At 43.2% G+C, this 72,089-nt stretch overlaps 1 protein-coding gene across 1 annotated transcript; it reads right to left on the bottom strand.

Annotated features, from left to right (window-relative positions):
* Positions 1-35,357: 35,357 nt before the first annotated feature.
* On the bottom strand, positions 35,358-69,968 carry Bloc1s5 (biogenesis of lysosomal organelles complex 1 subunit 5). The gene is made up of 5 exons (XM_075969855.1): positions 69,811-69,968; positions 65,668-65,750; positions 51,213-51,342; positions 44,966-45,024; positions 35,358-36,686 (listed from the first exon to the last, which is right to left on the bottom strand). Exons 1-5 carry the CDS (start codon positions 69,923-69,925, stop codon positions 36,507-36,509), a joined length of 567 nt encoding a protein of 188 aa, XP_075825970.1. The 5' UTR covers positions 69,926-69,968; the 3' UTR covers positions 35,358-36,506.
* Positions 69,969-72,089: the final 2,121 nt, after the last annotated feature.

Raw genomic sequence — 72,089 nt, 5'->3', positions numbered from 1 at the left:
TAAATGTACTAAAAATTTAAGAAATAATTTGGAAATTGAGAGGCTTCTAGGATTAAATAAAGAGATACCTGACAGCAGCTCAACAAAACAAAGAACTGAAGACCAGCCAAGAAAGCAATATGGCTGTTACATAAGTAAAAGTCAGTACAAAGATATTTTTGTAACTACTTTCCTTTTGTAACCACACTGAGAAATCATATATATATATATATATATGTATTTAATATATGATACATATATTAAATATATTTGTATTGAGGGGCATATGACAAATAAAGATGTAATAAATATGAAAAATAGCCTATAATAGGAGATCAAAAACAGAGTGGAATAAGAGAAATGTTTTTTATATACTATTGTGATTCAATTGGAAGATTTGAACAATAGCGTAATAAATTAAGACAATGGCAATCTTTAGGGAAACAGATAAGGAAATAGCTAAAAATAGGTAGATAAAAAGATAAAAATGAAAACTAGAAATTAACACAAAAGAAGAGCATAGAGAAGGAGGAAAAAGAAGCAAAGAACACACACAATATATATGTACACACATATATAATACAATACAGAAATCAAATAGAAATTGACATATCTAAATCCTGCCATACTAGAAATTATATTAGATATAATACGTGAAATACTTCAGTGGAATACGGAGTTGACAAAACATATGAAAACAAAAAGATATTGCTTAGATTCAAAAAGTATAAATAGATTAAAACTAAAAGGATGGAGAAATAAATGATACAAATAATAAATGAAAGGAAACTGTATCATATAAGCTACTTTCAGAAAGATCAGACCTTAATTAAAAAATTATTACAAGAGACAAAGAAATCTAATAGAGATAAAAAGATCAAGGTGTCAAAACTATAATATTTTGGACATACATTACATGTACCTAGCATCAGGAACTCATGGCCTGAAGCAGAAGTTTACGGGAGTGGAGGAATCACTAGACACCCCAACATGAGTAGCTGGAGACGTCAATAGTCCACTTTCACATTAATTAACTCATTGATTTGTGGTGTCGGGAGCTGAACCCACAGCCTCTCACAAGTTAGAAAAGTGCTTCCCTACGGAGCCATACCTCAATCCTAGCACTGCTTAAATAATGGGTAAAGAAAACAACAGAAGGTCAGTTACCACACAGGTGATCTGAATGACTCAATCAGCCAGCTCTCCCAGATGTTGTAGAACACTCCGCCCAGGAACAACAGAATATCATTCTTATCAAGCAGACAAACTTATCCAGAGAAATAGCACTCTCCCATAAAACTGCTCTCAAGAGATGAAACTTTCTGGAATTATCAAAGTGTGTTTTTCCACCACAAGACAATGAAATAAGAGGTCGGCAACAGAAGGGATTTGGTAAATTCACACCATACAAAAGTCAAGGGGCATAATCCTAAAATAATTTATGTATTAAAGAAATAAGGTAAATGGGGGCAAATCTTTAAGATAAATTAAAACTTTAAGTTTGATGAGGCGCAGCTTATGTGCTATTTTAGAAGGAAACGCATGTTTAGAGGGAAGCTTATAGCTGTAAATGCCTGCATTTAAACAAGAACTATCACAGACTGTGGAGGAAGTCAGTCGGCCCTGAGTTCAGTCCCCAGCACCTCACAAACCAGGCATGGTAAGCAGACCTATAATCCCATGCTTGGCAGTAGAAGCAGGAGGGTTAGGAGTTCAAGGCTTGACTATATATTGAATTTGAGGCCAGCATGAGCTACTTCTTCAAACAAACAAACAATTCAAAAATCCCAGGTTGATAAACATGATAGCAAAAAGGAGCACACTAATCCCTGGCCATCAGAAGAAAAAAATTACAACAATGAAAGTATAAAAAACGAGAGGAGAAAAACAATAGAGAAAAACAAAAACAAAACAACTAAGAAGGTTTTTAGGTAGACTGATCAAAATAAAAAATAGTAAGGATTCATATTATTAATTCTGAAACAAGAGAGCATGTCACTACGTATCTTAGATATGTAAAGAGGAAATTCCGCGGATAATCACATGTCTAGATAAAATGAACAAAGGGCTAGAAAGGCAGAAACTAGAAAACTCACTTTAGCAGTATGAAGTCTGAGTATGTTTGTATCAGGCAAGGAGATCAAGGTAATAATAACAATAAAAGTTGATAAACTACCCACCAAGAAGAAATATAGGTTCTTACCTAGGGAACCAACACTAATCTCTTGCAATGTTTCTGAAAAAAACAGATTTTGAGACACTTCCTGGATGTCTGTGAGGCCAGAATGATACTGGTACCAAACTGATGGGAAAAATATGTATTTCCCAGAAATATGAGTGTAAAATCCTACAAAAAGATTTGTACCCCCAATCCAGAGATATAAACTGCATTATACCCCTAAAACAGGAGGGTTTATGTCAGTAACGAAAGTCACCTGAAAACAGTATCATAGGAAAGACAATGCCTACATGTTCCCCTCTACAGGCCCAGGAAGGATACTTAGCAAACTACAACCCTTTACTAATAATGACACCCAATAGCTAGGAAGAGAAGAGAACTCCTGGAATCCGCTAATATCAGCTACAAGGAAAGCCCGTGGCAAGAATTCTCAACCACAGTGAAAGCAAAAGCTGCTCTAAAGACAGGAGCCCAAAATGAAGTGTGTTTTTACCTCCATATGGCATGGAATGGGCATCCCGATGAGGGCAATTGGATAAGAAAAACATATAAAAGCCACCTTCTTAAATGTAAGAAGTAAAACAGAGATGGGAAGAGAGGGGAAGGCTTTCACCCAGAAGCCTAAGTGTGTATAGAAGCATTGTCGATAGTAACTGCATGCTGAAGACAAATGTTCAGTAGTTAACGAACTGATTTTATATAGTATAATATATAATGTCCCTATATATATACATATATATATGCACATGCATACATACACACATACATATATGTATGAATACATACACAAGATGGATGAACTTTGAAAATATTGTATCATTCTCTTAAGGAAAAGAAGCTCAGCATTACAGTCATTTTATTAATATAAAAAGTTCCAAATAGGCAAATCTACAGAGGCAGAAAGTTAATGAGCAGTTACTCAGAAAGTAAAACAATGGGGCCGGGGAATGCATCTCAATTGGTAGAGTGCTTGCCCAGCTTACATGAAGCCCTGTGTTTGATCCCCTACTTAGGTGATTCCAGGTCAACCTATATGTGGCCCTGTCTCCAAAAGAAAACCTAACAAGTGAATCAATGTATGTAAAGTTTTTCTGAGGGTGAGGAAATGTCCTGGAATTAAGTAATGGTGATGTTTGTACCGAATGGAGATGAACTGAAAGTCAATAAATTTTCCCACTTAAAACGGGGTAAATTACAGGGCTGGAGAGATGGCTCCGTGGATAAAAGCACTGGTTATAGTTTTTCTATCTACAGAGTGAAAAGGGCCAAGGAAAAAACACCCCAACCCCGACTAACCCAGGACCAGAACTTGAAATCCCACCAATCCCTGAGTTTCTCCCAGAATCAGATGGGCTGCAGAATCCCACCAATCCCTGAGTTTGCCCTAGAATCAGACCACAAAAATCCACCAATCCCAATCCACCCTGGAGAGCCCTGCTCCCCCAGGACTTCTGGGTTCCGGAGGAGTTAGAATTGAGAACTAACGGTGGTGACAGACGTACAACAGGGTGAATATGCTCAAAGCCACTGGGCTGAGCATTAAAAATGGGAAATGAGATCAATTTCACAACAACTTTAAAAACTTGCCTCTAACAAGTAGGTACCCGATTCAGGAGGCTCTAGAATCAAGCTCCCTGCAACCTAGCAGCGACTCTAAGTTAGTTTCAATCTATCACGGGGTTCTGTTTCCAGGAGTGGCGCATTGAAAGCAGTTCTAGTCTTGTGAAGAATGCAGAAAGACGCTCACCCCAGAAAGAAACCATAGCCTCTTGGTCAGGGGAGCAAGGAAAAACTAAAGCACACAAAAAATAGCATAAAAGCAGATAAGAGTCCTGGAAAATCAAACTCTAATGTCCAGGTGTCTGATGGGTATCCTCTAGAAGGGGATAGCAACTGTTAACAAGAGAGAATGCAGGATATGGCTGCCTTACAACCTGAGGACCAGGAGCCCTGCAGAAGTACCGTGGCTAGCTTCTCTGGTGACCTGTAAGAGCAAATACCAACCAGCCCTGAGATCATAAATTGAGATGTCAAAAGAACATTGAAGTCAAAAGTCACATCCATGATACACAGCCTATGGGAGGGCACCTTGCCCCAACACCCAGTGCTTAAGGCAGTTGACTAACTGAGGCCGAGGGCAGGAAGAGCCGTGGTTGCATTTCTGCAGGCTAGCACCCTATGAGAGGGTAAGAGTACTAATTATTTCAGGCATGAGAACATTTCGAATGCACCTTGGGTTAAAGTACTCATTCATGCGCAATTGCTTTAGTCATTCTGCAGCACCTTATTAAGGACTCCTGAGGTGGCATGTACCTTGTAGACCTTATTTATTTAGTGACAAATAAGAAATCGTTGTTTCCCACAAATAGACACAGGAAAGAAAAATGGAAGAGCAGTTCTAATGTGATATTCATAACCTATGGTAAGTCCACAAAGCAAGAAAGAGGACTGGCCCTTGGAGCCTCGATGGCCTGCCTGGAGAAGGGTCCTTTTTGTGTTCTGAAGGAAAGGCGTGAGTTAAGGGGCACTTGAGGCAATAAATAGATAGCCTGTATTAGAAAGCCAAGAATCCTGAGGAGTACAAGGCACCCCAATGCTGCTCTCCAAGCTAGGTATAGCTCCGAGGTGGTGCCTTCACCTCGGATGAGCAACGCTGCAAATTTACTCCCCAGGTGAGGGACTGAGGAGACTTTGGTGGGGAACAAACTCGAATCTAGTATTGACTTAGCAGCTACATGAATCAAAGGGTCCAGAAGTCCAGACACCTGCCAGTCCCTCGCTCCCTGCATTTAGCAGGCAGTCTCTAACATTTAAGAACCAGCAAGAAGGAGTTCCAACACCTCCCTTACCCCTAACATTCTTTCTTTATGCTATACAAGTTGGCCAAGATTTTGAGTGGAAGTTGTTTTTGTTTTGTTTAGTAATTTTTGAGGCAGAATCACACACAGACCAGGCCAGCTTCAGCCTCACCGTGCAGCTGAGGGATGACCTTGAACCTCAGCTCCTCTGGCTTCTATCTCCCACCTGCTGGCATTACAGACAGGTGCCTCACACTCAGCTTACCATGCTGGAGATGGAAAACAGGGCTGGGCACGCCGGGCACGTGCTCTAATTGAGCCACATCCCTAGCCTAGCAAGATTTTTACTTCCTTATATTTTCACATTTTTAAAAACCAGCTTTTCTCAACCTTTCTAATGCTGTGACCCTTTAATACAGTTCCTCATGTTGTGACCCACTCCCCCATCACAAAATTATTTCCGTTGCTACTTCATAATTCTAATTTTTGCAACTGTGATGAATTGTAAGGTAACAGTATTTTCCTGTGGTTTTAGATGACCCCTATGAAAAGGCCATTTAACCCAAAGGGGTGGCGACCCACAGGTTGAGAACCACGGCTCTACACTGAGTAGTAGTGTTTGTATTGACCTAGTTGGTTTTGAATAGTCTTAAATTTAAATTTCATTCGTCTACTTACATTTACAGTTTTGTTTTTGAATAAGCAATTGAGAAAGTTCAAATAAAAGAAACATGCCAGTCTTTGAGACTAGTCTAGCAAACCCTCCTCCCTAGCTTAACTTGCAGAATGAACACCAGCCCTGAAGACATCTCAGGAGGTTTTTTACTTGGAATTAAACCCAGGGCTTCATGCATGTTAAGCAGTACCATTAACACAATCCAACCAGTTCTATAGAAGAGCCAAAATAATTGGTTTCATTTTGTTTTTTTCTAAAACATTGTTACATTTATTTGTGTGTGTGTGTGTGTGTGTGTGTGTGTCTGTGTGTGTACATGGCATGGCATAAGAGTGGAGGTCGGAGGACACCTTTGTTTGTTGGCTCTCCCTTTCTACTGTGTGGGTTCTAGGGATCAAGCCAAGGTTGTCATACTTGGTGTCTGAACCACTGCACGGGTCCCAAAATAACTTGAAAAAGGGAAAAGTTAGAAGCTTACTACTACTTGATTTCATTTTATGATTCACTGGGAAACTACAGTCACAACAAAGTGGTGATGATATAAGACTCACTGTGGAATGGGAAGGGATGGAATAGGGTGGGATGGGGTGGGGTGGGATAGAGGACCCAGGAACAGACCCGCAATACTAAGGCCAATTTAGAAAATAATTTTTATGTGTATGGCTCTTTTGGCTGTATGTAAGTCTGTGCACCACACCATGTCCTTGGAGGCTAGATGATCCCCTGGAACCTAACTTGCTGGAGATGCTGAAAATTTACCTCCAGAAGAGCAGCCAGTGTGCTAAACCACTGAGCCATCTTACAAGCCCCCAGGGAAGGCCAGTTTTTTACAAAGTCACAGAGAGTTTAATTGAGATGAAGAGGGAACATTTTCAGTCAATGGTATTTGAAAAGCTGAATAGTCACATAAGGAAAAATGAACTTTAATCTAACTTCTCTAATGTGCAGCCTCAAACTACAAAATTTCTAGAAGATAATGAAGGAAACAAATATTGCTCCCTTAGGCAAATATTTTTCACAACTTTTTCTCAAAGGAATTTGAAAATCACTTACTGTGAGGGTTAATCTTGTTAGTCAGCTTCACATGATCTGGAATCAACTAAGAGACACACTTCTTGGTAAATTAGGAAGATATTTCCAGGAGGGATTAATGGAGGCAAGAAGACACTCCCTCAGCATGAATGGTCTCACAGGCAGCCCAGATGCAGCGGTCCAACATTAGTGCCTCATGCCCGCTTTTGCTGGTGAGGAGTGTCTGAGCATCAGTTTCAGGACTGTGCGTGTGATCTTCCTGCTGTTGCTATCACCATCACCCACTGAACATTGGGTTCCAACTTCTTCTGCCTTATAATGAAGACTGATACCAGAGGTGTTGGAGAGAGCTTCCAGGCCCTCGGAATGAGACTGGGCCTGCTGAGCATCAGTTTCAGGACTACAGGGTTCTCAGTCTTTCCAGCATGAAGGCAGCCACTGATGGACTACCCTGGCTCATTCTTTGGGGTGTAAGCCATTCTAGTGAATCGAGCATGTGTGCGGAGGGGGAGTTGTGAGTGGGTGTGGGTATGCTGCAGAACCCTACCAAGTTAACAATTTTGCATATTTGAAATTGGTTCAGAGTAAACCTTAAATCTTAAATATTCTCATCACACATAGTTCCTATAGGAGGTGAGCTGTATGCTAATGGCTCGACCATGATAATCATTTCATAACGCATAACATTCAAGCTACACAACTTCTTCCAAGTTTTGTCAGTTTCATCCCATTTAAACAGAAACAGGTGGTGTGTGTTGAATAGCTTTGTCCTCTGAATTGAAATTTTCCTTCCTGGAAGGAGGGGGGGCTCACCAGACTCAGAAAACTAACTTTACAAGGCTCAGGAGGCTCTCGAGACTTACAGGAATCACAAGGATGCTCCCCAAGGTTATAGACATAGCAAGAGAAGGCTCGAGTTGAGACTCAGTGGCTCCACGCTGCCTGAGAGTTGTGCAGGGAGCTTCAGGGATATGGTTTTACAAGTTGTCCCCCATGTTGGGGTGATACAACGGCCCCCGATACACCTCCACGCCTGTAAATAACCCCAATAAACTCATTGGTTAAACAAGTCAGGCTCTAGGCTCCAGTGCCGTCTGTTCCCTGCTCTATCATTAGTGCCTTATCTGGGGCAAGTAAACATCTGATCATCCCACCCCTGGAAAAGTCACATAACACAGGATAAAATATAGATACAGATATGGCGCTAATGTGGCTGGGTGTGGCATGGACACCTGTAATTCCAGCACTCGGGAGGTGAGGGAGGAGGGTCATGAGTTTGAGCGTGAGATGAACCTCAGCTATACGGTAAGAACCTGTTTTTTGAAAAACAAAAAAGAAAAAGAGGAAAAAGAAAAAATACAAACATGAATACAGATGTGTAGATGGCAAACTATTGCCTTAGGAAAGATGCACAGAGATATGCATACACTTGTTTGCCCACATTGTCTGAGAAACGCTTGCCCCCACCTCCACGAATGAAGTGTGCAGACCCTGACTGTGTACGTATCAGGACGACTCTGTGAATGAAAGGAAAAGGGAAGGTCACCACACTGGAGAAGGCAGCGGCAGTTTGAACAGAAAACTGAAAAGCTTTAGCTTGCAGTGGCTGTGGGATGCCAAGTGAGAGAACCTGCGTTAGGGCCTCAGGGTCCCCAAGTGCCGTGTTCCTAAGAACAGGTCTGCAAAAGGCGGACTCAGGATCAGAGCGGCAGAAGCGCTGGATCTCAGAGAGCAGGTCATTGAGACAAACAAAAGAGGAGCAACAACAAAACTCCAAACAGTCCCATAAGTCTCAGCTTGATGATGGAAAGACCCTGATTGACTGCCTCATATGTAAATGAGGCAAAGAGTAAGGACCAATCAGGAGTCTATTAGCCCAGGAGGTTAAACAAAAAGCCTACCAAAACTTGGGGGATGGGACCACAGTTCTCAGTCACAGCCCCTCTGCTCTCCCTCATTGCTGCAGTGGAAGTCAGGTAAGTGGACAAAGGAAGGTTGGGGATTCCCCGAAACTGCTTTCGTCATTGCTGGGAGCCCTCCTGATGCTGCTGCTGGCTGACAGCTGTAGCTGGGGCCTCTTCTACCGGTTATTATGTTAAAAGCATTTCATCCACCACTGAAATGGACATAGAACTGTGATAGCTACGCAGCCCGGCACCCACTTTCCCCACATTCATGGCTACTCTTCGTCCTTGTTTTCAGGACAGACTCAGAATTGATTCCACCCTAACCTCGCCCTTTATGTCATGCAAGCCCATAGCTATCCTTATACCCGAACACCACAGAATTCCACTCTTAACTGCTGAGCCAGCACTCTGGCCCCAAGACACCATTCTTAATACAGATAAAGGGGAAGAACTCTGATTTTTTTTTTTAATACCGAGCCTAACCTGATTCTGATCCACTTTTAAGCAGGTAGAGCAAGAAACAACAGCTTGGGTTTAAATCTTTAGTATAAACGCTCCCGGCCCCACCCCAGTTTAAAATGAAGATTAAAATCCACCCAAAACTTGTTTTTGAAAGAGAAAAGCACACGTCACCAGAGGTAGTTTTATATGTAATACAATTATAGTAAGTTCAATTTTATCTTGAAAACATAAGATCATCTTTAATTTTAGATTGACTTAATTTTATGAGTATGGGTGTTCTGCCTGCATTTGTCTATGTACTGTATGCATGCAATGCCCACCGAGGCCAGAAGAGGGAAACCTCTGGAACTGTAATTACGGAAGGTTGTGAGCTGCCATGTGAGCTCTGGGAACCCAGCCTGGGTCCCCTGGAAGAGCAACAAGTGCCTGGCCTAGAGGAGAACTATTGGAAAAATTAATAAAGGGCCATTTGAATGGCCACTGAATGGTTGCATGCCCTGCAGAAGGAAGTCAGAAAGTTTCTCTTTGAGAAATAGGCAGATTAAATAGAAAGGTGATAGACTTCTCAGAGACACACAGTCACCAGTATCCACCAAATCTCCTGGCACTTTGACCCTAACCACCATATCTCTCAGACTGAAATCCAAAAACCTGCTTTTCAAGATAACTCGGTGGCTGTTTGCTTCAGGACCACGGGAACTGGGTTCACTGAAAACGGTACTGGTGAACTTGGATGCCAGCTGGCCGAGGGTGACTGACGCCATGTTTGTGATTCAACTACAGATGGTCCCTGACTAACAATGGTCTGACCTATCTTTTGGCTTTACGATAAGCATTCAGCGGAGACTACATTTCAGATTTTGAATGTGGGTCTCTCTCTTACCCGACCCTATCAAAAGGGGTGTGATTGTTGCTCTCCCACAATTCAGGGCACTGGCAATGAGCCTCAGCTCCCAGCCAGCAACCAGAAGGACAGACAGACACTGTACAGTACACTGTGGCATTTAAACAGGATTGTTGGGCCGGGCGGTGGTGGCGCACGCCTTTAATCCCAGCACTCAGGAGGCAGAGGCAGGCAGATCTTTGTGAGTTCGAGGCCAGCCTGGTCTACAAGAGCTAGTTCCAGGACAGACACCAAAAACTACAGAGAAACCCTGTCTCGAAAAACAAAAAAACAAAAACAAACAGGATTGTTGGTAGGTCAGGCATATTAAATGTATTTCTGACTTCTGATATTTTCATTATGGTGTATTTATTAGAAAGAACTACCATACAAACTGTGGAGAATTTATATGATCTGACCTATACATCCTTTTATTCCTATATTCACCTATTCATTAATTTTCTCATTATTTGATCCAGGGCCTTATATCTCAACCTAGACTGGCTGGGAACTTGCTATGTAGCCTAGGCTGGCCTGCAACTCATTGCAATTCTTCTTCCCAAGCCCCTTAGTATTGGGATCACAGGTGTGAGCCACCATGCCCAGCTTTAGTATGGAAAATTTTGACAACACAGGATAAAACAGAATCTCTGTGAAGGACGATAAGAAGAACATAGAATTTCAGATTCTAACTGCTTTGTTGGATTTTGGATTTTTAGCACTTGCTATTGGGGACTTACCTTTACAAAGGCTAGAAGATGATCCAAGTAATATGATCACACGGATGGCTTTCAAATGTGAAGTTGTAGTGCCCAGAGGGGCAGTGGAGAACTACTGTGGAGAACTTAAGACCAGCTGACTTGGAGGATGGATTGGACTTGCTAGTTTCAGATGACAGCAGGATGTCCTACAGAGGCTGTGCCGTTCATCAAGTCAGCCAATAAAGGGCAAAGAGCCATGAATGAGGACCTAACATCCATTCTAAATTTCTGGTCATGCTCTGCTGTAGAGTACTTATTGCTGTGCTCCCTGGCACAGAACTTTACAAACCCGCTGTAGCACTACTTGAAGGATGAGGCTGTCTTTGTTCTGTTAATGAGGTGGTCCTGGGACATCTCTGTATAGCATGCAGGTGAGACTGGGCACCGGAAAGAACGGAAGGTTGGAATGGGGCTGGTGCTCATGAGAGGGGTCCATGGATTGAGAGTTGTGGCGGTGTAGATTGAGTTCAGTCATGTGGCCAATAATTAAATCAACCATATCAGCATAATGAAAACTGTAGTGAAAAAGAAATCTCTGGATATGAGGGACTTCCTGGCTGGTGAACACACCGATGTCCTGGGTGGGAGAGACAGCGGATCCCAGGAGAGGAGGACTGAAAGCTCACGACCAGTCCTCACCTTAGAAGCCCTTCCCCCTGGCTGCTCCTCCATTATATCCTTTTGTTATGGAACCACATGTGTGACACTCACATTCCATGGACACTCGAGTCCCTGCATGACATAGCAAAGAATTTGCATGCCGTCCACACACATCTCCTTGTATGCTTCAAATAATCTCCAGAGGACGTCCAGTCTAATGCAACGTAGATGCTATGAAAACACTTACTGCCCTGTATTGGTTAAGAGCCTGTGATGAGAATAAATACTGCAGGCGTTCAGCACAGACACGCTTCTCTTTTGAGTATTTCCGTGCTGCAGATGGTTTTATCTCTCTAAGGAACTAAAGGACATGCAGTGTCGGTGATATGGGCACCCACTACGTCATCCCATTTTAGGGAAAGTAATGTAAAAATAACGTGCCTCTTGAATTTCATTTTTTCCCACACTAACTAAATTTTGGAAAAGAATACTTCACTAAGTATACCATGATGCGTTATACACTGGCAGAAACCAGCTTCATCTCACAGATTCACAGAAACTGCACGGCTTTATGGTGTACAGGATTTATTCTCCACAGTGGCCCATGTTACTATATAGAGGCCATAAGAATAGGACAGTCATAGAGGCATATTAGCTGCATGGACATGGAAATAGGAACAAAACCTAGAATCCTATCAAAGAGTCTCATGACCAGAGACAGGGCTGGCGAGATGGCTCAGAGGGAAAAGGAGCTTGCTGCCAAGCCTAGTGACTCGAGTTCAATCCCTGGCGTGTATATGATGAAGAGACAGAACTGACTCCTGCAAGTTATATTCTGACCTCCATCCACATGTACATCACAGCACTTGCCCCACCACATGCATGCATGACGCATGCATACTAAATACATACATACATACATAATACTCTATTTAAATACCAGAGAAATTTCAGGCCAAAGGAAGCTGGGTGGTGAGCTAGAACCGAAACACAGAGTGCCCTCAAAGGTCTTCATAGAAGGATTGCCCTGCCTATTCCTGTGCTCTGGGGCATAGAGTGTGTTCTCTTGCCAGGAGCTACCTGAAGCCCTTGGGTTTCTAAATGATATCACTTCCCCCCTCCAGAAGTCCAGCCCAAAGGAGGGGTATATACAAAATTAAAATTTATGATTATATTCTAGGCCCTTCATAAAAAATAAATCAAGTTCAAGCTTTGTTGGGTTTTTTTTTTTGGGTTGTCTACATGAAGGTTAATAAGCTGCTCAGTGCCAGAGCCTGGGTTAAGAGTTCAGATACTTAATCACAACTGTGGTTTGACCAAGAGACCAATGGCAATAGGGCTACTGTCAAATCATGCAGCCCCTTGTCAGCCTGAGCAACAGAGCCTGATCTTAATTTGCAAAAACTTGTTGAGAACAAAAGTATACAACCTAGCACAGTTGGCTCCACAGAGGTGAAGCCATGTTTCGATGAGATTTTTTTCTCTTCAGTGGACTTCAGTGACTAACATACAAAAATCAACCTACCCACATATTAAGCACAAGGAGTGATGTAAAATCATAGGGGGAAACACATTGCCTGGGGTCAGGTAGCTGGCGCGGCATCATGATGGATGTGTAATGAAGACTCCTCCTAGAGATTAAGCTATATCACAGTAACTGCCTGAAGGTGATGAGGTGTCAGTCCAGGGTAGAACACGCTGTGTTTATATAATGAAGTTTCTTCGTGTCACCCAGGCACTTTTATGTTGAATAAAACACTGTGCAAAACCTCGGTGTGGATCATGATTGGAACAACTCATCAGGCTAGGAGGCTTCCCTGAGTCACTGCTAAGAACAAGCTGTGTGACTTCAGCAAGTGATGAGACAGAGCCCAGTCTCCTTACACCCACCTCATTGTGCTCAGTGCCCCTGGTGGAGAGTGCTGATCCCGCTGTTCTGGACTCAGGGGCTCTGAACAGTAAAGCACTCTGCACAGCAGTGAGGAGCTAGTGGTGAGCTCATTCCTCGATCACAGCCTCAGTGAAGCTCTAAGAGCACGAGGGGCATTTCCATCAGTGTCTGGTGATAGCACTATCTACCAGGATGCTTCCTGTGCATTGAGTTGAAGAAGCCTCTGCAAACCAGTGTAGTCCATTTGTCCTGGTTCCAGCTCCGTAAGAACGTACTGCCTGCGTTATGATGCCTGACAATCGATGCCTGGACCATCTACTTATAAGGAGCAGAAGTTTGCTTTGACTCCCAATTCTGGAGGTTTCTGTCTATGATCAAGTGGACCTGTTGCTTTTAAGGATTCTGGGGGCTGCTGTGTGTCTGTGGGGACACAAAGAGGAAGAGAGAGAGAGAGAGAGACCAAGTTCCCACAATCACCTTCAAATTAATACCCCCTCAAACAGCTAAACTCCTTCCAGCAGCCCCCACCTCTTAAAGGTTTTGTTATCTCCCAACAGCACCACTCTTGGGACCAAGGACATGGCCTTTTGAAGGACATTCTAGATCCACATCCCCACAAAACAGTGGAATTTGTCAATAGTCAATGTTAGTTGAAATTCTCTTTAGGCAGCTCAAAACAGACAAGTCAAATTACTTTGAATTATCAAATCCATCCTGTGAGAATCAAGGATGTGTCCGTCATTCCAAGGATGACACATGACTGTCAAAGCTTCGCCTTTCCTGGATATGACAGCACTTAGGAGTTAAATCCAGAAAGATTAGGAGTTCTAGGGCAGCCTCAGCTACAGAGCGAGTTTGAGGAAAGCCTGGGCAACACAAGACACACACACACACACACACACACACACACACACACACACACACAAGAAAAACAGATATCACTACTTCTTTCTCTTTCTGCTTCCTCTTTCCTGATGATCCCTGAACCCTGGGGAGGGGGTTGATATAGATGTCCCATTTAGAGCTGAATCCTTCATAGTCTGTAGCAAAACAGTATTTTCTAGGCTTGATAGAGCCATGGCACACATGGAAAGTACAGTGGCTGGGATTGCAGCCACAAGACCTGCATAAGACCAAGCCGGCCATGCTCCTAACAGAGAGGGGAGAGGGGCTCCTGAAGCTCCGCCCCTAACTGAGGAGCCATGGAAGAAGTTGTCTTCAGGGACGCACTGGCTGGAAGGTCACCTGTGCTCCAGCACACACCCAAGTCCTACACCCCTGCACACACAGGCAGCCCTAAGTGGTCTCTGTGTTTAAAAGAGGAAAGCACGTGAAGCTGGAAGGGGGAAGGGAGCAGATAGGAAGGAGCTGAGGGGAGGGGTGGGGTGGATCTGATTAATGCATGCTTGACATTCTTGAACAAGAACAAAAATTACTCTAAAACGATCATTTAAAATGGGTAAGTGAAGAAAATGGGTTCCATACTGAAAGTGTAAAATTCAACGTGAAGCTGGACAGCTTCAGTTCAGTTCAGTACTGAATGTCAGATCTAACTGTATGAAGTCTAGTAAGTTGCATAGACTTTTGGTCTGGTTAATTTTTGTGTGCAATCTTTTTATTTATTTGAAAACTATTTTTAATATAAAGTTTATTTTAAAAATGAAAACTATAAAAAACTTTGCACCTTTTATATGATCATGTTCTCTCTCTCTCTCTCTCTCTCTCTCTCTCTCTCTTTTAAGACAGGGTCTTATCTGTGTAGCGTTGGCTGGCCTGGAGCTCACTGTGTAGACTAGGCTAGCCTTTTATCCATAGAGATGGGTTCTGCCCCTGCCTTCTGAGTGCTTAGATTAATGGCCTGCACCATTAAACCTGGCTCATGTGCCTTTTCTAAGAGCAACCAAAACCACATTCTACTCAAGATGAACTGCCTGCCTTAACTTAACTTCCATACAGGATCCAAAAATAAACTTAGTCCTTCTGGCTAGCACAGGGGCATCCAACTGTGTTGACAGTGTGTCCCCAGTGACCAGGAAACCCTTGTGTGAACTGGCTACTCTATCTCCTCTTCCTTTTGCCTGTCTGCCAGGTGGGGCCTTGATGTCCAGTGGCCGTCAGCCGTCTGGCTCTTGGTGGCACCCGCCTGTTATCACTGTCTGGCAAGTCACCACTCTGCTTCCAGAACCCCGGAGCCTTCCAGGGCACCGCCGATAAGGGATTCTCAGGCCACGGTGCCAGGGGTTTTCTGGGCAAGAGACTGAGGAAGGCCATTGTTGTAGCTGGCTGTTATCTCTCGCTCCGACTCCACTTGGCAGAGGTGCAAGGTCCATCACAGCGGTGTGGAAATGGCTGCTGGACACAGAAGGAGACAGCGCGTCAATAAACACGAGGCATGCAGGAAATAGCGACCAGCCTTGCAAACAAAAAGAGAAACATTCTCAAGTTTATTGGATGCCACGATGTTTGTCCTTGGTAGTGCTACCCCGCTTTATCTCACTCCACAGCCTTCCTATGGAAGAAGCAGGGAAGTGAACGTTTTTATCAGTGGGGATCGGAGGTAATGTTTATGTTTGGCTGACATAGCTTGGAAAGTATTTTTGGTGCCGGGGGTACTGTTTTTGTTCATTGCAAATGTCTGACATAGTCTAGGAAATCCCCAGTCAACTAAGATGTTTCTTGTCTCCCCGAGCCATCAGGGAACCTCCAGACTGTGTCCTCGTGGAAGGGCAAATTGCCAGTGTGCTCCTCAAAGGAGAGCAGCCGAGTGGAACCCCTCCCCACCGGCCACTGTGGCTCAGAGGCAGGCACACCTACATGGAGATAGCTGCGCCATGCATGCCCCCTGCAGACTTTGCATGATGCTGCACCCTAGCCCTGGCCTAGCTCCGCAACAGCCTTGCTACGCAGTACCTATATCACGTATCAGGATAGGATAGCCGTCCTGAGTGGGTCAAAAGCCACTCCTCAACCATATATCAGGAACCAAGAGTCCCCGTGAGACTCAAACTGTTGGAAACGCCACACCACCTTCAGGATTCTGAGGGTATTGCAGGGAGAGGACGCCGACTACAGCTCCAGGTCATCTTCCCACCCAGATATCTTGAGTCAAGAAGAGCAATTCAGAGAACATTACTAAACAGCCCAGGACTAGGTAGTGCTGTCTGGGGTAACTTGGATGTCTCCCATTGATCCTGTAGTGAGAGTCATAGCTGACAGCGATATCCCTGTGTCCTCTGGGGAACAGGTTTTAACCCAGCACATGCATTGGTTAACAGTCTCTTCCAGGCTTGGGAAAGCACCTGGATGGTAAATGTTCCCCTCCTCGCCAGCTATACCAACAGCACAGCTGCACTGTACCACTTCCCACCTGTGCTTTCGCTTAATTTGGCTTCAACAAACACTCCTTAAAACAGCTGGGGATCAGCCAGCTGTCCTGGAACACACCTATTACCAGCACTAGGGAGATCGGAGGCAAGAAGATTGCAATTTGAAGGATATTTTGGGGCACATAGTGAGTTCAAGGGCAGGCTGGGCTATATAGTGAAGGAGAAAGAGAGGGAGAGGGAGGGGGAAGAGACAAGAGGAGGGAGGTACAGCAAGTCCAGCGTGGTGACACTTGCCTGTCAGCCCAGCACTTGAGAGCAAGATCAGGAATTCAAAGTTCTCAGCAGCAAAGCACATTTGAAGCTGGCCTGGGATACTTGGGACCCAATCTCAAAAAGAAACAAAAATAACATTAAAAAAACAAAGCAATTCATGTCCTGGAAGTTTACAGGGCAGTCACTGAACTCCAGGAAGGTGGAGCAACTTACCCAGGGCCATATACAGGGATCTTAAAGACTTTTCTATATACCCTAGGGTACCAAGTTCTCTCCTCCATGGCCTATTGGTTTTGTGGGTGAAGTAGCTATCCATGAACTGGGGTCTCAGGTGTGTTTTAAATACGGAGTTAGGACAGGTGAGGTTCTAAGAGCCCCGAGTAGCTACAACTTGAACAGTGAGACTGAAGTAGGGGATCAAGTGGGGGAACTACTGGATCATTATAAGATGACCACAGGGAAAGCCAATGGAAACTGGAAGCTGATGCATCCCTGTCACCGTTAAGCCACAATTGAGGAGTGTGGGCTGTTTAACATAAGGCACCTGACCACAGTAACAGTAAGAGCAGGCAGTAACTATAGCACCCTTGTGCCAGAGCAGTGGGGAGACAAAGAACAAGATGAAAAGAAATGGCCAGGATGGGATGATGTCTGTTGCAACGAATGAATGCAACAGGCATACAAATTTCTGGGAAATGGGCATGTTCTTTTCTTTTTCCTGAACCCGCAGACTTTTTAAACACACCGCACCATTTCTTTCATCAGGTACTCAAACCAGTGGGATGAGTCTGAAGGGTTTTATTTTTCCTGTGCTGGGGTTCGAACCCAGGACCTTAAGTGGTAGCGCAAGCACTCATCACTGATATACACTCCCTACCTGGGTTCGCAGTTTTTATATTACTTGCTTCATAAGCCTAAGACATAATTGAATATACTGTGTGTTTTCATAACATGTCTTCTTAGCGAGATAACTGCCAGGGTGTCTGGCACCTTAAGGAGAAATTTCTGCTTTGCTGTTAGCATCGTCACTTCTGAGACACAGAACCGGGCTGTTCTTGTACTAACCCACCCATTCAGAGAAGAACTTGCTAAAACCCACGTTAAGAACTGAGGAAACAGATAAAGAGCTGTGACTGCCGCCGCCAAGAAGTTGTTTGGCTCGCTGATGGAATTTCCTAGTTCCCATGTTGCTCTTGGCTGGGCAAAAATTAGATGCTTGAAATGTTATTATCTAAGAAGGGTATGTTATGCCACTTAGAGGGAGGAAAAGGCCTCACGAATGCTGCCCAGGAGGGTGGCTTGTGGAGGTGTCAAGCTATTAGCACAATCCCAAGAGAGAGAGTCTGAGCGACGAGCTCCTTAGAGAATGGCAAACCTCTGTCACTTTTCCTACAACTGAGTGAAGGATGGCAAAGCGACATTCTGGAATTACTTTCAGTGGTCTTTAAGAAACAGAGCCCGCGCTCAGCCCCGGAAAGAAGATAATCACTGTTACTTGGGAATGCTTACTAGATGCTCAAGTGGAGGAAGCTGGGGAAGCCAGTGTGGTGACTCACTCCTGTAATCCCAGCACTCAGGAGGCCGAAGCAAGACTATTGTGAGTTTGAGGTCAGCCTGGGATACACAGTGAGTTACAGGACTTCAGGGTTTGTTGTCCTTTGTCTCCCCACTACTCTAGCAGACAGGCGCTACAGTCGCTGCGATAGTCAAAGGGGAAAACAAACAGACTCAGGCTTACGACATAAAGAACATAGAGGCTGACGTGGCCTTGCTGTTTTCACTTAATAAGACACTTTGGTCCCCAGGTATGCCAGCTGCATTTCACGGATCAGCAGCTGGTGCAGCCTCTGGTCTCTATACTGCACACACAAGCACAGGGCATTTCCTCCATTCCAGAAAGATTACTGGATAGTCTGGAAGGGGAATGTGTCACTGCTCTAGAGGTGGTGGGACCTGGGAGAATGGAGCCGATAAATGGGGCAGACCGAAGCGCAACAGCCAACATTATTCAGAGCACCAGACAATATACTCCGAGGGTTAGGAAAGGGCACGTGAGTAAAGATCTCATGAGTTCAAGCTGTGTACAACCACAAGGACAAGATGCACAGGGGTGGCAAAGCACATTTTTCCACAGAGGTACATAAAGGATAGTTTAAACATTTGATTGAACACCAACAACAAGCAAGAATGATTAAAGTAAATGCACTCCTGTCAGCTGCATCTGAGAAGAGATGAAAACACACTCCAAGAACAGTTCCACACTCTGTAGAAAATGAGGTCACAAAACTCTTGTCTTGTTTTCTTGGAGTTTTCTCACAAGTACTTGGGATTTTCTTCACATCCAGCGCCATGTTCTAACAGAATAAGTCTGCTAGAGATGCTCAAAGTTGGGATTGAACACAGAGATAAGGGGTTTAGAAGTCAAAAAAAAAAAAAAGAGAGAGAAATTATAGCTAATTACAATGAAATGTAATCAGAATTAAAAATCACAGTAGAAATGTGTGGGTACGGGGATGGGGGTAGAGGATAACCGTGGCAACGTGTGGGTGAGGGGATGCGGGGCAGAGGAGAGCCGTGGCAGCGTGTGGGTGAGGGGATGCGGGGCAGAGGAGAGCCGTGGCAGCGTGTGGGTGAGGGGATGCGGGGCAGAGGAGAGCCGTGGCAGCGTGTGGGTGAGGGGATGCGGGGCAGAGGAGAGCCGTGGCAGCGTGTGGGTACCGGGATGCGGGGCAGAGGAGAGCCGTGGCAGCGTGTGGGTACCGGGATGGGGGTAGAGGAGAGCCGTGGCAGCGTGTGGGTGAGGGGATGCGGGGCAGAGGAGAGCCGTGGCAGCGTGTGGGTACCGGGATGCGGGGCAGAGGAGAGCCGTGGCAGCGTGTGGGTACCGGGATGCGGGGCAGAGGAGAGCCGTGGCAGCGTGTGGGTGAGGGGATGCGGGGCAGAGGAGAGCCGTGGCAGCGTGTGGGTGAGGGGATGCGGGGCAGAGGAGAGCCGTGGCAGCGTGTGGGTGAGGGGATGCGGGGCAGAGGAGAGCCGTGGCAGCGTGTGGGTACCGGGATGCGGGGCAGAGGAGAGCCGTGGCAGCGTGTGGGTACCGGGATGGGGGTAGAGGAGAGCCGTGGCAGCGTGTGGGTGAGGGGATGCGGGGCAGAGGAGAGCCGTGGCAGCGTGTGGGTACCGGGATGCGGGGCAGAGGAGAGCCGTGGCAGCGTGTGGGTACCGGGATGCGGGGCAGAGGAGAGCCGTGGCAATGTGGGGTGGGAGGCATGGGGGACTGAGGATAACCGTGACTGATGTTCCTCGGATACCATCTACCTTTGTATTTGAAACACGGTCTCCTACTGGCCTGGAACTTGCTAGTTAGAATGGCTTGCCACCAAACTCTAGGAATCCTCTCATCTCGACCTCCCCAGAGCTGGGATTACAAACACGGCCCCTAAGCTTGACTCTTTATGTGGGTCCTAGGAACTGAACTCAGGTCCTCAAGCAATCTTCCCAGTCCTGTAGAAACTCTTAAAATATATAAGTCAAACAAAGTTTAAGGGAACAAGCCTTCCTCCTACCACTGTAAAGTATTTGGGGGACCAGCTATTTGAATCTTGTTTGTGTGACGAGCAAAGGCTGTGCCTGTGTGTAGCCCTCACAGACCTGGGACCCTGGCAGAGTGGCCTCGGGATTGTGCAGCTGCTACCTGTCAAAAAGGGTCTTGCAATTAGAACACTGGGAAAGAGTGGGTTTTTGTCTAGATGTGAGCTGGTAAACCTGTGTGGCCTGATGATACCCTAACAGGTAGAGACAGTGTGTGTGTGTGTGTGTGTGTGTGTGTGTGTGTGTGTGCGTGTGTGTGTGTGTGTGTGTGTGTGTGCGTGTGTGTGTTCGATGGTGTGAGGTAAGGACAGGAGTAAGGGTGGAGATGAGTGACAGGAATGGGAGGGAGATAAGAGGAAGTGTCAGCAGAGAGTGATCAGAAGATATTGTATACCTATATGGTATCTGTCAAATAACAAAATGAATAACATTTAAAAACCAGAATAAAGAAGGGTCCTGTGATTCATGTGGTTGTCTCTGTAGCAGTGTGGACCCCCACTCAGACTAAATCAGAGCCTTGTTACAAGAATCCAGGATGTGTCAGAGTGAAGCAAGGTGAGTGGGGTTTTAAGCAGAAATGAGGAGAGTCCTTGCTTTGGGTGGTGAGGGGTTGGGAAGAAGCGGGAGCGCACAGGAGAGGGATGTAAGCGTCCTCACAATGGGGATGCTCTGTCAATTACAATGTGCAAGGGCTGTGATTTACAACAAGGTTTAAAGATAAAGTCAAATTTTAATATTAAGCACAAAACTATGAGCCGCTTTACTTGTCTTAAAGAATTCCCGGGGGCTGCAGAGAAGGCTCCATGGTTAAGAGTGCTTGGTGTTTCTTCCAGAGGACCTGAGTTCAATTCCCAGCACCCATGTGGGGTGGCTCACAATCACCTGGAGCTCTAGCTCCAGGGGTTCTGATACCCTATTCTGGTTTCCACTAGTTCCAGAACACATGTGGCATTCACTTACGAGGACACACAAAAGCACACACACACACACACACATCTTAATTTAACCCCTTTCAAGTAATCTGTGTATCACCACGAGGTTGTGGCCTACCAGCACAGTTTCAGCACGTCTATCTCTGGTGGCAGATCATGGACATCTCTAGACTCCGCCCTTCTTTCTCCCAGCATTCAGTTCCATCTTCCCTGCCTAACTAAGTTCTGCCCTATGAACAGGCCAAGGCAGTTTCTTTATTCTTTAATGGCAATCATAGCACACAGAGCACTGAACCCAGGACCTTATGGATCTACACAAGAGCTCTACCATTGACCCATATCCCCAGATGATTTTATAGGGCCTCATTAAGTTGCCCAAGATAGCCTTGAACTTGCAGTTCATGTGCCTCAGTCTTCCAAGTGGCTGGGTTATAGATCTATTGCCCCTAGACTTGATTATATACACTATTTTAAACATTTGAGTGGGTACCGTATGTCACAAACTGTATTAAGTTATTCATCTCATTAAGTATTCATCACCTTTGAGGTAGCTCTTATTATTTCTCCCAATATAGAGAAATGATAAAACAAAGAAATTAAGTGTGGATTATAACATAGTTCAATTGGTAGAGTACTTGTCTAGCACACATAATATATTGGGTTTAACCTCCAGCACCACGTAATGTTAGGAATGGTCATGCAGACCTGTGATCTCAGGAGAATTAAGTGTTCAAGGGCATTTTTGGTTATATAGTGAATTCAAGGCCAGCCTGGGCTACATGAGACTCTTTTAAAAAAGGGAGGAGGGTGGACAGTCGGTGAGCAGAGAAGCTGGGACTCAAGTTCAGAGCTGTCTGGAATTTGGAGTCAAGAATATACGCAGAGTATATGAACTTGAGCAAACTACTGTCCTTAGTATCCTCGTGCGTAAACAAGGATCTAGAGTCCACTCTGCAGGATTAATGTAAGAGTGTACATGGGGCTACTGGCAAGGACAATGGCATTCCCAGGAGTTCTATGAATGTTTCTCTTTCCATCTCTTCGCAGATACAGTGTTGTAGATGCTGCTTCTTTCATGAAGACTTTTGGGAAGAAACAAAGACCTATTTTAACTTAGAGATTTCTTCTCTCACAAAATCCCACAGTTCAAAGTGTAGTTTTCGATTGCTTTCCAGCTATTTATGTTTTAGCTCCTCATGATTTCTTCAACTGAAGGATCTTGTAATTGGATGTTATTTAGAAAAGCACATGGAAAGGTCTAGATAAAGTCTGACTGGTTTAGAGAGAAAGGCCCCTGAATGCAACTGAAATTCGCTCTCAAGTTAGAAAAAAATTCATTCCATTTTAACACTGTGTATAAACAGGTACATGGTAAATCTATCTACTCAGAAAGAATATAAATTAAGAGTGAGGAGAAAAACTCTTATTTATCTTGCTGCCTGTGTATAGCCTACGATGTGCCTTGTGTGGAAGGCTGATAGACTCTTGGTATTTACATTAAGAACTATACTAGTACATCCAGAATTTCTGCATTACCAAGAAAACACTGTATATTAGGAAACACATTTTTTCTTGGATACACGTGGCAGCCTATTAAAGAGCTCTGATCAAGTGTGAAGGCATATGTTTTCAATCCTAGCATTTATTTCAAGGCCAGCCTGGTCTCTAGAGGGAGTTCCATCTGAGACCACATAGCAAGACCCTGTCTCAAAAATTAAATAAGTTAAAAACCAACTAACCAACCAACCAACAAATAGAACAGAGATAAAAGTGTTGATTATTCATAGCTGGTCCCTTCTGGGCAAGTGACATAACCCAGAGAGGCAGCTGTAATTTATAGAATTGGCAAATGACTATGTTAAACCAATCCTAGGAGTGAGATAAGGTATAAAAGCCAAAAGTGATTCCACTGATACACCAAACAATGAAGACTTGGTCCATTTTTAAGTTCTTAAGGCTCAATGAAGCACTTGGGAGGCAGAGACAGGCGGATCTCTGTGAGTTTGAGGCCAGCCTGGTCTACAAGAGCTAGTTCCAGGACAGGCTCCAAAGCCACAGAGAAACCCTGTCTCGAAAAACCAAAAAAAAAAAAAAAAAAAAAAAGAGAGAGATATCTTAAAGGAAGAACACTTCGTATCAATTGCTGTTAGCATTCCACCACAATAATAAAATACATGCTGTCATTACTTTATAAAGAAAAATTGTGCATTGGCACTGGGGCTTTGGATGATGCTTATATAAACCACAAAATTACTTCCAGGCTTACACACAATTGATTTCTGATCGAAAAGAGACACATTTTAAATGGTGTACCTCTACATATTCCATCTAGAGGAAAATGTCAGGGTAGTTGATTCCAGGGCATCAGAATGGAGAGGCCCAGGCTGCTGATGGAGCTCCCGGGGTGAGAGCTTTATGGACATGCTACCAAGTAGATGAGACGGGCTTCCTTGGAGAAAACGCAGACTCCCTCAGCAACGCCAGTGTCTGGTTCTCTTCCTCCTGTTTAGGATCCTCTTTGGTGACACACACAGTATTATACTTTGGATTGTATGCTGGGGTGGAGGATATGTCAACACAAAATCAAACGTTCAGATGAAGCTTGAAGAGCAATCTTCTAGAAGTTTCCAACTAGCTTTAGAGCTGTACTGAAAAGCAGGTGACTGTCCCCATCCTTTTCTAAAGACACAAAAAAGGAAAGTTTCTGCACGCCTGGAGAAACATCCGTTCTGCCTGCTTTCCTTCTGGTGTGAACTCCAGAAGCCAACGTGTCCCTATTAGCTGTCTTCTCATTGCTCTGCCATGACACCGAAGCGACTGTGGTGAGGTTTGGATTGGGTATTAAGTACTTTCCCATTGCTGTGATAAAATACCTAAGGGGACCAAGGACAGAAGGCCTGATTTTGGCTCGCAGCTCTGGGGTGCAGTCACCAGCAGTTGGGAAATGCGGTGTTCTGAACGTGAGGGGACACCAGCACAGCCACAGTCAGGAGGCAAAGAGAGAGAGAGAGAGAGAGAGAGAGAGAGAGAGAGAGAGAGAGAGAGAGAGAGAGAGAGAGAGAGAGGAGAGAGAGAAAGAGGGAGCAAGAGTGGGAGGGAGGGAGGGAGGGAGGGAGGGAGGGAGGGAGGGAGGGAGGGAGGGAGGGAGAAAGAAGAGGGAGGAATGGAGGTACTCAGTTTGTTTTCTTTTTTATCAGATGTACACATTTAGGGTGTGTGTTTCCACCTTAGTGAACTCAATCCTGAAACCCTCACAAATAGGTCCAGAAATTTTCCCACACCTCATGGTGATTCCAAATGCCATCAAATTGATAGGACTAACCCTACATCAGAGATTGTGAAGGATCATAAAGAAGACTGTTCTCAAGGTGGTGCACACCTTTAGTCCCAGGACTTGGGAGGCAGAAGCAGGCAGATCTCTTGAGTTCCAGGCCAGCCTGGTCTACAGAGTAAGTTCCAGGACAGCAAGGGGCTACACAGAGAAACCCTGTTTTGAAATAAACAAAAGAACAAAAACCCAAAACAAACGAAAAACAGGGATACTTTTTAGTTTGAATTCGAGATAAAGGAAGCCAAGAGGTGAAGAAACCTCTCATGCTCCCACAAAACTTGACTGACTGAAAGAGATGCCTATTCTCTGTTGAAAGGCATTTTATTGTTATTTTTTTTAAATCTGGAGCATTTGAAACTGAAGTCCTAAATTTTCTTTAGAAAAAAAAGAAAGCACTGTTATAGAACAAATCCAACCCAATGCAATAAGCTGCAAGTCATCTCTGGATGGCCCCCAGACCCTCATCTTATGGACTCTCAAATTCAGCTACCAGCACAACCAGAGCCCCTCTCTCTCATGCCAAGTGGGCAGTGACTGGGCTCTGGTCGCTGGATCCTGGTCAGGGGACTGGAATGCTATGCCTTCATTCATAACACTGCCCCATGGAATTATTTTTTCCGGATTCCTGGGGAAGTTAAAGTATTTGAGGAGAATATCAAGACGTGTTGTTTCAGCCTGTTTGGTGAGTAGATAGTTGCCTTCCAATTCCATTACTTCAGGAAGTGATGTGTGCAGCACTGTTCCGAATGGGGGAGGTAGTGTGTTTCGGCCAGACGCACCAAGTACACTGGAACAAAGCAAAGTCACCACGCTGGACTCAGACTTGGGGATCTGGTCTGCAGATAAGACAGCCCCAGACAACCTGACCACATACCAACCTCATTATTCTGAAAGGGTGTGAGCACAATTTGTTTTAGGGATGAGAAATTCCACCAAAATTACTAAATGTGATCATAAAAAAACATTTGGTAAATGAAGTGGTATCAAAATGGCTTCAGCAGAGACTTATTTGAAAGGCTAAACGTCTCTCTCATTTGAGTCTGAATCAAAAGCTGGCCTGGGAAGTAGAAGCAAAACACATTTTGTCCTAAGAAGTCCCTTTGATCCTATGGAATATATTAGCAGATCTTCCTGGAGAGTGACATCATTTGTGGGGCCAGCTGTGTGGGTGTGCCATCGAAGGAGCTAGAAAACTCGCCTTTCTTTGGCTTTCATGTGTATTTTAAGAGCACAGAAAATCAGTCTAATCCACTAAGTGCTCCAAGGGGACCTGCAACAGGCTTCAACTTCTGATGGCCGTGACTGTGCAACCTTTCAATAGTTATTGCAAGGTAATTCCCAAATGGGCACCGGGAACCAAGGACAGTGATGACAAAATCGTTACTGAGCAAACAACTCTCACACCTATGTTGTCAGTTCCTCCTAAACGTGTTAACTCATCTCATCTTCAAATTTGTGACCGTTCTTGATACTTTTGCCAACTCAAGTGTACAAATGAGGAAACTGAGGCACAGAGAGGTTAAGTGATTTGTCTGTGGTCACCCAACCAAGGAGCAGAGAGGGATTTGAACTCCCACTTGCTTCATCACCTCTCATGGTTCCCCGACAGCTTTGTCTTAACTCAGTTATGATGTGATAGTCAAATATTCTCCCAACGAGAGCCATGCATGAGCTATGTTTTGTCAAGAAATGAGAAGTACTGAATTCTTCCTAGAGACTAGTTTTTAACAGAATCAGTATAGTTCTATTCGGCCTCAACACACAGTTGCTATGTGGAAGTTGTTTTCCCTCCAGAAGCTGTTAGTGTTGTCTAGCAAGTAGTTTATCTGCCTCACTAAGGAAAGGGTTGTTTTTGAGTATCTATGGCTAAAACTGCCACTTGCCAGTTTATCTTTAAATGTTATAATGTATTATCTTTCAATGCTTTTAAAAATCCATTACCAAATGTAGTCAGAATATTGAGAAGTGCTTAACTTCTTTTGTATTACTCTTTTTTTTTTTTTTTTTTTTTTTTTTTTTGGTTTTTCGAGACAGGGTTTCTCTGTGGCTTTGGAGCCTGTCCTGGAACTAGCTCTTGTAGACCAGGCTGGTCTCGAACTCACAGAGATCCGCCTGCCTCTGCCTCCCGAGTGCTGGGATTAAAGGCGTGCGCCACCACCGCCCGGCTGTATTACTCTTAAATAGAGCAGTGGTAAAGTTGTCTAGGAGAGAGGAACACTGGGTTACAGCATGGTCTACCCATCTCTTTACTCGCCCATCTATTTACCTCCCTATAGACTCAGCCATGATCCACCAACCCACCTAGCCAGTCACCCATGCCCCCACATACCTGACACGCACACACGCATCCACCCAGAAACCCAATAAGTACTATAGCCCAGGTATTGAGAATACAGAGCGGATCAGACAAACAAGCTTCTCATACAGCTTCTATTTTAGTTGCCAAAACATTAAATAAAACCAGGAGGACTGGGGTCTGAGAAGGCCTCTGTGGGGGAGGGAGCATCTGTAGAGAGAGCCAAGGAGACTGGGAGAGGGACTGTTGCTAGCACCTAGGAGGCAAGGGCTTTCTGAGAGCAAACAAGAATGTTGGGAGGCCAGAAAAGCCAGCATGGCTAGATGAAACTGAGGGCTTGAGGTGAGAGGAGACAGCCGGGACTTCAGAGTTTGGGTTTCACGCTGTGGGATAGGCCACTGGAGTGTTTTCAGAAAGCCAATGGTACCCTTGACAAGATATATGCTGTTGTGTAAGAATGGAGAGAGGGAGACAAGCAAATAGCAAGGAATCTGGTTATGAAGGGATACCTTAGCACTGGGGGAGGGGAGTTGGTGAAGTGGAGGTTAGGAAGCCAAGGCCAACTTAGCTAACACATGGTTAGATCTGGGAGAATGAGAAACCAAGCCAGATTCCCCGACTGCTGCTGAAGTGGGCCTGGGGCTGTTCCCACCTGCAGCGCCACGTCTGAGGACAGCAAAAGTGAACCAGGCCGTCGGTGAGGTCAGATCTGGATACACACACAACTAGCACATGTAGCAAACGCAGCTGTCTGTTATTAGCACACAGGGTACGTGCACACTGCTCCCGAGGCTGCATCTGTCTAGATCAGGAATCGCTCGCTATTCCAGTCACATCTTAAAATAATCTGCCCACAGGCAAGCAGTTCCCTCCATCAGTCATGCATGCATCTGAGTCCACAGAGTCACCTTCCTGAGACACTTCCGAGCCACATTACATACTATCAGAATAAGACAGATTACTGGGGTTGGAAATGATGCCAAGGGGGATGCTTAAAGTCCGTGTGCAGCCGGGCGGTGGTGGCGCACGCCTTTAATCCCAGCACTCGGGAGGCAGAGGCAGGCGGATCTCTGTGAGTTCGAGACCAGCCTGGTCTACAAGAGCTAGTTCCAGGACAGGCTCCAAAACCACAGAGAAACCCTGTCTCGAAAAACCAAAAAAAAAAAAAAAAAGTCCGTGTGCAAATTTAGTGGTGAACGCGCAGCTAAAAGGCTTCTGACTCTACATGAGGGCGTCTCCCCTTTCCCGTCTGATCTACCATTTACCAGCATCAAAGAAGTTTGTACATTGGCTTTTCCAGGGATATTTCCAGTCAGCAGTCTCTGTCTCTGTCTCTCTGTCTCTGTCTCTGTCTCTGTCTCTCTCTCTCTCTCTCTCTCTCTCTCTCTCTCTCTCTCTCTCTCTCCAGAAACCAATATTTAATCACCTTTTTCTAGAAGTAAGAAAATACCTAGAATACAGGCAATCCATAAGTGCTTGCTGAATTTCATGGCCATCTTTTCATTACCCAGATCCTCATGCATTCAAGCCGTACCTTCAGTGCAAATGATTTCCTAACCACAGTTCCCATCCGGTGTTTGCTTATTTTAATCATGTACGACATGTTTGATCCTGGTCATTGGAATGCTAAGTACTTTTTGTTTTCTATTTTATTATGATATGGGTTCAATTCAATTGCAAATTCCTTAATGACAGAATTCAGCTATTGCCTAGATTTTTTTTTAAACTTAATCCTGACATGCTCCAGTGAATACCATAGGTCAAATTCTACCTTGGCTTCCATATTAGAGTAATAAAACACTAGCAACTAGCTTTCTAATTCCTATATTTATATTCCACCAATTATATTTTTATGTCTCTCAATGATGCTTCAGACATTGTAATTTTTCCTTAATTTGAAAGAAAGCATTAAAAGTTTCTGAGTCTGTGAAAGTCATTATGGATAACATTCTTGATCCAGTTTTGGTTACACAAACTGGAACCTTGCAGAATGTGAACTTTATTAAATTTAATATAAAGTCGAGAAAATTGACAGTTCTTTTTAACCTTTACATTTTCTCTAACAAAACTCTGACATCAACTACATAATAAAAGATATGAAAATTAGGGAAAATATACTTTTAAAAAACACTCCTAACCATCTAAATTACACATCAGTTCCTATACTTTTCTCTTTATTCACCTATATGAATATGAATTATTTCTTACACACTTTTGTTAATAGAAGAGGAGAGAAATAAATCTTTTATCACAGTGACACCTGCTGGTCTTAGTGTATAAATTTCAGATTCTAGTGGAAGACAGATTCTCTGGTGTTGAAACTTCTTAAGAGGCTGAGCATGTTGTACACACCCACAGTTCTGGTATTTTGAGGGTAGAGCGAAGGATCAGACATTCAAGGTCATCCTTAGCTGTGCAGCAAGTTCCAGGACAGTTTGTGACACACTAGACTTTGCCCAAAATAAAACTAAACATACATAAACAACGCCAATAGACATCCAAAAGAAAATGAAATATATATAAACAGCGCCAATATCAAGAGGGGTTGTAGGGAATGACATGACCACAAAGCCCCAACCCTACACAAAAACCTCTAGGCAACAAAGGAATGTTGAGAATGGGAGAAAGTCTTCCCAGGGAAGAGCACACCAACTGGCTCTCCAATACCAAATGGTCAGTCCTAAAAACACACACACAAGTAGTGTAATGCAGATGGAGCAGGTTGTATCTATTTATTTAAAAATACACACACACACAGAGACGTACACACACACATATACAACCCAATAATTAAAGAAAAAGGCATCATGAATTTGAAAGAGAGTAAGAATTGATACATGGGAGGAAGGAAAGGGAAGGGATGATATCATTTCAAAAAATAATTATGTAACAGAAAACTTTTTAAACAATCTTTTTGCATGAGGAATTTCTAAATTTTATAACAATGATCTCACTGTAACTACATGATACATTTCTTTAGTACACACCTCTGAAAAGGCTGCAAAGTTACTTCTGATGACATCAAATTTTTAAATGATGAATGTCATGATTTTTCTTTTCAAATTCTTTACAAATTCCACTTTAAGGAAAAATGATTAAGTCTTACCATTTGTAGACAATTTTCTCAAGAATTTAATGTTGGGAGCCAGGAATATAGCTCAGTGGTAGAGAACTTGCCTAGCCTGTGTGAGGTCCTAGGTTAGATTATCCAGCATCGCAACGAAAACCAAAGTGAAGTTAATGTTAGCAGTGTGCAAGTTCACCAAGAGTGGGATCCATGTGGAGAAAACTGAAGCCCAGTCTAGCTGGCCAAACACACTGACTTCCTTTATGGCGAAATTTTAGTCCTACACGGTGATAACATTTGCTCTGGCGGTTGACAACCATGCGTGCCTGATCTCACTGAATGCTTTTTTGTTAAATTCAAGCAGGAGAGGATGGCAGCAAGGAGTGATGCAAAGCACATATCCACGCTCTCTTCATTTTTTTTTACATCTTTGTTTATTTACTTGGCGCACGTGTGCCACAGAGCACATGAGGAGGTCAGAGGCCAACTTGTGACAGCTGAGTTCTCTCCTTCCATCACCTGGGTCCCAGGCATTGATCTTAGGTGGTCAGGTGTGGTAACAAGCTCCGTGACCCCCTGCGCCATCTCTCGAGCCCCTTTCCCTTCTATTTAAAAACAGAAGGGACCACACTGTTCCTGTTGGCTGAAGAGGGACCTGGTGGCCACAGGACCATGCATTCCAGTACAGAATCCCTCACTCTCCTCCTCCTGTCAGTGAACGTGATGCCATCTGATCGAGGGACTGTCTGTGCTTGGTGACTGAGTCATGTGCAGGCCTTTAACAACTGTCTCGTAACCAAGGCTATACACACTGCCAGACGGGTTCTGATGTATGCACGGACACTATAGGATGACCGAACTGGGCTTACTAACTTATTTTTCACCTTCTGTGACATCCTATGCTGAACTCCAGCCTCACGACCCAGTGAATGGTCGAATAATAGTAACCATCTTTAATATTGTAGAATGTTCTATTAAAACAAATTTCACAATACTGCATTAAGCTATGTAAATTATGAAGAAAATTTGGGATCTACCCATAAAACAGATTTTTATGATAGAACTTACAGAACTTTAAAGTCTACCTGATATAGTATTTGTTCTTAGCTCAGAGCCTTTAAAAGATCAAGTGAGTACTTCCTGGTTATGAGGATACAATGAGATCAAATTACACATAAGGCACTGAGAAGTCATCTAAGCTGTAATACAAATCAATTGCTATTTCCTTACTGTGATCTGGTTTTGACTATTTCATAGACTGCCTGAACCTTGAGTTTTGGTGAGGACAGAATGTTCCTATGGACTTACTGCCCCATGAAAAGTATCACATCTGAAAACCTAAGCTTTTCCCTCCTGTTTAAGGAGCACAAGTGTAAGCAGCCGAGTTTCTCTTTCCTATCATCGGAGCAGTCCTGGAGAAGCACTGTCTGTAGCATGAGCCCTAGGATGAGGAACAACAGCCAGAGGGTGGTAACTCTTCCACCCTCTTCCCCACCAGACCTTGAGCTCATTGTCAATCAACTGCCAAGATGCATGAGATGGCTATAAAGTCTCTGTAAGGTAAGTTAGTATGCTTAGTTTTAAATGTTATCTTGCCACAACCAGAATTGATGGAGAGGTTCACAGTGGAACAGTCTAGACCAGGTCTGCCGAGGGTGTCTGTGAGGTTTCGTAGCTAGGCCCTGACTTACATGAATGAAGAAATCAAGCAGGCAGTGTGGCTACATCCCTCTCTCCCTGCTCTTGCGGATGTGATGTGACTAGCTCCTTGAGAGCCTGCTCTGACTCCTCCAAATGATGGGCTGTCACCTGGACTGAGAGCTGAAATAAACCCTTTCTCCCTGAGCTGTTTTTTGAAGTGTTTCATCACAGAAACAGAATGCAGCTAGAAAAGGATAAAGATTAAACTACTAAAAAAATACATGTTAGGAAGGACAGCTTCAGGGACGGAGGTTGGAGTTCAGTTAGTACAATGCTTCCCTAGCATGAATAAAGCCCTGGGCTCCACATAAATGGAGCATGGTGGCATATCTGTAACCTTGGCGTCTGGGAGGTGAAGACAAGAGGACCATAGGTTCAAGGCTACTCTTGGCTGCACAATGAGTTCCAGGAGCCCTCATCTCAAAAACAAAACAAAACCCTCAAATCAAAGAAGCAAATCAAACAAACAAAGGTTCATATATTCTGGATGAACTAATATTTGAAGTAGTTTCCAGTTAAATTTAGATATAGAACTCCATGTCTATGGTAGTAGCCTGGGCCTTTTCACCAACCACAATAAAGCCCTAAAAATCGAAGGCATCTAAGAGTATGTATTCAGGTAAGTTATGCAGGTTTAAGAAATGGCTTTAAAAACCATATTACTTATTTTGTATGCATGCGTGTACATGTGTGTGCGTGCAGGTCAGAGGACAACTTGCAGGAGCTGGTTCTCTCCCTCTACCATGCGGTTCCTGGGGACTGAACTCAGGTCAGCAGCCCTGGCATCCTGCTGCAGGGCCATTTCACCAACCCATTATGGAGACTTAGAATAAGACTATTGTACTCATTTTGACTTTCATTAACTTATGAATAGCAAAAAAAAATACAGTAGAAATAGATACAATCAAATCTGTTCATGAATAAGAAGCAAAATAATAGAAACTCTTTGGCACAAATATCAAAAGAAACAAACATATTCTTTTTGTAGGAAATTTTAATGTGGCAAAATCGTCACATACTTCCTTAGCTGTTTCCATACACAGAGATCTCTCTGGCTATGGAATACCCTGAAAAAATTCTACAAGAAATGATTTAATTCTTTATTCAAAGCTGAGTTCATGGGAAGTCAGTGAAAATGGCTGAAGCTGATCTGGGAGATAACACATTTCTACAGGGTAACTGAGCTCTGGTATGAGAGCTGTCCTGGAGGTATCCCTTCCCTTCTGGCTAGAAGGATCTGTGTTTCAAGCAGCCATTGTCTACATGAGTGACAAGAATAAAAGGCACGGATGGTGGCAGTCTACAGTCTACTTTGGTTGTCATAGGGTGGGTTGCTCAACCAAAGGAAACTACCCTTCTCGGACCTAGCAGCCATGATATCAAAGATCAAGGAGTCACTTGCGATGAGGTCTCTCTTCCTGGCTATCAGACAGCCAGTCTCGCTTCTACACTCACGTGACCTTTTTCCCTATGCTCACTGGGTTAGAAAGAGCAAAACAGGAGCACATGTCTGGTGCCTCTGTCTCTTCCTACACACACTTCCGTCTTTTTCTTTCTCTTTCCTTTTGCTACAAAAAGATCAAATCTTCATGCCAGGGCTGAAAAGGGCAGCTGCAGGTCACAGTGGGTACTGCAGGCTCAACTCTCCTCTATGCCTCCGATCCCCAGGCACCAATCAGCCGACATTGAGAGGCAGCAGATCTCGCTCCTTCATAAGACAGGTGAGAACTTACAACTTGTTTTATACACAGAGGTAAAGGGGATATGGTCTGGGGCTTGCAGTGTTGCGAGGGAGAAATTGGTGGTTCTGGGAAAGTAGAATGTTTAACTCTCACCAATGAGGAGAATCTTGAAAGTCACCCAGGGAGGACCAAGGTGCCAATCACATGGACAGGTGTCATTTCAGAAGCAACAAGAAAAGACGGGGAGGAAGAAAATAATTGCCACCCTGCAACTGCACCCTGACAGCTTTCCACATAGCTGCGGGTAAGTCTGGGCAGACAGTGCGCAGAACTGAGAAGGGAGTCAAACAAGATGGAACTAAAATTCTAGATTTCTAAGTTGAGGAGGAAATCAGACACTCTGTAAGAGCATTCATGTTGAACAGGGGAAGGACAGGAAATTTAGGTTTTGACTACTAATGCAGGTGAGCATGAAAGATAAAAACTGAGCACTCAACTTCGAAGCTAGTACAAGAGAAGTCCATGGGAAAACAGCAAGAAAATGGAGGGTTGTGAAAAAGCAGGGAAGATGGGACAGAACACGAAAATAAAATGTGAGACTGAGTTTGATTGTCAGAATCCATACAGCAGAAGGGAGAACTGACTCCCATAGGGTGTCCTTTGACTTCTACGTGTGTGGTGGTTTGTCCTCCCCCAATAGATAAATGCTAAAGTTTAAAATAATGTAAGTAAATCCTAATATATTAGTAGTTTTAAGAAGTATAAATGGATTACACTTTCTAGTTAAGAAAACCAGGAAAAAAAACTCCAGTTAGGTTTTTTTTTTAATTAATTAATTTATTTATTTATTAATCCAGTTAGTTTTTGAATCACATCTAGTTGGGGTTGAATGTACTTAGCAACAAAGCCCCAAACACACAAAACAAAAATTAATAGTTAGTTTTAGGGATAAAATAGTAACCCAACAGGAAAGGGACAGCAGTCCTGTACGTAACAAGCCTGGCCTAAGACCCCTGGCTGCAAGTGCACGTTTCCACGCACTGTCAACAGCTGTGAAACAGACCGTATCCACCAATGCAAACCCTAACAAATCTCAACAATTCAATTGTATATGTACCTATCCTCTGAATAGACTTCAACTATAGGAGGAATCAATAATAAAAACAGAATTTAAAATCTATCAGTTAGGAACAAAAAAGAAAATGTCACATGTCAATGCGAAATTAATTACAACCAAAACTTACACTCAAATCAACATTTCCTAACAGTTTAAAATTATAACGCATTATTTCGTTTGATTGTTAGAATCCTGTGAGCCACACATAACCACAGTGTCTCTGTTTAACATAGCACAAACTATGTAACATAACATGTAAATTATGCAACTGAATTCTTTAAATAAAAATATGTAACAAAGTTGACTTGGAAAGGAAGAGAAGGAGAAGTGTTCACCAATGAACACGACAACAGGAAGGCAAAGCAACCGACCCTTAACAGTGCTGGAGGAAACTGGGTGCAGGAACAAGAAAGCTCTGACACCATCCTGGTCTGCCCTCCTTACAAAGATGTGTGCTGTACACAAACTGAGGAGATAAAGTACTTACTAGTTTGTGATGCACACAAAGCAACAGAAACCTTCGCTGTGGTATGTGTCGAGTGAGCAGAGTACACACGCCACCCGCACACACAATTCTGATTTGATAGCAGCCATTAATGGTGTGCTGGTCACTAACGACATTCCAAAGAGTGCCTATGATACAAAGGGGGTTTTTACTTGTGGCCCCCTCCCTTCCCTTTTCACGTGTTGGCTATTTTTGGAAATATTTTTTTCCATCCACCAAAAGAGAATTAAGAAAATTCTAGCATGCTTCTGTGTCAGCAAGTGCTCTTTCAGCCCAGGGACCAGAGGATGATTGATGAGCCTGTCAGGCCTACAGTAGCAGACAGAGAAAGTTGGCAGAAGTTCAGTGTTACTGAAAGAAGTCTCAAATACTTATTTCATCTCTTCTATTAGCTTTAATCACATTTCAGCATGAGCCAAGAATGAAGCTTTCACAGTTGGCCATACATTTACACAGGCAAGCATTGTCAATTTTCTGCAGTGAAAACACTGAGATATCATGAGAGTGAGGTATTTTCTTTCTTACCTTTCTTGACTAAAGAGCAACAGAAAATACTAGAAAGACTCACCCGCACCTCAAATCCACTGGCTATGCATCTCCTTAAATGGCTGCATGCATGTCTGTTTAATTTATAGCAAATGAAACTCAACATGGTTCTTGGATTAGATTAAGGGCAAGTGTGTAATGATCACAGTGGTGATGGACAGTGGTGTTCCACGGGACACACCTGCTAGAGGACGGACATTAATACGCAGGGGATTCACATCTCACACAGATCATCTGCTGTGTGGATGGACATTTCTGGTCTGCCCAGAGCCAGTCCTACATGGTTCCGGAGGGACTCCATGCGGACTCTGCTGACTACCCACTGAGCAGCTGAAGCATGCACAGATGCTGTTCCTTAAAGAGCCCACACAAAGCAAAATGGACACAAAAGGAGAGAGGGGGTACTATGGGCAGGATGATGATCCTTGGAGAGGCTAAATGTCAAAATACATTTTGGTAGGATTTTTCTCCTAAGCATAATTTAGAAGATGAAAATATTAAATGCTACAAGGCATGTGTCATGTCACCCAGCAAAACACACAGTATTGTGTTGTTCTGCAAAATCTGGTGTCTCCAAGAAAGCCCACCATGGCATCTCTGTCACAAGAGGAGCTGTTCTGACCCTTCCCCAAGGATGCTGTGACAGGCAGCTGTCATACCTGCTATTTAATCCACAATAATAAACCCTTTACCCTTGGTGACAATGAAGTGGACTCTTGGAGAACTGTGCACACAGCAATCTGAGCTCATCACCGGAAAGACCAAATCTGACTCGTAGCACATCAGTCCCGTTTTCACTCTTCTTCAGATGATCACATTCAGACACGCAAGCACTCTTCTTCTAGTGGACATTTATCCGGTTCCAGAAGTTTCTCTCTTCAGACCTAGGAGTGCCACTGCGTGTTTTTCTAAGCTTGCAGAAGAGGCTCTGTGGTTGGTAGAAAGATTTGGGGGAAGCCAGTGCCTTCTCATTCTTAAAAGGTAGAAAACTTTGCTAGGTCCTTCTCCATTGCGGCATACTGCTCCCTGAGCCTTTCCATGGCTCTTCTGTGCTCATCGTCCACTTCAGCTCGGCGCTGTGGCTGTTCTTTCAGGAACTCCTCCCACTGGAGCAGACGCTGCTTCTCACTAGCTGTCATATGGTCATGAATCACCTGAGAAAAGAGAGCATGGAAGCCACATAGAATCTTTTGCACACATGCAGACACAACAGAATGCTGTCACCTGACAGTCACTGTAACAACCAGCAGACAGTCACAGTGCTAAAAGTGCATGACCGTTTCAGTATGCATTAAGAACATGATGCATGAGCTCTGTAATCCCAACACTTGGGAGGCTAAGGCTGGAGGGTCACTTTGAATTCAAGACCAGCCTGGGGTACAGAGTGACCTTGCCTTATAAGTAAATGAATGAATGAACGAATGAATAAATAAATGTATGATATTAGAAATATTTGAAACTTTCCTTACTATAAGTGAACATGGGCACTCACAATTTCTAAAATGCTCAGTGCATTTCTTTATGGTGCCAGGGATCTGAACCCAGAGCCTAGAGATCCCTGGGCTGGTGCTCCACCACCAGCTGTCTCCGGGGCTTCTAGCATCATTAAATGACAAAAATTCAAGTCATCTTCACCCTTTTATTTCTTTCAAGGTTCTCATTAACTATAGGTAGTTTTTTTTTTGTTTTGTTTTGTTTTGGTTTTTGGTTTCTTGAGACAGGGTTTCTTTGTGTAACATCTCTGGTTGTCCCAGAGCTCACTTTGTAAACCAGGCTGGCCTCAAACTCAGAGACTCACCTACCTGTCTCCAAGTACTGGGATTAAAGGTGTGAGCCACCATGCCTGGCAACTACATATAGTTTTAATCAAGTCTAAAAAAATACATATTGAAATATCACTGCAAGAAGTTAAATTTTCTGATACATTAAAAAGAATCACATGTTAGCAGTCACTGTAGGAGATTCCAAGACATCTCAAGGTTCAGTCTAGTTTTAAAGTGATCACCACCTCATGTCAAATATCTAAGTTGTTTTCAGGATGGTGTTCATTTCTGTACCTACAAAGGTTTGCTTTCTTTTGAGTATCATAAAATACAGATATAATATTGTAAAAAGAAAAAAAAAGGGATTTGGACTCCGTCTAAGTTCTATGAAACAAACCACCAGAACCTATACAGAACACGAAGTCCTTCTAGATTCCTGCATACCAATTCCAAAGGGCCCAAGAGATTCCCCAAATAATACAGGCTACTGCTGTTGTCCATAGTTGCTTCCTAGAGCTTGAAGATAAATCTGAATTGCTGAAGATGCTACATATATCAGATAGGACTTGGGAGACTTGAGTCTCCCTGAGGTACTATGTAAGCTGTCCAAAGAGGAAAGCACCTGATGCCTATGGATCATATCAATGATTAACGTGGCAGACAGCCTTAAGGTGCAATAGCGGCACTCACATCTTGCTGTAACCAACAGCAGTCTAACTTATCCTTATACCCTCAGGCAAGTGCAGCTCTTACTCCTGACCAAAGAAGCTCTCTTTGCAGCAGATGAGAACTATTACAGAATACCACTGGTCAAAATGCAGAGAACAACTGACCACAGGGTACCCAATCCCAATTAATACAGCTACAGTACTACCTCTACCCTAAGACTCAGAGAACATCTTAGAAAAGGAGGTGGGAAAATTGTTAAGAGCAAGAGGACCAGAAAGTCTGCTGTGGAACTATATCTCCTAGAAACAAGGAAACTACACACATGAAATCTCAATAATATGGCTATCTAAACAAGACCCAAACAAGATAATACCAGCTGACATGCTAACATGGAAGGGGAAAAAACTCATGATGCCTCGGCACCAGACAAAGAACTATAGGCAACTAACAAAAGCTGAGAGTAGGAGAATTAGACTTTCCAAGGATGAGCTCCCTAATTGGTTGTTCAATACCAAGCAGTCAACTCTGAAACTATTAATACTAAATAAATCCAGCAGGTTGCATTTATTTATTTACATGTATATATCAGAAAAAGAAGCCATGAATTTAAGAGGGAATGAGGGGGTGCCTAGGAAGGATTGGAGGTAGGAAAAAGAAAGGAGAAAATGATGTAATTATATTTTACTTTAAAATTTTAAAAATTGAAAAAAAAGGGGTCAGAGAACAGACTCTGACCTTGAATGACAGCACCATTACTAGGAGAATGGTGACTGTTTCTGACAGTTTATACGTTCTGGGGCCTCTACAAAGGCCAGTACATTCTCAGTGCCTATGAAATGTACCCCAGAACTAGTCGCTTGGCAAAACTTACCCACTTCTAAAATTGCCTCTTGTAAACCATACTATCTCATTTTCAGACAAATGAAGGAAGGCTTAAGGAAAGACCCTTGTCCCTCCACTGTCCCTTATCTAATAGCTGGGCTGCTGAGTCACGGTCACAGAGACCCATGCCTTTCCTACCAAGGGCTGCATACCAGGTCTTGGGAAAGGTGGTTTTACAGAAGCTGCTAACCTCTGTAAAAAAAAAAGCTTTGGCTATAGGTTTTCTGCCAAGTTGTCCAATGTTGTCAAGAACCTGAAGTCTTTAAGTGGGAATTAAGTGAGTCTGAGGATGTGGTTTTAGCTCCATGTCCCCTAAACTATGCTGCACAGAGCACTAGGATGCGAACAGGCAGTGGAGAGTGGAAAGGGAGGGCCACATGAGGGTGCTCCAAGTGATTTGAGAAATAATCTAAACAACCATTTTAATACATTATTGTTTTAAGCTGTTAATCTTACAGGTTGGAATTCTCTAAAAACTGAACAAAATAGGAGGAGTTTATGACATTAGCTTGAAAAAATTTTTGTAAAAAGAAAACAAAACTACAAAAACCGTGATGGTCTAAAGGGAACACCAAATACTAAGAGGAGAAAACATAAACACACTTTATGAAAATGGCACCTTGTTCAACTTGATCTATTTATTTGTTTGTTTATTTATTTATTTATTGTGTGCCCCCTGTCAGTCCGAATTCTTCTTTATAATAAATACAGGGAACAGTAACACACATGCTCAGATGTTAGTCTTCTCCTTTCTTTGTAACTGAAAAGCAATCACTGGCTTAGCTGGCCTTTTGATGTGTTCCATAAGGAAGCTGCCTGGGCTGCCCTCGGATGACAACATCCGAGTCAGTGCAGCTCAACAGAGAGAAATACAGACCTGGGAGGAGGCACAACAGCCTCATTTCAAATTCAGGATCCCCCACCACCAACATCAAGACACTGAGCAAGGTAAAAGTTTCTTTGGCCTAAAGAACTGAAGAAAATTATACTTTGTGTTCATAAATAAAGTTTATGAATACTGGAGGCAATGTCTGCCAAGTTCCTAGCTTAGTGCCTGAGGAACTTAATAAAAGGTAAATATTATTATATAAGTCACACTAAGCTTCTAAAAAGCATACCACACCACTGTTTACCCCCCAGCCAGCTAAAAGTGTGTTTCTTAATTTTAATACCATAGTTTTCCATTTTAAGCAATAGGGTTTTGTAATTCAGACAACACAGGTGTCTTGGGCAAAACCACAGTCCTCCCACCTTTGTATTCAATTCATTGCACCTGACGTAGTAACTGTTAACCAGATGGCTGTTAGAAAAGATTCTTAAGAAGGCCAGCATCAAAGATCAAAGATCAGCACTTCTAGTCCTAAAGAAAAGAGGGTGTGTGCATATGCAGTCAGTGGAACTGGAGGTAGAGGAGGTTGTGAGCGGCACTGTGTCATGATGGGAACTGAACTCTGCTCCTCTGTAAGAGCAATATGTGTTCTGTCTTTGATTTATTATTTATTTATATTTATATGTATGTGTGTGTCTGAGTAGATGTTACATGTGGGGGGGGGGTCCCCTGGAGACAGAAAGAGGTGCTGGATTCCTGGAGCTCAAGTGACAAGCAGGTCCGAGATGCCTGAAGTGAGTGCTGGGACTTAAACTCGGGTCCTCTGGACACTGAGCACCCTCCCCAGTCCAAAAGCGGTATGCCTCTTCAATCCTGAACCACTTCCCCAGACCAAGGACCTCTTCTGTAGTGCAGAATACTGTGACTAAAGACGTAAACATAGCCAACTAGCATTCTGCTGTCCGTCAAATCATTCCTTGAACTCAAGGCCCAGGTGACCATTACATCGAAAACTGACAGTTCCCAACCCAAATGAAGATCTTCTGTGGCTTTCCTACCAAGGAGTTCCTGAAGTCATTCCACTTAGCCCTTGCCTAATCTCCTGCTTTAAATACGTTAGCTATATACTCAGGTGCTGACAATGCTGTAAGTGCACACTTGCAAGCTAGAGAACAAAATACCTGTAAGGTCTAGCTAAAAATACTGCCATTTTCAGAAGACACTGGGCATAAGCATCCAACATTTCATACATTCCAACCAGACACTGGTGTCTGAGACAGCACCAGAAGAGGGAGGGGTAGGAGGAAACACTATAGCACAGGGGCAGAGAGGAGTGAACACTCCAGCACAGGACCCCAGGGAATCTGGAATAGAACATTGTACAGTATTTACCTCTCCATCTTCTGCTACGGTAAATACTACAGTCACCTAAACTTTTGCATTTTAAATAATACTCAATTTTATAGAAGATAGACCTAAAACATGAAATACTTCAAAAAAGACAAGAACATGGAATATAGTTTTTTAAAGGCAACCAAAGTCATAAAATACTGTGCTTAAAGATAAAAACTTAAGATTTGTGGTAATTATAGCTAAACATTAATATTAGATTTGCATCTCAAAAAAGAGATATAGAATTGTCATGTAATTCAGAATTGCACTTTGGGATATTTGCCTTAAAGAGTTAAAGGAAAGGGTATGAATAATATTGTAAACCCATGTCAACGGCAGTATTATTTAGGGCAGCCAAGGGTTTACCCAGGTGTTCACAGAAAGGTACACATTCTTCAAGTGAAAGGTACACATTCTTCAAGTGTAGTGTGAGTGTGTGTACATGTATGCACACAAATGTAGTGTGTGGATATACACATATAGTTATATATATGCATAATTGCATAACCATCCATCCTTTAAAAAGACAAAATTTTGGTGGCATACTATTATGTGAACAAGCCTTGAAAACCACCTCTGAAGAAATAAGCCATCTTGAGCTAGGGATATAGTTCATTTGGTAGAGTGCTTGCCTGGCATGCATAAGATCATGGGTTTAATCTCCAGCACCACCAAAACGCAAACCAAAAAAACAAAAACAAACAAAAAACCAAACAAACCAGGACTGGAGACAGGTACCTGTAATTCTAATACTCAGGGGGTAGAAGCAGAAGGTAAGAAGTTCAAGGTCATCCTCTGCTACACAGCAAGTTTGAGACCACACTCAACTATATAGTGAGTTCAAGGACCACCTGAGCACACTTTTATTATGATATAATTCATAAAGACAAAGTAGAATGCTGGATGCCAGGCATGGAGTAGACGATGAATTAGTATTAACAAGTACTGAGTTTCATGGCTCGGAAAATTAGTCAGTGGGCTACAACTGTGCAGCCAAAGTGAATAGCTATAATGATATCATCTTTATCTACTTGGAAGTAAGAATAATAATAAATTGGCTTATGGCAGTACCACATTAGAGACATTTAAGTAGAAAATGATCCTGAAACTAATTTATATCTAAAACCAAGTCTAAGAATAAAGCCTGGTCACACAGGAGAAACATTTTTGCATGTATTAGTTTAAGTCAGTAGTTCTTTTCATCTTTAAAAGTTGTTTGGCATTGGGACACAGGATGAGAGAGAGATGCTATGGCAATTAGAGGGCAGAGGCCAATGCTAAGGAAAGCGCCATGGAGACCCCATCATGCTTGAGATCTACAGTGCCAGCAGCACCAAGGCTGAGGAACTCTGCTAAGGGAAAATTCTTAACAGGTCAACTGAGGTTGGGAAGGCCTTTTGGAAGCCAACATGGCAGCTAAGACCTATCTATAATCCTAGCACTCAGAGGCCAGCCTGAGGGGTTCTGGTGAGATCCTGTATCAGGAAGGTTTGGAATATCTGTCAATAATACACATGATGTTGCATTTACACAAGCTTTACATGGGCACAGGGGAAATGACTTCAGAAAGAAGTATCACTATAAAAACTATTAAAACTATTTTACATGGAGCAATATGTACTCATCTTACTTTGTATTTTCTAATTCTATCAAGAACAATGGTTATTTTCAAATTTAATCAAGAACGAGGCTTCATGTAATGTCACTGCTCTCCTGACAATATCATAAAGGAAGCTAGCTAAAGTTAGTAAATGTCTGTGGTTGAGATGAAACAGAAGCTCACCGGGGTGGCTAGCCAGGGCTGCCAAAGTGGATGTGTGTACACGGACCAAGTTTACGCTCTGACAGCTGTTCCTGGCCACCTCACCTCTCCACAGCCTGTTGGTGAGAGCAAGTGGAATTCATGAGCCAACTGTATTTAGTTCACTATTCTGTCAGTCCCCGGAATACAACTCTGTATTAGGGTCGTTCTTAAGACATGCTAGACAACTGCAGAATGCACATATATTGTTCTTTTGAATGTACTTTTAGATATCAATTGTGGGAAATGTGATTTGGACAAATGACGCTTATCAATTTACTTCCCACAGAATTCCACAAATTGTCTTAACATAAAAGAATTACTGATTAATGGTAACAGCCTATTTTATTCCATTACTACTCCCATCTTTCTTTGTTTTGAGAGCCTTTCAAATATGTAAAATGTGGCCAACAGGATAACCCAAGGCAACAACTAACATCAGGCAGGAAAGTGCAAAAAGAGGTCATTTTTCATCTGTACACACTTGCTGTCCAAGGAGCTAGGCTTCACCTTTGTGTATGTGCACACACATCTACTAAAACCTCGGCCACGTCAAACTTTCAGGAGGAAGTGAGGTGGCAGTAAAAATGAAACAAGCAACTTTAAGGACCTGCAGCCATACACTTCCAATGCTCTGATTATTAAGTATAATACTGAAAAAAATTTGACTTAGATTAAAATCCCAGTAAGAATGTTAGGAATTTTCACTTGCTGCTAGTCTGTGAAAATACACCTCTTTCATAACTTCAAGAGTGCTAATTTATTAAACTATCTGAGGGGAATAATCAGAGTAGCTCCTTATAAATGCAAGGCCCACTGACTCTATACTAATTCTTAGTGAAACAGCATTTCAGTATATTCAAAAATATTCATTTTTAAAGCCAGGCACAGTGCAGAAGTCTAAACCACAGAACGTGGGAACTACAGGCAGGAAGATCAGGAGTTTAAGGCTATCCTTTGCTACACAGCAAGCATAAGACCAGCTTGGGCAATATATATTAGATTCTGTCTCAAAATAAACAAAATGTGCAACATGAATTCTACCAGATATTTTGTTTCTCAAAAACAAAAATGCCTCTGTGCCCCAGTAACAAAATGTGCAACACAGGACTCAGGACCCTCCACTCCCCAGATCTGTCACCTGGACGTCCACCTTGGCCGGACACTTAGCTTCTCCCATCTCTTGTCTTTCCTTATGTCATCTTCCTTACCCTCTAACAGCCGTCCTCTACCCACCAGCAACTAGATTCTTACTTGCCAGTCGGGTTGGGCGTAGACGGCCAGGACTTCCTAAGCATTCCTTTGGCTAAGGTCACACAAGTCTCCAGTAACTTGACTATAGCACAGGCTTTGGCCTACTTTCTATTAGTATTTGTGGCTTATGACTCCTGGATTTTAGATCCCTGAGTCTAGAAATTGCCTTAATCATAACAAATAATTGTTTATCCCCTGGTGGCAGCTGGTAAAGAACAGGATTAAACCGTCTCTACCGTCCACCCTGGCATATCCACTCCAGTCCCTGCCTCCACTTCACTCAAAACTATGCTGGCATTCACCTGGTGAGCCCAAGATCAATGAGACCCTTTCTCCCAAAGTTGGGCACAGGGAATTGAGGAAGATACCAGACGTCCACCTCTGGCCTCCAGAAGCACAAATGCCCAAAGAAGTACCTGCATACCCTTCAACATACACAAATAAACATTTAAAAAGAAGATGAAGATGATACCACCATGTTTCCAACACATCTTAGTGTTTTAGCCATCTTTAAATCTTTCCCCCTGTATATTTGTTAGCGTATGAGTTGTTTTATGTGGACATATATTTGTGCATCATGTGAATGCAGTGCCCGAGAAGGCCAGAAGAGGGCACTGGGTCCCCTGGGACCAGAGTTACATATAATTGTGAGCTAGTCTGGTGGAAGAGCAGCCAATGCTGAGCCATCTCTCCAGCCCTATCCTTAAGTTGTTTTTTTAAAATGTCAGCATATCAGAAATGTCAGAAAATGAACTTAGAGAACTCTTGGACTAAAAATAAATGCTAATAAAATAACAGATGTCAAGAATTATATGCCTCTTTGCTCAAGTTACCTATTTTTACCTTTTCTCGTTCCTGTTCTCTCTGTTGGAGTCTGCAGATGGAGTCGTTGGCTGCTTGCACTGAAATAAAACAGACAGTGGGGTTTCAATGGCAATTTAAGCCTTTACAGACTGAGTCCCTCCGCTCCTCCTTTTTTCTGATTTATGGGGCTGTTCTCTCACAGGCAAGGCTTGACAACTACACATCCTCCAGAGCTTTCTGCTCCCTCTTCTTGCCTTTCCTGTCTTGTAGCTCACCCCAGATGCTGCTACAACATCCACCTCTCCTCAGCTTGAAAATACATAAGATCATTTCCATTCACTAAGAACCAAAACTCTAATAAACAGTGAGCACCCGTAAATTCAGAATGCTCTCAAATCTGAAATTTTCAGAGTGCTGTTGTGATGGCGCAAGTGGGAACCACACCTCATGCGGTGGATCTCAGGAAAGACTCTGCTCACACAATATTACAAAACCACTCCCAGACTGACAGGAATCCCCGAGTTCCTCAAATCCTTAGGCAGTTGTGACTGTGTGTCTTTTTGCTTGTCCACTGATTTCATACACTGCAGAGCCTGCTAACATGCAGGCTCTGCTCTTGCTGTGCACCCCGCCCCCAGCTCCTCATCTTACAAATCCTGCCTTTGCAACCAAACATTTGTTCTGGCCACACCAGCCTCTTCACTCTTCTTCAACACGCCAAGCATACTCCCACCACAGGGCTTCTGCACTGCTACTGTCCTGGAACATTTTTCTGTTAACTTGGGAGCTTAGGCCCCAGCCCTTGCATCTATCCTAGCCTCCTGACCCTGAGAGTTAGCACTCTGGACTCCAAATCCCAGCAGGCCAGGTCCTAACCCCTCCGGGGGCGGGGGAGGGGGGGGAGGTCAGGGCCACTCCTAAGAGTATATAAGTGAACTCCCAAAACACATGGTCTCTTTTTCTTCCTACCAGTGGTTGTCTTTGCGGTCCCTGGAGGCCACCCGAGAGCGCAGAAACTCCCATTAAACCTGGATATTTCTCAATTTGGCTTATTTTGATTTGGCTTGATTGAGAATTTGCGTGGGCAGAGAGCTCGTGTTAGGAAAATATTCTTAACATTTTCCTCTCAATTTTCCTGCAAGTCTCTGTCTGGTGTCATTACTCATTTTACAAATGAGGACGGATATGTTCATTCATCAGAAAGCACAGTAAACATGCCTGATATTACATTTTATTAATAAGAATCATATAACAGGGCTGGGGAGATGGCTGCACAAATGTGAAGACCTAAGTTTGGTCTAAGTACTGGGCTCCTATGTCTCTAAGCCCAGTACTGAGGGCAGAGACAGTCGAGCCAAAATGCCAAGACCCAGGTTTAATGAGAGACCCGTAGGACAGTCTGGTCTACAGAGTGAGTTCCAGAGCCTAAGCCACAGGAAAGGCCCTGGCTCCAAAGGACAAACAAGAACAAAAGAGCAGCTCTTCGCACAGCAGCATCAAGGGATGGCAGGCTGAGCACCTTACTCTCTGTGCTGCCCTCCCTTTCCAATCATCAAAGTGTTTTTAGTTGTGAAATACCTTCAGCAGAAGCACAGCCCTACAGGGTCGCCTTCTTACAGCTGCTGAAGCTGGAAGCCATCTATCTAATTGTCTGCCTTCCTTCCCCTGCCCAGGCCTGATCAGATCAGGACACAAGCCCACGCCAGGGCAGGGGCTGTGATTTCTTTCAGAAATCTGTGAACCTCCACCTCCCCTCATGTTCAAAAACTGCATCACTGGTGACTAGTAACAAGCTTTGCTAGATCACAGGCGACACCTTAGGACTGAGGATTAGCTTCCCAGTTTTTTTTTTCTTAACAAAAATATGAAAACAGAATGAGAGGCGCTGATTAGATCCGCCTTCTTTCTGTGGCAGTGAGTATGATATCATCGTTCCTAAGTATGGTACTATCATTTCCTGTTTGTCTTTCTTCCTTCCTGGCTCTGTGAACAGAACTTAAAAATCTGATTTTCTGTATTCTTTGTATTTCTGGAATACTCTGACTGCAATTTAAAAGAAAAGTTGTGAACCATGCCACTTTTGCTGTCCCCTGTCACGGCCCCTCTCCCAGATTATACTTACATCATTCTCCCCTCTCCTTTCCTCCCTCCAAACCTCCCACACACACCCTTTGTTCTCTTCCAAATCCATAGCCTCTTTGTCCATTGTTATTACAGGCATATATCTATAGCTATATAGATAGACACATACATACATATTCTTAAATATAATCTACACAATCTGTATATGTATAATGTTAGTTATATGTATGCTTTCAGGGCTGACCATTTAGTATTGGATAATCAACTGGTGTGCTCTTCTCTGGAAACGTTGTTTCTCCCACTCTCAGTGTTCCTTAGCTGCCTTTGTTCGTTGTGTACAGTTGAAGCCTTGTGGGCTGTTCCCTACCCACTTTGGCATGTCTACTGGTGTTGTCCATGTTCAGTTCATGTATAGGCAGTCATGCTGATGAGATATTACTGGTGCAGCTTCTACCATTACTAGAAGACATAGTCTCATAGCAAACTCCCTGATCCCCTGGCTCTTACAGTCTTTCTGCCCCTTCTTCTTCAATGTCTCCTGACCTTTCGGTTCAGAAATGTTATGTAGATGTATCCAATGGGACTAGGCTCTACAGATCTGCAATTTGATTGGCTGTGATTTTCTGTGGTAGTCTCTATCTCTATTGTAAGAGGTTTCCTTGATGAGGCAGTGAAGACTATATTTACCTGTGGATTGCCACAGACTTTAAAAACTTCCTTCAGATGCATGACAAGCCTACAACTCTGATCCTCTATAAAACTGTCTCCATATTTGGGAAGAATATTCAGGCTCAGCATTTGATTCCCTGTGAAGTTATTCACATTCCAGCCACTTAGAGACAAAACAGAAAAGGCCTTTGTTTTTTTAAATTTCATTTTGTACATATGTGCAGGCATGTGAGCCCCGACAGGCCAAAGGACAACTTTGTAGCTATTTCTCTCAGACTACTATGTGGGTTCCAGGGATTGAATTCAGGTTGTCAGCAAGTGTCTTTCCCCACTGAGCCATCTCAAGCTCAGAAAAGGCTTTTCTAAACTTATGCAATCTGTCTTTCTAAATCTAAATAAAATAATTGCCTGACTACTCTAAACATCCCCTTCCTTCATGGTCAGTAAGAACATGAGAAGGCCCATTTTGTAGAGGCTTCTTCTCATTTCATATCAGATTCTAGCTACACCCTCAGTAGGAAGCACTCTCTTGGGCTAGCTGTGCCAGGAAGCTGTATTGACTTGTGAAAAATAACAGTAACTTACCAAGTGGCCCCACCTGAGATAGGGTCTCAAGTTGCCAAGGTCACCCTCATTCTCACTATATAGCCAGGGATGACCTTGAATTCCTGATGCTCTTCCCTTAGCCTGCCTCCTGCTGCTGTGCTACGTACAGGGCTGGAACACTTGCTACACAGGGCAAATGCGTTCAATTTACAAAAGGTTACTGAAGGAGATTAATACCCTTATGGAATTACTCTGCTGCACTTAGCTAGCAATGTCTTAATCTGTCTCATATAAAAAAGAAACAAATTTTATCATTATGTCTATGTTGTGAGCTTCAACACCATACAGCAGCAATATCTCAGACTAGCATTAGAACAGATGATAGCTGTGCTCTCAGCCATTGATTTCAAATGGGTAATTAGAGATCAGCAAGAAGGTGCTAAACACTGATTGGGTGACATACAATGCAGGAAGTCCTGAGCACATGGATTTCTGTTTCAGTAGGGAGGATGGGGCAATACATAGATAAGTATTTAGCATGTCAGGCAGTAGCAGATGTATAGATTAAAATGCAAGGCAGAGAGTGTAGCAATGCTAAAAGGAAGGGTATGGGAAATGTTAAGAAGGCCAAGAAAGTTCTTACAGTTGATGTCTGAGCAGAGACTTGCAGGAAACCTGAGGGAATGTTCTAGGGGGAGCAGCAAGTGCAAGGCCCTGTGGTGGGAGTGTGCTTGGCATATTAGAGAGAGTGAGGAGGTCAGTATGGCCAGAACACAGTAAGGGAAAAAGAAAGTGGCAGGGTATGAAGTCAGAGTAGGGGATCAATGCAGAAGCATCCAGGCTATTAGAGAATTTCACTTTTACTCTACAGAAGGTGAGAAGATTTTGACATAGTAATGACCAAACCTGACATATCCTATGTGGAGACCAGCCTACAGGGAGGAAAGAGAAGCAAAGATGAGTCTGGCTATATGAGTAGGAAACTGGTAGGCTTCCTGTCCTTACTTGAAAACCTGCTGAAATTCAGAAGCTTATTAAATAATTGATAAGCAGGACACAGACACTTGTGTCTTCAGAACAGGATGGCTATAATATTCTTCCCTTAGGAGGTGCCTTTTTGTGGTTTCGGATGAGCACAGACAGAGCTTACCCAGCCTAGGACACTCTGCCCAAGTGAGCAAGGTCTGCATCTGTCGGGTCTCAACCATGAATTCCAGGAGATGAAGATGGTTCTAAGGACAGGCACAGAAGTACACACCTGCCACTCTTGATGCTCTACTTAGATGAGAAAATATTCCACGTGGAAGCTTGTTCTAATGGTTTTACACAAGTGAAAAGCATGGTAGCACGGGGTTAAAACACCAAGCTTTACAAAATAACTCTGCAAGGGGTGACAGCTGGACCCAGGTTAATTTTTTAAACTATCCAGTTTGCAGGTACAACATTATTTCCATTAGAGCCACGAGACTTAGCAAACCCGACCTAAGAAAACCCCGATGCTGGAGTCCTTCTGCCGCAGCTTCTCCCATGGCTAGCGGAGAAGAGCTTCAAGGCCACAGCCAAGTTTCTCACACTAACATTATGCCCCAGAATACTTCAGAGGCCAGATCCCTAATCACTAGGATATGATGCTTCCAGTCAAGGAAACCTACTTTTGGTTCAGATTCTAAATTACTGATAAAATTTCTGACATCATTAGGAAGGACCGAGAGCAGAATAACTTCAGTCTAAAGAGAAAACCAGTCACACAACTGTCCATCGTTTCTCACTGTGTCTTATTCAACAGCTTTAGAGTTCCTGTGTCAGAGTTCTTCTCAATTCCTATCCGAGCATTCCAACTGACAGTAACCAGGGGTGGGGGAGGGCTCAGCTGGTAAAGCACACACAAGAATGAAGAACTGGTTGATCCTCAGTGCCCACGTAGAAAAGCCAGGCACAGTGGGACACACCTGTATTCTCAGCACTGGGGAGGCAGACTCTAGACTAGTCAGCTAGCCTAGCTTACTCAGAGAGCCCCCGGTCCTAGTGAAGGACTCTCTCTTAAGAAGCAAGGAATGACACCTGAGTTGACCCCTGGCCTCCGTGTACACACATGTGCAGAGGAACTCCTCCACCCGACTTGTAGCAAACTACCTAGAATGCTTGTTTGTTAGTTAGGGGTGCAGCAGTGTGAACAAGCAGTTAGGGAACAAGTAGTGTGAAAAGTCTAATGTCAAATTTTTTTAAGGTTTTTTCTGCTATTTTACATGAAGAAATCAATCTTGGGATATTTTCAACTTCATAGTAGACATGACCCTCATGAGACTGCGCTGCTAACTGAGGGCTCTTTCCTGTCTCCCTCACAGGCTGGCTTCGTCCCCTCCCTCACAGTTAGGTTGACTTTGTCCCCTTCCTCACAGGCTGGCTCCACCTGTGTTTCAATCATCCCCTCTCTGTGGACAAGCTGCAAGTTCTTAGTGTAGACATCTAAGGAAATGCCTTGATGTTATTCTGCAAGCCTAATTTTAACATCAGACACCCGCTACAAGTTTCTTTTATGTTAAAGTCTAATATTAAAAAAACACTAACAAATATTCTTTTGTCTGTTACCTCTTCTCTGTTTAATGCAGAAACTGATAAAATATAAACATTTATATAGGAGATTTTGTTTTGTTTTTCTGGCAAACAACCAAAACTTCTCAAAGTCCATTTGAAAAGGAAACTCATTTCCTGGTCATCATATATTTTCTTGGAGAGAAAATTTTAAATTTTTTAAGATAAAAAGCATGAATTTTCTCCCATCCTAAAGAGCTCATCTTGTGAAATGATTGTACACACATTTTCCTTTGGATATTAATGACATCGTGACCACACTGGACTGGACTGGCTGGGCTGTCCTCTGGTGAGGCCCAATCAGGAACACTCCCCTCCCCTCCGCAACAACACTCAGGAGAATATGCCTGGGCATGGGAGCATCTGAGATCAAGGCTGCAGGATCAGCTGGACTTACGTTTCTGCAGGGTCTCCTCCAGACCATCCTGCATTGTCTCTCTGCATTTGGGAAGCATGCGCTCATTTGTTTCCTCGATCATATTCTTCAAGTTCTCAAGAACTCGCAATTCACGAAGGCCACGCTTTTCCTATTAAGAAAGAGTAAATGAGTAGTACCACAGGTCTCTGCAGTCACTCCTGTAGCTCCACCCCGGATGAGCTTGCGTTACTAGTGCATTATTACTATGGAACACACATGCCGCCTTTTAATTCTCTGGCAGAAGAGGTGGAAACCTGGAGGCATTTTTATTATAAAAGACTCTGAAAGCTGCAGTAGGGGTAATGTTTTCATAGTAGTGTTCAGAAACAGGGGGTGGAGGGGATGTTAGAGAAGCAAACAAAGAGCTACATGGCCACATATTTCAGTAGAAAAGCCCTGCTCTGACTTAAATATTCATTTCATCATACTTATTGTCATATCGCTTCTGTTATGATGTGCTACATATTTTATTATTGCCTTTTTTCTCTTCAAAATAGCAGCGGCAGTCAAAGTAATGATATACAGACATTTTACCACACAGAAAAATGAGCAGTGAAGGCCGGCTGTTCTTAGACAGCCTGTGCCGGCCTTCAAGGCTGGTAACCTGTCTAGGAAACAGGTCTCTGCACTGGGATGTGCAAGTGGGCTCCAGTGAGCCTAACGTGCTTGTGCTGAGAATGTGGTTAATGCCGGTATCTGCGTCCTCAGGTATGTGTCATCTTGGCTCATGCCTCAGCAGGTGTCTATGCAACCAGCCAGACAACACTGGGCTTCTCCACCCAGCAGCTTTGGATCATTTACAATTTGCAAGTGTTGCCATAACTGCTGCAGAGGAGTCGTACTCTCCTGGAGCACTCCTGGAGTGAGGACTTTTGGAAGCTTCTGTCTGGTTTCTCTCAAATCATTTCCCAGGCATCTCCCTTGCTTTTGCTGTGACAGCACAGCCTCACACACAGCCCCATGCCAGGTCCTGGGAGTCTCAATCAATCACTGAACCTGGGGTGGTCTCAGCATCCCACTGGGGAAAGTTTAACCACCTTCCCCATCTGACTTGAGTGTGGGCTAGACTGATTGACGTGCTTCCAAAGAACAACACAGGGAAACGTAGCACTTCACTCCACAGTGGAGGAAGCTGCAAGAGCTCCCTCAGCCAAGCAAGGCAGATTCGTGCACAGTGAAAGCCCTCTAATGGCAGCAGCGGGATGTGATGTCATGCAAGGCTACTTTTCTTTGCGCAAGCTCATAAGCCCAGTCTAATCATGAAAAATAAAATGGGACAATCGCAGGTGGAGAGGCATGCTGCAGAACCCTGGCCAGCACTTTAGACCCGTGGTGGTCGGGGAGAAAATGGAAGACCCAACAACTGTCACAAAGTAAAGAAGATGAAGGGACAATAAACTCTGGATTTTATTAATAGCAATTTGTCAGTGTTGTTTCTCAGTTTTTACAAATGTGGTAAAATAAGACACTGGAATGAGAAAATGGGCTAGGGTTACATGAGAACACTGTAGCATCTCTGAAAATGTTCTGTAGAGCTAAATTTAAAATAAAACAAAACGTTAACTAAAAAGGAAGGTTGCTAAGCTTGATTGTAAGAAAATAACAAATTAGTTACATTACTGAGGCTTTTGTTGGGTTCTGAGTGAGCTTATGCAGCAGCTATGGCTGGTTTCTTATATTTTACACATTGTTCTATGACAAAAAACTTATAACTCATACAAAAGTTGAGAGAGAAGGACATAATGCCCCCCCACCATCGCCAAGTCCTAGCAATGCTCAACTCCGACTGACTCATTTCCTCTCTAAAGCTCCATGCACCACACCTCCCCCAGGGCACTGGGAAGCATACTCTAGATAGTATACCATTTTACTGTAAACATTTCAACATATGCCTTTCCTTAGAATAAAAGATGGCTAAGGGCACTGACTGCTCTTCCAGAGGACTGAGGTTCAGTTTTCAGCAATCACAAGGAGGTTCACAAACATCTCTAATTCCAGTTCCAGGGGATGCAACATCCTCTTCTGATCTCTGTGGGTACCTACCATGCACATGATGCACATACATTTATGTAGGTGCACACAAATAAAGATAATCTTAAAAGTTAAAATAAAGGCCAGGCGGTGGTGGCGCACGCCTTTAATCCCAACACTCAGGAGGCAGAGGCAGGCGAATCTCTGTGAGTTCGAGGCCAGCCTGGTCTAGAAGAGCTAGTTCCAGGACTGGAACCAAAAGCTATGGAGAAACCCTGTCTCGAAAATTAAAAAAAAAAAAAAGTTAAAATAAAGGCTACAATAAAAGTCTCACACACACAAAGGCAGCAACTCTAATATCACTAAATAGTGGTGTTTTCACAGTCCCTTGTTCTATAAATGCTCTTTTCATCCAAGCTTACGCGAACCAAAATATAAATAAGAGTCACATGCTGCAGATGGTTAATATGTTTTCAATCTACAGCTTTCTCCTCTATCACATTTTCCTTGACATTCACTAGAAACAGCGAGTCATCTGTTCTGCAGTTTCCCACAGACTGTTCTAATGAATGACTCTCCATGGTGTAATTTAGCATCCTCTGCTGTCTGTTCCCTTTCCTGTAAGTCAGCAGTTAGAAGTACGTGTGCAATCAGATTCAGGGGCTGTCTGATTATTTGCATGAGGTTTTCAAAGGCCGATGTCCACTCTTGCAACAGGATGGAGGTGGCATGACATCTCCATTTACTAACAGGGATACTGCTTTTTGTCAGCAATTTGAGTATTCTGGGCAACAGTCATATAAGAAATGCAAAACAAAACAAAACAAAAACCAAAAAAAAAAAACCAAAACAAAACACAACTCCCTTCCCTTATTTGTCAATTTAAAAAGTAGTAAGTTGGACTGGGCATGGCAGCACATGCCCGTGATTACAGCATTTGGGAGGCAGAGGCAGGAGGATTCTGTTCAAAGACATCCTCAGCTGCAGTTCTGGGCCAGCCTGGGCTCAGAGGGACACTATCTCAAGGGTATTGGGAGCAGCAACAGTGGTAAGTCATTTCCCTGGCATTTGAGGACAATCAGAAGGAGACTTTGTTTACACGCATCCCAAAGGTTTAACCCACAGCTTCTCAGTCATTGCACACTCAGTTGGTACCGGGGCTTTCCAAACTTGAGTAGTGTAGTACTCTAGCTTTGTTCCAGCCAGCTGTGGTGGCTTCAGTGAGCTTTGGCTTTCCTGATCGGGCTCTTTGCTTTGATACGACCTCATGTCCTCATTCAACTGGTACTTCTCTCTAAGACTGCTGGCATTAAGAGACAAAATTGGGAGGGGGAAGGCTGCTCACAGCCATGGGGTGGGCTACCACGTCTAACACAGAGGAGACAAGTTTGCTTTTTGAGACAGGGTTTACCTCTGTAGCCTAAGCTAGCCTGGAACTCAGTATGTATTACAGTTTGGACCCAAACTCTGGATTCTCTTGTTTCTGCCTCCCAAATGCTGGGTTTATAGCTATGAGCTACCATGACTGACTGGCCTAGGAAATTACCCAATTTTTATATAAAGAAAAGTTACATCTTGAGGTCATACTGACCAAATTCAAATTACTTTCATATATTCTGTTTCTTTCCAGTTTCTAAAATACCAACATACTCAGTTCCCTTTTGACTTAAATTAAAACACCAACATGATTACTAAAGACTAAGATGTTTTTAAAAGGAGTTTTTTTTTGTTCTGAAGGTGTATTATTCTATAAATGTACAGTCAAATCACTGTTTGTCTAAGGTAAGACCTTACTATGTAGCCCAGGTTGGCCTGGACTTCATAATCTTCCGGCTTCTGCTTCCTGAGTGTGGGGACTACAGACATGCATCTCTACAGCTGCCAAATCACTGTGCTCAGGGTTACCTGTAAGAATGTCCAAGTACGGACTTCCCACAGGTCAGGGAACCCTGATTGCTCTTCGAGCTGATGAGGGAGAGGGACTTGATCAGTGGCGGGGAGGAGGCAGAAATCCTTAATAAATAAATAAATTAAAAAAAAAAAGAATGTCCAAGTAACACTGTCACCACTCAGAACTACACAGGAGCTTCTTTATATGTAACCTGGCTTTAGGGACTGACCTTTGACAGTTAGTATTTTAAAATATACAAATTATTTACATGGCTTCAAAATTATATGTATCCTTTTTTATACTTTCGTCTTAGATATTTAATGTATCTAACCATTGGTTTAAGTATAAGAATACATATACCTGGATGCACAGGTATGTCTAGAAAGTGTGTTTATCACACACACACACACACACACACACGAGTGTATACACATACGTTTTAAATTCATTTTAAAACAGAATAGGATACAGAGATGTTTCTTTTATCATCGTGAGTAAGACCCAGTTAAGGGCTAGAGAAGCATTTCAGTGGTTAAGACTACTTGCTGTTCTTCCAAGAGAATCCAAGTTCAATTGCTAGAGCCCATATTGGGTAGCTCAAACCCCTGTAATTCCAGCTCCAGGGCACTGGATGCTCTCTTCCGGCCTCTGCAGGAACTGTACTCATTTGTTCAAACACATATAAACTCATAATTAAAAATAAAATCTTTACCAAGACTCAAAAGCACACATGTAATATATACCTTTCTCTATGTCTACTTGTTCCCCTTTATGGTACTTTCTGAATGACTCAGATGCTTTCAAATTATGTTGGGGTTAACTCCTGTTAAATCCACAGAAGACTGAAAATCTAAGTAAAAGTGTATATAATCCCTCTAACTCATCAAACATCTTATCTTAGCAACACAATGCACTGCAGTTTAGGTTGTCTCCTCAAACAATCTTGCAGTCGATCACAAGCTATTGCTTCCTCTGCTACCCACAGGTAAGAAAGAACTGGACCGCAGATCACTGGACAGAAAAGATTCAATTCAAACTATTCCTAAGATGGTTAGTACTGAATGTGCACCATTTCCACAACTTTTCAAAACCAGGCAACCCTGAGCTGGAAACTATAAATTTTTAAAATGTATGTATATCTGCAAATATACACACACACGTGTACCTAGATGTAGAGGACAGAGAATGAATGTATTGGATCCGCTGGAGCTGGAGTTATAGATAACCTTGTGAGCCACCCGATGTGGGAACTGAATTCAGGTCCTGTGGAAGAGCAATAGGTGCTGTTAACCACTGAGTGACCTCTCCATCCCAAGAAACAATATTTTAAAGTTGGCAATTTGGTTCTCGTGGCTGATAAGGGTACTGCTTTTTCTAATAGCCCTGTGAAGGAGTTCTCCTCATTAGGGCTTGTCTCTTACCCCGAGATCGGTGTTAGTGACAATCTTGTTTTTTCCCCGTAGTCTTTCCTTTTTCCTCAGGATGGAATTTGAAATTGTGCCCTCTTATTTTCAGTTACAACTTAAGAGGCAATGGCTGAGGGATGACAGCCTGTTTCTCACAGGCCTTCCGCAGCTCCTTCCAAATTCTCCTATGGTCAGTATCTGTCCCAGCATAGGCATTATACATTGTTCTCTCCACATCACTTCCTCCTCTGTTTTGTTTGTTTGTTTGAGATAGAATCTTCTGTAGCCCAGGCTTCAAATTCCCTGTGTAGTTGAAGTTGGACTTAAACCCTGAATCTTCTGATTCCGCCTCCCAGTGCTGAGATCACTGGCCTGCACTACTACACCCAGTTATATTGCTTAGCATAATTCTACGATTAAACGTGTAAAATGAAATTGTGGAAAGCCAGAGATACACAGAGAAACCCTATCTCTAAAAACAAAACGAAACAAAAAAGGTAATAATTATAGTCAGGTGTGTTGGTGCATGCCTTTAAGCCCAGCAGTTGGGAGGCAGAGAGAGGCAGAGCTCTAAGTCTACAAAGAGAGTTGCAGGAAAGCAAGTGCTACACAGAAAAACTGCCTCAAAAAAAACCCAACAAAATAATAAAAAAAAATTTTTAGGCATAAACATTTATTAAAGGAGAGAGGGAGAGAGAGAGAGAAAGGAAGGAAGACAGCCAAAATAATAAAAATTTAAAAATTATATTTTCACTTATTTACAAACACATGCCATGGTATGTGGAGGCATTCAGGTGTGTGTATGTGTGTGTGTAGGGATCAAATTCAGGTCATCAGACTTGGCAGCAAACACATCTACCCATTAAGACATCTTTGCCCACTTAGCATACTTCAATGCTTACCAACTTCTGAGGATATGCTCACGTGAACATCTCGGAGCCCCGCCCAACCCTACCAGTGCATCTGTCATTTCCTCAGCTAGGGTGCAGACAGCTAGAAACAAAGCCCACTGACATTATACCTTTGTTTTCTAGCATAACACAGACAAACCTGCTAACAGTTCCCTTTACAAAGGGCCTATTCATTTAGCCTGGATGCCCAGAGGAGATTTTTCCCCCCATAAAGTACAAGTTTTTTTCCCTTCTTTTAGAAATGGTCTCAAGCATCAGCTACTCTGAATTACACTTCCCGGAAAGTAGTTCATACTTCAACAAGACTCCAATAGCAATTTAAGGAGGTTTTTTTTTTTTTCTGATTTCTGTTTTGTGTTTTTTTGGTGATCTTTTCTTGGGCTTGTTGTCAGTCTTGGGTCTTCTGTACTTATCATCAGTATGCATTCCTTCCTTTCGAGTCCCTCTCTGTTAACATTAAATCTTTCCAATCTACATTAGGACAACACAGTTTGTCCATTCCTCCCTGGGGTCTTTGCTTAATTTTCACTTCAAAAATAATTTAAAAATTTCCTTCTCCCTAGCCAGGATGATGAAGCACACCTTTAATCCCAGGCCTCAGAAGGCAGAGGAAGGTGATCTCAAAGTGCAAGGCCAAAGAGGTCTACAGAGCAGAAAGGTGGAGCTCAACTGAGAAACTCTGACTTGAAAAATACAAAACAAGACAGAAGAGAGAGATAGACCAAACAAAAAACAAAATTTCATTTTCCCAGATTCTTTCCCCTTACTTTTTTACTGTTTCATTTTATCCAATCACTGGGACAGGTTTTCTGATTCCAACTTTACCTTTTTCTACATCTTTCTTCTGTCCCTTGAGCTTACGTTCAAACAGCTGTGATCTTTACTCCTCCCGCCATCACTTTGCTTCCATAAGGACATTTGCATGATCTGCACCCTCCAAGGAATCCAGCTCTGTTCAAAGTAGACGGAAATTGTTTTCCTCTATTGTTGTGAAGGATGAATGGGAATAACTTCTGACTTCAGGCAGAGAACCCACTGTGTTCCAGTCTTCAGCTCCTCTAGCTTCTCCACAGAGTGGCCACTGTGGAGTGGCCTCCAGGGTACTCACTGAGTCTCCCTCCTCACCCTGAGGTGGAGCCTTTGGTTCCATCTGCTAGGTTCTGCTGTTCTCCAAATGGCCCATCAAGGTTTCCAAAGAGGCCTGATGGGAATTTTGAGGGGCTCAGAGGGTCTGTAGCATTCAGGGCCTTTCCAATCCCTCTGCCCACGCCCCCCCTCCTCTGGCATTTCTGGTGTCATGAATGCCTTCTTAGAATATCTACTGCTGTGAAGAGACACTGTGATCACAGTAACTCTTATAAAGGTAGACATTTAATTGGGGAGGCTTACAGTTTCAGAGGTTTAGTCCATTATCAGCATGACAGGACATAGTGGGATGCAGGAAGACATGGTGCTGGAGAAGGAGCTGAGAGTTTTACATCTTGATCCACAGGAAACAGGAAGTGAACCATGTCCACACTGAACATAGCATGAGCAAGAAGACCTGAAAGCTTCCCCGCCCCCCAGTGACACACTTCTGCCAACAAGGCCACTCCTACTCCAATAAAGCCACACTTCCTAATAGTCCACTCCCTTTGGGGGCCATTTTCTTTCAAAGCACCACAGAAACTTTTACGCTATGGATGACTTGGCCATTTGCTATTCTGAAGCCATTTTGCCTTGGCTTTATTATTGCTGTTGCTTGTATTTGCTGACCAAGTTTTGAGTTTTGCTGTATGTTCTCATTCCCACGAATAAATAACATAAGCTTCTGATTTCTAAGACAAGATTGGAGGAAGAAAAAACTGGCAGTTAAAAACTATGTTATTAATGCTGCTGTTTCCAGATGGCATTGAAACTGGGCAGAATCAAGTTTAGGGGAAACACTTCAGTTCTCATATAAATTAACTCCTCTTTCATCAGTCAGAGGACTAGTCTCTCAATGCAGAAACAAAGGTAAAGGAAGAGAGCAGAGCCCTGTAGCTCCAGGCAGGGGACAGGCTCTTCCCAGTCCATGGGAAATTTGAGGGTAATAGGATCCCCTTGAGATACAGTCAAACAAATGATTGTTAATCACTCTCTGTAGCAAATTAATTGTTGTTATTTATTTTTCTATTTTTTTCTGGGTTGGCTTTCATCCCTCCCTTCCTCCCTCCTTTGCTTTTTTGTTTCTTGAGACAGCGTCTCACAGAATCCAGGCTGGTCACAAACTCACTATGAAGCTGTTGCTGACTTTAAACTCCTGGCCCTTCTGCCTCCATCTCGAAGGGCTGGAATTATAAGCAGCAACCACCACACCCGGCATTGTTATTACTGCTGCTGCTGTGAGAAATGGCGTCATGGAGTCTAAGACAGCTTTGAATTTGTTTCGTAGCTGAGAATGGCCTTAAACATACGATCCTTCTGCCGCAGCCTCCTGAGTGCTGAATTATACAGGGTTTTGCTGTCCTGGGGACCAAGTCCAGGCTAGGCAAGCAGTCTACCAACTGAAGTACAGCCCTAACTCTATCGAGGGAATTGGTAGTCGTATGTCTCAGCCCACTAATGACAAGGATATGCCTAAATAATGACAAGGCCCATGGAAGTGGCTTGCCTTTTACACAGGTCTTGTAAATAGTCTCTTCACTGAGCCCTCACATCTGATATGTGCTTGCTTTTAAACTGATGTATTTGATGTGGAACACTATGGAAATACATAAGGAAAAAGCTAGAGTAATGTCTGTGCTCAAAGTTGCATCTTATTTCCAGGGTAAAAACTCTTGGAACAATGCCTAGCACCAATAAAATAACATGTAACCTTCCATAAAACTACATACATTAATTCCTTAATTCCTTGAGTTGATTAATAGCAAGTACTGATGTAGCATGCTTACAACAGTGCCTAGCAATAAGTAACTACAGTGTTTTTACCAGAGATGTAACTTGATGGCCCTAGAGGAACAAGGCCAACAACTGTAAATTAACTCCTTTGACTCACAACACCAGCGGGCCCCGCATGGCTCAAGACTGAGACGTTATGAAAATCTAGTTGGTGCTGTCTTTAAGGAGATTTTTCTTGACCAGTTTATCTTTCATTTTTGAATAAATTTATTTATTCATTCCATGCTGGCCTTGAACTCATAACAATCACCCTGTCTTTCTTCCAAATTCTGGGATTACGGAGCATACCACCGTGGCCACTATCCCATATCAAAACCCATCAACATGATTCCTTTCAATTCCTGTATTACAGCATTTCTGTCGCACTTTGACGGCCTCTTTATTTTCCAATTCTTTGCCCGCCTTTAACATCTATTTTCTTTCTGTGCTCCAGTGTCACCCTTCTGTGGCACTCTCCTGTCGAGCCCTGCAGGGCACTGTCCCTGGAGTCCTGTCCTGTCTATAACTGCAGCAGGACAGCTCTGGACCTCCAGGAATTCCTTCTTGTAAACACTCTTGAGTCTGCAGCTGGATGCTTCCTGGCTGTAAGGATTGTTTCTCACTCAGTTTCACTGGGCTGAAGAAACGTGTGCATCACTGTCTGTCATGCCAACAACACTTGAACTGTATCTGAGGTAGTTACATGCCCCTGACAGAGGCTGACAGCCGCTTCCTGCCTGCCCTCTTTTACCACACAACGTGCAGACACAATGACTCAGGATCCAAAGCCATTTTTAAGTGTAAGGGCAATGTGCCAAGGAGACAGAGGCTGGAAGAAGCTGACATCATAGAGCCACCATGCCAGCCCTGGAGTTTCCAAATCTGTCTCAGGACTAGGCAAGAAAAATAAGCCCTTGTTGAGGCGTTTTCCATGTATCTGTTCCTAGTAACTAAACACATTGCTACTAATGTGATTGTTTACTAACGCACTGAAGGCAGAGGGTATGCCAAGCCCTTTCTAGTAATATGCATAGGATTATCCGCTCTGCAAGCCCCTCCTGAAACTCTTTCTCTAACATCTCTCTCTTCTCTATGAGAAAGGCCATGATGTCTCATCAACAGCTAGCAACACAGTGACTTAGAGGGCAAAACCTCTCCCCAGGAAACTGCCACGTTGCCCCTCACTGCAGGGCGGGAGTGGTAGGTAGTACACCCTAACACAGGCTGCTTGCCTTCCCAAGCTCTGCCCATTGTGTTCACTGGAGTTCAGGGGGGAAGCTATAAAGTCAGGAGAAAGGCTGTCAACTGTTCTTACACACAAAAGAAAACAGAGCTTGTCAAAGTCTACCAGTACTTGAGGAATTTTGAGAAATGCTGCCACCATGTGGCACTTATTCCCTCTTTGCATCTTGTAAAATTTTCTCTGCACTTAGAGCTTTCAACAGCCTAGTGGTCCCCCAGCCCCAGCCTTTTCCTTCTAATGCGGAACAGCAGACACAGAGAGGAGGAGATCCTGATCCTGACGCTCCAGAGCGTCTGTGCTATACTGAGCCCTTGGAAGAACAACATGGGAGGCCATCGTGAGAAAGGAACAGATGGAGAAAAAGAGCAGACCAAACAAGGCCAAGACTCCAGTCCTGGGTCCTTTAAAGAACACTGAGTGAGAAGTTCCTCAAAACAAGACTTATTTCCAGGAGGGTGGGTCACCATGTGTCTGTGTCTGTTTTATTTATCATACCATTTTATTTCCTGACATGTGACTTACACAAATGCTCAACATATTTTGTTTAACCCTCTCTATATGGTCACATCTATCATGGCCAATGTGAAAAACTTACTAGAATTTTCCTTTTTCAAAATATTTTACATTTTCTTTTTTCATGTGTATGCGTGTGTGTTCATGTGTGTGCATACAAACATGTAGAAGTCAGAGAACAACTTACAGGAATCACTTCTCTCTTTTACCACATGGGTTCTGGGGATTGAACTCAAGTTCTTAGGTTTGGCAGCAGGTGACTTGACCTGTAGAGCCCTCTTACCAGGTCCTGGTAAACATGTTTTTAAGAGAATACTGATACAATCCGGTTGGGATGGCACATGCCTTTAAACTCAGCATTCATGAGTAGAGGCAAGAGGATCTCTATGAGTTCCAGGCCAGAGTGGCCTATGTAGTGGGTTGTACAGAGAGTCTTCAAAAAACAAAACAAAACAAAAACAACAACAAAAATAGGAGAGGGGAGAAGATGGGGAAACAGAAGAAGAGGCAGTGGGAAAGGGGGATGGAGAAAAGGTGGGGAGAATTGGTCTAGATAATCCCTATTTATCTAGAGTTATAACAACTGAACCTAGAGGCTGGGTGATGGCTCAGCTGTTAAGAGCCCTCATTGCTACTGCAAAGAACTCAAGTTCTTGACTCAGCACCCATTTGGCTGTTCACGACCATCCCTAACTCCAGTTCTAGGGGACTTAGTACCCTCTTCTGACCTCTGCAGCACCAGGCATGCACAAGGGGCATATACATATACACCACACATCACCAAGGCCACAAAGCTGAAGACAGATGCTAACTCTAAATAGAAGGGAAGTTTGATGGTGCTAAGGATCCTGTTAAGGTCGCCTGGGAAAAGGTAGACAAGGAAGATTAAGAGGAGAGAGAAGGTGCATTTTAAACACACACAACAACAAGCATTTCTTTGTCTACTTAGAGTAGAGAACCAACTATTTGAGGTATGTCTATTACCCTTGTTAGGTTTTATTAAAAAATTATCATGATCATATTGTCTTTCAGAGTGTCAGTGGATTATACAAGTGTCCAGAGCATCCTAAAACTATCCAAGTTATACACATCTCCAAACATTTGTATTTTCCTCTTATATTTTGTTTTAAATTATGTGTGTGTTTGTATCTGTGCATATCAATACAGTGCCTGAGGAGGATCCTTTGGAGCTGACATGGGTGCTAGGAACTGGAACCAAATCCTCTCCAAGAACAGCAAGTGTTCTTAACTGCTGAGCCATCTCTCCAGCCCATCCAAATATTCTTAAAATGGAAAGGCACTTAGGGTTCCTCTCTGTCTGCACTTTGGTTGGTGCGACAAGGCATTTGAAGATGTCCTGGCATTTCTGTAAGGTGGCATTAACTACGTGGTTATAGGATAGAAATCCTGAGCTGCACATATCTTAGTTTGTAAAGAGAACAAGACACCAAGCAAACTGCTGATGCTCCTTGCTTGTGGTGGAGGTTGTGGTGGAGGTTGTGGTGGAGGTTGTGGTGGAGGTTGTGGTGGAGGTTGTGGAGGTGGTTGTGGTGGAGGTTGTGGTGGAGGTTGTGGAGGTGGTTGTGGTGGAGGTTGTGGTGGAGGTTGTGGAGGTGGTTGTGGTGGAGGCTGTGGTGAAGACGCCTTCTGCCGTAGCCCATGGAATGTACTGTGAGGCTGGATGTGCTGCTGCTGCAGTGGGCATCCTTTTAGCTTCAGGATGTCTTGTTGTATACAGTGACAAAACATTCAGCTGACATTAATTATGGAGAAAGAGAAGAAGGAGTTGGTGAGCCGGCATAGGCATAGGAAGTGTTTGGATTTTTCTTTTAGTTAAGTGTGGTAGATTTTAAACTTTTTAAACAAACTGTAGAATTTGTCATTGTCAGCAAAGTGAACAACCACTGCAACAATGAATATTCAAGCACATTCTGGCCTCAAAGATGGTTTGTAACATTGTTGTTTTTGTAGGCTTAGAACGTTTTTTGAAGTTAAACAAACTGTATCACATTTTTAAAAAGGATAACTAAGGCCAGGCATGGTGGTGCCTGCTCTTAATTCTAGCACTCAGGAGGCAGAGGCAGGCAGATTTCTGGGAGTTCAAGGCCAGCCTGGTCTACACAGTGAGTTCAGTCAGGGCTTAAGGATAATTATATCCTCATCCCATATGGAATAGTTGATATTTTTAAACATCTTCATGTAATATCGAGGTATCATAGCAAGTTTGTAGGGATTGGTAATGGTTTTTACATGACAAGTAGTAACACCCTTTGAGTGGTTGTCTGTGTCCTACATTGTTCTTATCCACATAAAATAAATAAGTTGAAAACTGCTAACTATTCCCAGGATTACTGTTTGAGTATTAAATGTCTCCTACATGCTCATGTGTCTCAACTCTTAGTCCTGGGCTGGCAGAGTGTTTTAAGTTGTGAACCTACAGAAGGTAGGCTGTCACTGAGGAAGTTCTTCACTGAGGCTGCCCCTGGAGGCTTACCCTGCCTGCTTTCTGTCGTGTCTGTGCTTCTTGCTCCTCCTGGGCATGGAGAGTCCCACCTTCTCAACCTGTTCTAATGCCTCCCCCTCCAGGCTGAGAAGCATCTCCTTAAACTGTAAGCCAAATAAACTTTCCTCTCTCTGTTGTTTCTGTTGAGAAACAGGTAACAGACAGGCCTGAGATACAATCACCTCTACACGTCTTTAAACTTCAAAACCTAGTGGAGTATTAGGCAGCTTTGAGTTACAGGACCTACTGAGCCAAAAAATGTTTGGCTGGTGCTACAGCTCTGTCTGGAGGGCTGAGAACATAGACTTGATGTACTTTTATGTGTTTCTTGGGAGATTTTGTTCAGACATTCTCATCTGAAGATAGAACTTCAACTTACATAGAATCACGATCTAACAGTAGCCTGTGAGATTACTTCTCAATGCTTGGGCAGATGTAGAATAACACGAAACATGACTGCACGTTCTCCCATGCAAAGTGAAGAGAGACAGGTGGTGGGGCTACAGGAGGGGCAGGTCACAGAAGGATGCTTGAATGTCATCCTGCAGCTGGCAAAGGATGTTAAAGAGTGCAATGTTGTTGGATTGCTCGGAGAGACACAGCAAAACTGCACCTGACTGGATATTAGACAGGCACAGCAGTCAGAAGCAATGGGAATTCCTAGATGAAGTCATGTGTAGAAGGTCTGGTCACTGATGTGGGTATGAACAGAAAGGAAGAGGCAAGCAGAGTTCTCATGCTTCAGTTTGTAGGTTTCTGTTCCAACCAAGGAAAAAATGCAACAAATGCATCTGGAAATTCAGACCCATCAATCCCTAAGAGTTCTTTTTTTCACATTATCTAACTTCATAGGGAAAAGACTTACAATCGACAAACATTAAATAGTCTAGAGTAGGTACCAGAGTGTGGCCCCTGTCTCCTGTTGTCTGTTCTTGCATTTGACAAGTGCTTTTATCTTTTCAGAATTTTTACTACATATATTTTAATAAGACATAAAATAAAATAAAGTCAGGTTTCAAACCTCAGAAATTGCCCTTCGCTGTAGCAGGTCATTAACATTAGTGCAAAGCTTTTCAACAAAGTAAGCTAGATACTTACTTCAAATTCTTTTATGAAATATCGAATTTCCCCTTGGGTAACTGGTCTGTGATCCAGAAGCCTCGAATGAATCTCTCCAAGATCTAGAAAGGTAAGACAGAATGGAGAATTAATTCACATTGACCTGTGCAGCCCCTTGGCCTATTTTCCTCTTCCCTTTGTCTACAACAGGTGAAGACAGGTTAAAATCCAGTTCAGACCATGAATTAGGAGGGAATCCCATCCACTTTTAGTGTGTTAACTGGCAGAACTACTTTTGGGAGCCACCTAACAATAGCTAACAGATCTAAAGACATATATCCTTAGCAATTTCATGCTGAGATATATCACCTAGAAAAAAAAACTTATACCAATGAACATGAACATGACAGCTATACATGTTTACAGAGCCATGTGTACTACCATAAGACTAATTAAAAGGAAAACACTCTGAAGAGTCACACAATGGAATATTGTGAACAGGGAATAAAAATGTATATACCAGACTGGCACCTATTAACATGGATAAATCTCACAAATATAATATTTAACAAAAGTAAGCTTCAGAAGAACTAAATCCATTTATATAAGCTTTAAAGATATGCAAAATGATACTTCCCCTGAAACACATCAAATATAAGATAGAGGCTGACATCAGGGAGAAAAGGGTGGTAGGATGTACGGCAGGTCTTTTTAAGATTTTTTTAAAATACAGTCTTTTCTCATTTTATATAGCTATCCCTGATCCCACTCCTTCCCCCTCCTCCAGTCCCAACCTTCCCCCACCACCAGCTCCCACTCACTCTTCAGAAAGGATAAGGCTTCCCTTGGGGAGTCAACAAAGTCTGACACTTCACTTCCAGGCAGGACCAAAGCCTTCCCCCTATATCTAGACTGAGCAAGGTATCCCTCCAAACAGAATGTGCTCCTAGATGCCAGTTCAAGCATTAGGGATAAATCCTGATCCAACTGCCAGAGGCCCCACAGACTACCCAAGAACAAGGTTAGGCTTTTTAAGTACTGGGGATTGAACTTGGGGCTTTGCACATTTTCTGTGAGTGCTCTACCATGGAGCTATGTCCTTAGTACAGCCAGCAGGCCTGTTAGTGATTTATCTGTGAAGGTGGGTGGTGAGGGCTGGTTTTAAGTATCTTTACCTTACACTAGATAAGAAAAAGCCATAGCTATGAAAGAAAAATTCTGACTTTTAACTGTTTTGGTAAGCTGGTCTACTCATTCTTCTTACCAAAAACTAGTTTAAGACATGCACTTCAAAATGCCCAGAGAAATTAAATGCCCAAATAAAAATATGTATGTTCTATATTCATGAGCTGGTAATAGCTTCCCTATATTTTTATAAGTGAATCAGATTTCAATTGTATGTTTTATAAGTTTTATTAGGATGTATCTAAGTAGAAAAATATAAACAGAAGCACAATTTTTGTTTAAATATCTCAGTAGATTATTACCCACACAGTTTCTGTAAGTAGCTATTTGAAGTTTTCTTCAATGAAGGAAGTTCTATAGTTAGAAAGTCTAAGAAACATGATAAGCAACAGAGTACGTAGAGTTCTTCATTAGGATCTCGGAGTCACTGGACTACTAAGAGTTATAATTGCCTGAGTGAGATCAAGAGAATGTAGGAGCTTATAGACTTTGTTCAGAGAATACCCTCTCAAGAGAGAATATCTATTTGCAGCTCAAGAATACAAGAGTCTTTGAAGAGTCTTTAGCCAACAGGATACAGACAGTTAGTTTGGCTCCAGAAAGTCCATGTAGGGTTCTCCATTCTGAACCACTTGCAGTTTTCTAAACACACTCTGCTGCCTCAGGCATCCTGATGCGGCTCCTACAGTTGCCATGGCCTGGAACCCTATATCCCAACTACCCATCTCAAACAATGCCAGTTTTCCTCTACAACTGCCAAGCCCTCATTCTTCATGCTAACCAGCTTGCTCCTAGGCTTCAGAGACATCCTGCACGCTGTGTTCCTAAAGCACCAGAGACATCGGCTTAGAGCATACCATGTACCACGAAGTCCCCAAATCACCTCTTCCCCAGTGAGTATTTTACAAAGCAAGCTGTCTGTGCTATTCTCACAGCACACATGAGTTACGGTCTCTTTCCGCATGACTGAGAAGCAGTTAAGGTTTGCTGGCTTGGAGACATCTGCTTCTGCAGTCTGATATAGCAGGAGTGCACTTTAACTCTGCAAAGAAGTAAATTCACGGTCGCTTCTAAAACCTCAACTGTGGAAAACTATGGGTAGGGGGACATATCATGAAATATACATTACCACAGTCACTAGTTGGTTATAATGCTACCTAGTGCCACTATAACAAAACAAGTCCATTATAATAATTCAGTTTGTAAGCATCCTAAATATTAAACATAAATTCTTCTAGCTTAATCATGTGTGTAAAATACAGATTTTCATAGAAATCGACTCTAGCCAGGCTATATGTATTCTTTTACTGTTTGTCATACAAATGAGTTACTAAAATATATAATTTTTTGATCTCTGCATGTTCATAACCTAACGTGAAAGCTAGATAAATACCTCCTCACAAAGATACAGAAAAGTGTTTTGACGGATGATCCATAAAGCTGCAGGATGAGAAGAAACAGATATGCAACTCTCTCAGCATCACTTAAGGGAGGGCTATGTGTTTGGGTCCTGAATGTGGAAGTAAGAACCAGTGTCAAACTAAGAATACAGAAAAGGAGGTTGGTGATGTAACCTCTAGGAGTATGGTTCTTGTTTAGCACATGGGAGGCTTGGGTTGGTCTCCAGTACAGTACTACTTCAAAATTTAAAATTTCTGCCCTCAAAAGACACAATCAACAGAATGAAAGACAACCAGAGAACCGGGAGAAAATATCTGAGAACTCCTGCTCAAGGGCACTCAGGATACACATACAGAACAGCGTTGATGGTATAACGGCCAGCACATCTGCCTTCCAAGAACATTCCAAGAACTTTAACTCAGTAAAGGAATTAAACAGTCATTTTTTTCTAAAAACAGGTAGTAAGTGCACAAGAATAAGCACATTTATCAGCAAACATTACAGGAAATACAAAAGCGAAACCACAAGGGTAATCATTAGAATGACTACCGCCACAGACAGAAAATAACAAATGGTAAGGTTGGGAGAATAGAAAATGATGTAGCAAAGATAAAAATGCCAACTCCTCAAAAAGTGTAAAGAATCATCATATGACCTGAGAATCCCACTTCTGGAGATATATCCCCAAGTACCGAACAAGGGGGCCTCTGAAAAGATGTTTGTACATTCGCTTCTCCAGTAGCACTGTTTCCAATAGTCAGAGTGGAGCCGCCCAAGTCCACAGATGCGCGGGAGCAAATTTACAGATTTTTGTCAGAGATGTGGTATGAGTTTATAGTTTAAAGCGTACAAAGTTCTGCAAGATGAAAAACATTTGTGGAGTGACGGTAGGCCAAAAATAGTCATAAAACGAATAAATTCTTCACTAGGATTGCACACAGAAATAATTCTTACTTAGTACGAGTGCAATACTACTTGACCTTGACTCCAAATGAAACTTCAGAGACAACCTGAAAAAGAGTCACAGTCAGCTTTGTGGCGCTGTCTACAGATCCGGTGGGATTAAAATGGACACCCACACCAATGATAAGACATCATTTCCCCGGCAGTGCAGGTCTGTAGCTGAAGCTGGTGAGATGGACGGGGTTAAAGGGAGCAGAGGAAAATGCAACTGAAGAGGTCTTTCCTCGGGGGACAGGGGCTTCTGAAGTTTGGGAATTAAACCTAGTTGAGTTACTGTAATAATTTAGATCGAAGCCTTCTAAGGCTCCGAGGAGACAGGTCAGACCGGTGCGTTGTTTCAGGACGTTTTCCCACGAGTTGTCCTTTCTCCCTGACACGAGCCAGGCGCAGAGGGTACAGAGGGGGTCACTCTACTACGTGACTGTGTGGGACACAAACTAGTTCCCATTCCCAACTTGGGCGCCCTTCGCTGGAGGCATTAAAGTGGGTCTTGAGGGCTGGGAAGTGGCCGTGGGGCGGAGACAGGGCCAGGCCAGGCGGCTGAGGGCGGCGGGCGAGGCAGGGAGCACCGAAGGGGCGGGCCCCAGCACGCTCCCCTACCCCGCACGGAAGAGCACGCCCTCCACTCCGTACCCTTGATAATGAGGTGCGCCGCACCCGGAGTCCCCAGCGAGTCCCGCTTCTTGCCGCCGCCGCCGCCCTGGGCGGCCTCGCACGCCACGGGAGTCTCGGTCCCTCCGCCACTCATGCCGACCGGCTCCGCCCACCCGCGGGCGCCGCAGCGCAGGCGCAAACCCGGAAGCGAGTTTCGGCGGTAGACGCTCGAACGCGCTGGAGGGGGCGGGGCAGAGGGGCTTTACGTCATCACGGGGCGTCGGAATCGTTGGGTTCCCGAAAGGCGCTCGGAGTGTAGTGGAGGCTGCAATGCTGGATTAGGCTGGTGATCTGAATACGGAAAATTAATCTGAAAGTTAATAGAGAATATTTCGGAATACAGAAAATTGATCTGAAAAATCTGAAAAGTACAGCTATCTCTGTTATTCCTTCCTACGCCCGCAGGAACTCACTGGTTAGGGCAGGGGTGGAGTGCAGAAGAATAACCATAGTAGTATATGCCTGTTTTCTGTATTGTTACTGGCCGCTACCATTCTATAAATCATTTTGACATGAAATGTCACAGTGGGACCATCATAGCAACCTGAGGAGACAGATCATAATTTTTAACAAATGAAGCAACATGGTTAGAGGTTAAGTGACTTTTTTGTTTGTTTTGTTTTTCGTGATGGTCTTCCTAAATTGAACTCATTATGCATCCTGGGTTAGGCTGAGCTGAGGATCCTCCTGCTACCTGGGATTATAGCCCTCTGCCACCATGCCTCCTTTTCACAAGTAACCAGATTCACTTGTGATCATGTGAAGAAATACCTGCTGTGTCTTTCCTAGTTACAAAATTCCAATCATTTGTTATACAGACTAAAAATATGTGTAACTCTAAAAAGAATTGACTGCTTGAATGGCTAGAAATAAAGAGAAAAGCATCCAGTTGCCACACATCTAACTGCTGATATTTGATAAATTAGGTAATGTTCATTTTCTCAACAAATACTCATGTTTTACAAAGAGTAATACATAACTTCCCAGTGGCATTTACCCTCCTGTTCATCCAGGGCTTCTAAGGATTCAGCTATGAGCCCCAGCCCCACCCCGCCCCTCTTCTTTTTGCTCCTCTCTTCTGAACGCTCATCCTAAAGGATCTAAGTCAGTGCTTTAGGAGGAATGTAAAGCAACATAAACAACAGGATGGGGGAATGCATTCCCAGAAGAGGCAAGTGGTTGTTGTCAGGCTTGAAGCGAGATGTATGGGAACGTGGAGAGGATGGTTAGGTGAAGCAGGAATTTGGGGATTGTTAGCAGAAGAAATAATAAACGCAAAAGCAAGGACGAATACAAAAGTTCTCCTCCCAGCTTTCAAGTCAATATGTAGAAGGCATAGTTCTTAAGGGCACTTATCTTCCCTGATGCAGTTTGATAACTGAGAGGTTTTGTCATTTAAAAGGACAGCTTCACCAAACAAATTTCAATAAGATAGTCTCTATCATGATGCCTTTCATAGCCTTAAAGATACTTTTCATTATGTAAAAAATACCTGTCAGGGGGCTGGAGAGATGGCTCAGAGGTTAAGAGCACTGGCTGCTCTTCCAGAGGTTCTGAGTTCAATTCCCAGCAACCACATGATGGCTCACAACCATCTGTAATGAGATCTGGTGCCCTCTTTTGGAGGGCAGGGATACATGCAGACAGGACACTGTATACATCACTAATAAATAAATCTTAAAAAAAATATATCTGTCAAGTCATTCCGATATAAATATGCTGCTATTTAAAACATGTTTTCATAAACCCAAAAAATTCTTGTGAGTTCCAGGGAGCCTAATTAAAGGATCCACCTATTTAAGGTCAGATACACCTCTCTCAATTCCCTAGTCCTAAAAATTTTTATTCACGGAACTTAACTTTGTCCTCTGTTCTGCCAATACTTTAAACAGGTATAAGAGACACCCGACATTTCCATACCACAAACACCAGACAGGAACAAAGAGACCAGCTAGCCCAGGATTTGACTAGCACCCAGCTTTCTCAGGTTGCACCCCCAAAAGACAACACCTACAAATAAGCAGGAAGCAGTCTTGAGAATCCGCCGTCCCAATTCCTTTAACCTGTTGTACCTAACCTCCCACCTTTTTATTAAGAGAGAGAGAGAGAGAGAGAGAGAGAGAGAGAGAGAGAGAGAGAGAGAGGAGTGTAATAGTCTGTCCTGTCCCTATAAGAGACAAGCCCCGCCCACTCCTCTCCTCTTCCACCTAGGCAAGTGAATCTTCCTTCCACTTCCAGTCTGTGAGCTCTCTTTTCTA

This window comes from Microtus pennsylvanicus, chromosome 4, assembly GCF_037038515.1.
Source record: "Microtus pennsylvanicus isolate mMicPen1 chromosome 4, mMicPen1.hap1, whole genome shotgun sequence".
NCBI classification, from domain to species: Eukaryota; Metazoa; Chordata; class Mammalia; order Rodentia; family Cricetidae; genus Microtus; species Microtus pennsylvanicus.
The sequence above is the reverse complement of the archived record's forward strand: the minus strand, read 5'-3'. Positions and strand labels throughout refer to the sequence as shown.

What these genes read in the sequence shown, in the direction of transcription:
- Bloc1s5 (XM_075969855.1), bottom strand. Translation starts at nt 69,925, where the DNA reads ATGAGTGGCGGAGGGACCGAGACTCCCGTGGCGTGCGAGGCCGCCCAG. An exon ending in GGAGGAGACCCTGCAGAAAC is followed by an intron (nt 45,025 to 51,212) that starts GTAAGTCCAGCT and finishes GTTTTATTTCAG; the next exon opens with TGCAAGCAGCCAACGACTCC. An exon ending in GAGAACAGGAACGAGAAAAG is followed by an intron (nt 36,687 to 44,965) that starts GTAAAAATAGGT and finishes CTCTTTTCTCAG; the next exon opens with GTGATTCATGACCATATGAC.